Raw genomic sequence first — 60,948 nt, forward strand, 5'->3', positions numbered from 1 at the left:
GGCTTGGCAAACAACAATAATTGCTGATCATAATAATAATAATATGTACTAGAACAGGAAGCTACTCTTCCTCAAAGCTTCTGAGCATATACATTGCAATCATGACAGCACATAAAATGGCAAGTTAATCTTGAAAACAATCACCTGCAAAATCATGACCTTGTTTGGAATATTTTAGTTGCTCTGTCATGCAAGTATTCTCCAAGGTTACTATGACTGAACAAAGTTAGAAAATGATTGCATTTTGTCAGACGATGTGCTTTGTAGATGCATGTTTTTGTACTCTTAAAATAAAAGGAGGCAACTGTCTGTACATCCTACAGGCTTCTGGTGTATGTAATATATTCCATAAATCATAACATAATGATCAGTCCTGCATAGTCAAATACTACTGTCTAACAACGGCAGCAGATTTTCAGGATTTCAGATTTCAGCAGCTATTCAGAATTTGATGCTAACTGGTTTCCCTGGAACAGATTTGAAAGAGGCAAACTACAGATTGGCAGTAGTACTAGGAGGAGCTACAATAAATAAAACTAAGAAAACTCAGTGTTTTCACCTTCACTCAACAGTTTCAAGTTCCTAAAGTCCACTTAAAATCTACTTCTGCCACTAAGATTAGCATATGGAACATGTGAATTTGAAGGTGTGAGAGATGCAGACAGGAAAAAAATAGTTTCTCATATGTAAACATCTATTTTACTGAAGAGCCAAGTGAGCTAAAGAAAAAAGCACGACGAAACTCCATCTGCATGCAATTCCAGGAGCCTTACTCATCTCACTTCCTGATTCTCCTTTTTGGCCTCCTTTCCCTTAGGGCCCTCCCACCTCTATAAACACCATAACAATAATTATCCCGTCAGTGGAGACTTAAACATTCTTGACATCCTAACATCTAACAAGTACGGGACATTTCACAAAGGCCTAGCCTGGCTTTCAAGAAGTGGGTCAGCTTGACACATCCCATGTGTTTCTGAAAGCCCGCAGCCTTTGAGCTTGCTCATCTATGGTAATGGGCATCCTACCAATGCACAGACTGGAAACAAAACACCGCCCGGTTTGCCACGGGAACTTGAAAATATTTGCTGAAAGCTCCTAACTTGCAAATTTCCACCCTAAACATCATATAGAGAATGTCCCATGGTGCCCAGCCACAGCAGTTTCCAGACTTGGCAGTTCTGTGGCCCTCCTGCCCCCTCGTTAGTTAAAAGGGTACTGGAACTCTTCCAGCCACTCGCAGGAGTCAGGCTGCCGATGTACCTAGCCTGGGCAAGGGGAAAAGGAGTGCAGAGTGCTTCAGCCATTAGTCCAAGGAGGCTGGATGGTTAGCTCTTTCCCTCTTCCCTTCCGTCTTTTCCTGTTCCTCAGCCTCACTTCATTTGGTTACATACCACAAAGGGATTTTTAGTCAAAGCTGATCTGGCCAAATAAACTCTTTTACTGTAGAAATTCTGGCCACTGTGATTTTTTAAACATTTAAATCATACCAGCATGCTTCTGCCCTTGGCTGAAATTCGTGATGACTCAGACATGGATCTTGACCCGCTAGCTGAGAATCACTTCTCTAATAGTGTTATGATTTGATATCTGTTTTCACAAAAGGAATAAACCAATGTGTTTCATCATATTTTCTATCCTGCCCCCACATAATTTTGTCTTGTGAATAAACCACATCATTTTATTTCTGTGCCCATTTTAACATTCTAGTTAGAATACGACGCCTGTACAGTAACCCAGCCAGCAGAGACTATGCTATCTTCTATTTATGATCTATCCCAATGAACAGATTTTCAGTTCTCCTTAAAATGCCTTTTAATACTGGGGAAAACAAACAAACAAACAAAGAGCAGTAACTCTATGCACCAGAAAATGATCAAAAATAATTGTTCTTCAGTGTGGAAAGAGGATATGGTAAAGAGCTTTGAAAGAAAAGCATGAAGTTAACTATGAATAAACTTTAAACTCATTAACAATTAAAGAAATTGAAAGAAATTGGACTACAGAGATTAAATTTGGTGAGATTTTGCACGAAGAGTGGATTGTACTTGTATAGAACTTGGAGTCCCCATAGATGCCCATGTACATACTGGAAAGGTAAGAACAGAATACAGAGAACAAGCCTGCTCCTGCTGCATGTACACGCTGGTGTTCAAGTGCCAAAACTAAATAGATATAGATCTCTCCCTATATATTGTTTCATATGTATAAATATATATATACCACAACTGAAGCATTGGCAAACAAGAGAGATTTCTAATCACTCCTAGTCTAAGATAGGCACAGGTACAGTTGACTCATACAACAAAATTATTTCTATTAGCAGATTGCTCAGTTTCATAAAAGCAGAAGCACCATGTTATGTGTGAGCAGCAATATAGTAATACTGTAAATTGCAACTTGATTACCATTTGATTCAACCAAGTTAATAGCTGATGATGGCCTATAATTCATACATGATTCATTTTGGCAAGTCTTTCATTTGTCAGTTCATCAAGCCTATCCTATACATAAGCAATTAAATTAGCAGGAAAAAAATAGTCCAAATAGCAAAGGGCTCAGCAAAAAATTCCTTCAGGTAGTTTGAAGAGATCTATCCTTAACACTGCTGAAATGCCATAGTATACTTCTTAGTAGTTGTCTTTTCTGACTAGGACCAGTAATTCAGCACAGTAGTTGCAACAAGAAATAACACATTGCTGATTTCCAAGCAGCTTTTTGAAGCAGGGAAAATTAATTCCAAAACAGTTACAAAGAAACCACGCACTGGAAAAACTTAACCAGGAGAAATACTAAATAAGAACAGAAAGCAGTTACCATCACTACAAACTGGAGATATTAGATTTCAGAGAGAAAGTGGCTGGAAATTCGTCAGGCACACGTACTAAACTCATGCGGAACTAGGAAGCTTGGTCCTACAGGTGGGACAAGGGACATGCACAGAAATAGACTCCCAAGGAGAATCTGGCCTCTGTTTCCTGATGACAGCCAGAATGCTATCAGCATCACTGGCACCAGTGGCCATAGCCCACTTCCTTGCTCTTGAAGAAAACATAGAGAGCAGCCAACACAGGATATAGGAGTTACATGAACCTCAGCCTCAGTTACATGAACACTCTGCTGTTGAGAGCTGCATGAGAAGAGGATGTGCTTGTGCAGTCAAGACAGCTTCATTCTTAACAATGCTGCCTGGAGGGTGTCAGTCAGGGGCTGCTCTCCCCTGTCCTCTGGCTCTGTGCTCCTGGAGGAACGTACCAACAGTGAGCTGATGCCCATGCACCATGCCTGCCTGGAGGAGCTGCACCCTGGTGTGATGGAGGGAATGGATCAGCTGCGCTTGCTTTAAAACCCATGTCCAATATGTTGAGACCCTGTTGATATATTCAACAAGAGGCCAAGTAAATACCCTCAGTTGCTAGAATGCTTGGATGGCATTTTCTTTGGTTGAAATGATCACTAAAAGTAAATATAAACAAAGAACAAGCATACAGAAGAGACTCACTGTATATGAAATTAGGCCTAACAAGGCTTTTCTGCAAAGCAAAATAATTTCTAGCTCATCCATCTACTGAAATTCTTTGAAAGTGTCAAAAAAAACCTCAACAAAACCCCAACCAACAAAAAAAAAGTGTCAAAAAACCCCACCCAAACCCCAAAGTTATTTTGGTGGACTAGTTAATATTTTACAGTGTTTCAAAAGGCCTTCAATTAAACCCTTAAGCCACAGACGACTCAAGCAGCTCAGTAATCACCGGACAAAAAGAAAAGTACTATCACGGCTCAGAAACTGGAGCTGGGAAACAAAGAGCAGAATTCAACAGCGAGTTGCTGCGATGGCGGAAAGTTAACGACAGCCTACTTCAGGGCTCTGTCCCAAGTCTCGTGTTGTTGCTGTGTTTACTACTGATCTAGAAAGAGGGCTGTATTGTCAGACAGTAAAATCCGCAGCTGCCATAATTATTTCAGTTAAGCAAGACAAGAGGGGGCTGTGATGATGAGGAAGGCCTAATGAAACAGAATGGATCATGTAATGGTGAATTAAGTTCAATATTGAAAATGCAGAATAACGCACGTTAGAGAGGAACATGAGTACCGCTTCTAAAGCTGACAAGTTCCAATTCATTTACGACAACTGAAAAGTAGCAATTGGGCACTTACATAAATATGTGCTATGTAATCCTCGTGACGCTCTAGTCGGAAAACAAATAAGCTAGAGGAACACAGGAGGAATAAATAACAAACTGCTGAATACCAAGTATTAGAATACCTCTATATAAAAGAATTTTCCTCCTCTGGCATTGTCTACAGCATATCCTGCCTCAGAAAAAATGATGTGGATGAGTCTGTCTGGGGGCACGTTTGGGGAAAAAGGTTTTTATAAAAACCAGTGTTCTGATAGATTTGGATCATTTATCCTGGGAAGGTGGTAAATGACAGGATAAAAGCAACCAGAGTAGCAGGTAACATCAAGAGTTAACCACTGAAACACTTGCTCTCCTTTCTTATTGTACAAGAAACAGGAACTTGATGGTGGCAATCTCAAAATGGATGTAATGAAATATTTCTGTACAAATGCTAAGCAAGTCATGACTCAGGAAGTAGCCATAGCAGAAAATTTATTGAAATTCAGAAAAAGAGTTAAGACACACCTACACGTATGAGCATAACAAATGTATTCCCCAAAGCTTATGCTAGCCAAATACTGTATAAAAAAAAAAAACCCAAACTCTAAACTACTAAGCTTGATGGTTTACAACAACCTCTAGGTATTAGAAAGCAAACTTAAATCTAGTGGGAGGTAGCCTACCAGTGCCAGAGTAATTGACCCTCAGGCACGATCCAGCACGTGTTCGGACGTCTGTCCTAGGCATTTCTATTCTTGTGTAGTTTTTGTGTAGTTTGCAGCTCCTTTCGATAGGGCATTTTCAGATAATTGCATTTTGTCAGGCCATAGATGTTATTAGACATCACAGAGCAGTCTCGTGACACAGGATATGTAGGTGACTATAGGGAAGAAATGTTTAGCTTCATACAAGCCTTTATGAGTGTCACACCTCCATTACCTCACCAGCTGTTTCACACAGGTGAAGCATAATTAACCTCCTCTACTTCCTGCTTCTGTACGTATTCTCTAACACGCTGGCAGCTGGAAATGGCTCACGACGTGCCCAATGTTTCAGGTTCTAGACCTGCCAGAGAAATTCCCTTCTTCTTCTGATGTTTTCAAAGTCGTGCTTGCCTGCCTGTGAATGTTTCTCTTTCACTGCTGCCACGTGGATTATCAGCGCAGGCAACCACTGATTAATGAACAACATTACAGGCAAAAACAACCGCAGAAAGGGGAAAAAAATGGAGGAAAAATGAAGGGCCATGAAGCTGGTGAAGGGTCTGGAGAACAACTCTTATGAGGAGCAGCTGGGGGAATTGGGGTTGTTTAGGCTCAGGGGGGGACCTTATCGCTCTTTACAACTACCTGAAAGGAGGTTGTAGTGAGGTGGGGGTTGGTCTCTTCTCCCAGGTAACAAGCAATAGGACAAGAAGAAACTGCCTCAAGTTGCGCCAGGGGAGGTTTAGACTGGGTATCAGGAACAATTTCTTCACTGAGAGGGTGCTCAGGTATTGGAACAGGCTGCCCAGGGAAGTGGTGGAATCACCATCCCTGGAAGTGTTCAAAAACCATGTAGACGAGGCCCTCAGTGACATGGTTTAGTGGTGGTTTTGGCAGTCGTGGGGTAATGGTTGGACTTGATGATCTTACAGGTCTTTTCCAATCTAGCTGATTCTATAAAAAAAGACCCCAAACAGCACTTCCCCCTACCCCCCGGACCACCATTCTAATCCCCTTGACCCTGTCAGCCTGGTGGAGTATCCACAGTATCACAGGCACTCCCGAGCTTCCCCATCCCCCACGGCCGCCCTGCTCTGTCCAGTTCTGCTCTCAGTGCCACCTCCCATTGCCCTTGTGCCCAGGCACAGCCCGCGGGGCACGGGAGCAGCAGGACCGGGCCCGGCAGGATGCAGCCCCCAGCCCATCGCCGGTGCTACTTCCCGCACTCTCCATCACCGGCGGCGGCAGAACCCGCCACTCCGCTCCCTGCTCCCTGCCCCCTCCCACTCCCCTCAGCCCTTCCCCGCCGCCCTCGCGCCTCGGCGCGCACCTCGGGGCGGAGGCCCCGCCCCTTCTCCCCGCTCTCGCGCCGCCGCTGTCGGGGCTCAGCTGACTCGGGCACGCACCGCGGCGGGGGCGCGCCGGGGCCGGACGGAGCGAGAGCGCGCGCGCGCGCCCCCGGAGAAGGCGGAGGGAGGAGAAGGAGGAGGGAGCCAGCCAGCCCGCCCGCCCGCCCTGCCGCGGCGCCTGGCGCGCTCTCCGCCCGCCTCGCTTCCGCCCGGCGCCGCTGCTCTCTGCTCTCCTCTCCTCTCCCCGCCCTCGCTCCCTCCGGCCCGGGCCCGCCGCACCCCGAGCTCCCAGCCGGCAGCTTCACGGGCCGCCGCCGCCGTCGTCGTCGTCATCGCGGCCCCCCCCCACCCCGCCCCCTTTCGAGGCGCTCTGGCTGGGGGTGACCCGCCGACGGCAGTCTCACTCCGCAGCGCCCGGGCCTGCCTGTCGCTCCGCCCCGGGCCCGTCCGGTGACAGTCGCGACCGCGGGAGGTGGCGGCGGAGGAAGAGGCCGGAGCCGGGATGTCCGGGCAACAGCAACAACAGCCCCCGCCGCCGCAGCTCCCCTTGCCGGCCGCCGCTCCCCCGCCGGCGCCGGGGATCCCCTCCGCCGCCGTCGCCGCCAACCCCGGCCCCGCACCGGCCGCCGCGCTGCTGCTCCACCCGCCGCCGCCGCCGGCCACTGCTGCGCCGCCGCCACCCGCCGCCGCCGGCAGCGGGCCCGCGGCGGCGGGGGGCGGCGGTGCCGGCGCGGCGCTGGGCCTGTCGGCGGGGAGCAGCGGCACCACCGGCACCAGTGCCCCGGCGCCGTTCCCGCACGGCGACCCGGCCCTGAACGAGCAGGAGAAGGAGCTGAAACGGCGGCTGAAGAGGCTCTACCCGGCCGTGGACGAGCAGGAGACGCCGCTGCCCCGCTCCTGGAGCCCGAAGGACAAATTCAGTTACATCGGCCTCTCTCAGAACAACCTGCGGGTACACTACAAAGGTGAGGGCCGGCCCGGGCCGCCGCCATCCCCCCTCCGGCCCCGGCGGGGCGCGGGGGCCCTCGTTGGGCCGGGGGCTGCGGGCCGACCCCTCCGTCGGGCGGTGGGCACGGGAGTAACAATAACAGGAAATAACACACGCTCCTCTCTCTCTTTCTTCTCCTTCTCTGCCTTCCGATCCCCTAAATTGCCCGCAGCGTGAGGAGAAGGGTCTTGTTTTTCCTTATTTCAGCTTTATTTTCTCTCGTTTCCCCTCCCCCCGCTCCTGTCGCGGTGCGGGGGGGGGGCAAAGGGGCCGCTCCCCCCCCCCCCTCCCCATCTCCGCCTCCTTGTGCTCCTGAAGTGGGCATTATGTAAACTCTGAGACTTCCTCCGTGGATTCAGGTATCACCAGAAGGTTTGGGTCTGAGGCAGGAGAATAAAGGAGAATCGGCATGACGTGTCCTGCTTATGGTAATGAGCCAGGAAAGAAGTGGCTTTTCTTCTTTTTTTCTTTCGAGAGAGGAGAGCAAGGGTTAAGCTATTAAACGCGGAAATGACGGGAGGGGAAAGCACAGAGAAAAACACGGTTTATTTTTAAACTGTGAAAAATGGAATTAAAGCCACTGGTGATAGTCTTGCCTAACTATTACACAGCCTACAGAGTGATTTGAGGGAAGGAATGCTAATAGGGCTTGTGTTAATAAAGGTGACTTTATAACTTTCTGCCTAGACGTTTCATAGTTAAGGTTATCGATTTTCAAAGAAAAGGTAAAAATCGGAGTATCCATTTCTGTAAATCAGCAAGAGGTGATGGAAGAAAAACTTGTGGTGATTGTTATGAAATGTCATAAAACCTGGAAACATAAGCGTACACTCTGACCTGAAAAAACACAGACACATCTGGTGTTCTAGGCCCAAGTCCTAAAGCAGAAGTGTTGTGGATTCAAAACCACTTCTGAGTTGGCCGCGAAGAACTGGATCTTTTGTCAGTCTGTAGTCAAGTGAACGTAATGGGAGGGGAAAAAAACAACCTTGCAATTACCCTTTTTCAGAGTTTACAGTGGGGAAATTCAACTGAAATCTCGATAAACATGTTACTGTTTAATCGGAGGAGGAAAACGGCAACACAGACACATGGCAGGATTTGGCTGCCATGAAAGGATTAAATGTACCCTCAGAGACTTTTTTCCTTTATAGAGGGGCGTTATTATTACATACAAAATATTCTGTTAAAAATGCTAAGTTTAATGCACCATACAAAGATAATAAAGGAGGTTCATGACCATAGAGCAGGTTTCTGGGAGGCACTAAGTGATTTAAGGACATGTAATTTAATACTCAACTCTGAATTTCCTGGCTTTTGTTCAGTGTTTTATGACCTTGTATTTTTAGAAGCATTCTGTATTTTCTGGTGCTTAGTGGCAGCGGGTTGGGCTTTTTTTGTTTATTTTTGTTTCGTTTTGTTTTTTCCTTCTAAGATGGTCATAGCTTTATGGCCTTCAAGCCTTCCTGCTGGTTTGTTTTGCTTCGACCAACTCCTTTTGCTCAGGGAGTAGAATTTAGAGATGGAACCTCTCTGGTCTGTCAGTGTAACTGTAGAAGTGTATTTTCAAGCTTTCTTGGTGCTATTCCTGGTTTTCCTCACTTCTCTCCTTCGCCTTAGTGTTAAAAAAAATAATTATTACCTCAAAGAAATTATAAGTGGCTCAGCATGTTTCTGAAGGTAACATAGGAAACACTGTGGATACCCTACCAGAAGTCATAAAGCACTGTCACTAGGTTATAATAATAAAATACCTTTACCCTAGCTCTTAAATAATATTAAGTGGTGAAGGTTGAAGAGTTCCTAGATTAGCCCAGAGGACTCTGAAAAGGAGAGGTGCCAATATAACATGCACAGGCTTTTCTTTCTGCTAACTGCAAATGGGAGCGAATGGCTTCTTAAGTGACCCATCTTCCTGGTAATTTAAGAAAGGTCGCTATTAGGGCAGACCCGTGTATATGTTTGTAGCCTGGCACCTGGAGTTGCTAACCAGGCTAAGCAATGAATGGTATTAGGGCATTCCTACCTAAGAACGGGGGGAAAAACCCTCTAAAACATCTGCTGCCTTTTCTCCCTCCTGGATTCTTCAGCCCTGAGAATACAATAACAAGGAAGAAAACGAGGAGATTCAGTGAGGAGAATAAGGGAAGATAGCAAGTAAGAATGTGCTTAGCACTGCGAAATTTTGTTTCTACAATTCAGTTGCAAGTAAAAGTCACAATCAAAAGCATTCAAAGTATCTTCTAGTGGAATATTGGCACTTTCAGTGCTTCTGAAGTTATCTAAGTAGTAGTGGAAGAATGGTAGATGTTTTTATTGAAAGGAAATCTGAATAGCGCATTGAGCATGGATAAAGATCTGTTGTATTCTTGACCAAAATATGCAGGGAAGGGAGAGAAGACAGATTTGTTCAAAGAAGCCAGTAATTAAAAGCAATTCTTACTATTTTGTGTTTCTGAAGTTGTGCACTTAAGCTTTCTCTGGTGCCTCTGTAGGTTTCTTGCTATAGAACTGTTTTTCTTGAGTAATTTCCTCCTGTCTGTGACTGATGGAAGGTACAAAGAGGTAACATCAGTGCTTTCCTTCCATCCTGAATGTGTTGGGGGTAATTGCCTCTGAAAAAATGGGTGAGGGGAACAATCAGAGCAAAATCTTTCAAAGTAAATTTTTTCATATAATTAGCTTCATAATTTTAATGTGCTGATGTGTTGCGAGCAGTGTTATCTTTGTTTCATTGGTTTGTGAGAGGAATGATAGTCCTTTCTATGTAATTTTGAAGATTCCTTTCATTTTCTTGCATACCAGTGGACAACTTGTATGGAAACATGAGCTGCAGTAGATGTCTCTTTCTGCCCATTGCAGCTGTGGTGCTTTGTGCGCTGCGTTTCTGGACCTGAAGCTTTTTGCAAGCATCCTAGAGAGTGTTTAAAAATCAAAACTGCCGCAAAACCAGGCATTGATCAAGCAGTGGAGATTTAAAGAAAGGAGTACAATCCAGCATCAGCATAGCAGCTCTTTAAATTTTGTTGAGGGTCAGTGGTCTGTTGTGTTACCTCTCAAAATCATAGTGTTACTTAAAAAAGAAAAGGAAAACATACATGGAGAGGTGGTTGAAGGGAAGTTGCATTGACTGCCATGTTGTTTACCAGAGCAGGCTGATTTCTTTCCACAATGAGCTATTCTGTTATACTTTTACAAATTCTGGCTCTTGATTAGGAAGCTTTGTCAAAATCTGGATGGGAAATATGTACATGTTGCCATCAGTGATACTGTAATATACATTAAAGACTATACCTGAGGGTGGTTTTGGTTTTCAGTCGGGCAGACGTACGTTTCTGTGTTGCTGCCAGTTAGCTGTGTAAGCTGATAAAATGCTAACACTGTCTTAGTGACTGTTGTACGTGGTATATCTATACAAGGGAGACATGAAAAACAGTAGAAGTAAGTTAGTTATGTCACTTCACTTAATTGTAGTATTAACAGCTCTGAGCTGTAGGGAAGTGGTTCAGCGTAAGCATAAGGGTTCAGACAAATGTTTATTACATGTAAAGGAGTTGCCGCACAAAATATGTAGCTATGAAGGCGAGACATCTTTTAAAGTATTTCTACATATTTCTAAAATACTTAAAATTAACACATGTATCTCATTGGGAAAAGGGATTTCATAAATGCTGTGTGTAATATGAATGTTCCACTAGACAGACAAGTTCAGTTTCCAGCAGATAATAATCTATGCTATGTAGTATAAGGAGATAAAAATACAGACTCAATGCAGATTGTAACCATGAAAGAAACTATATACAGAATTAGGTAAACAGACTAAAGCATTAGCACTAAAACCATGGAAAGTCCTCTAGTAACTTCACTTAAGTTAGTCTTGTGACAATTGTCCAAAAAAAGCTGAGGAAAGTTATGCAATTTGAGTAAGCTGCCATTGTGTGAACTTTTTCTAATGTATCACAGGCCAGGAAATCTTAGCCAGACGTTTGTTTATGATGCAGTTGCCTTTGAACTGCCTCTAGTGCCAAACTAAAAAAAAAAAAAAAAATAAATCTGTTTTATTTTCAGTACAAACTGTACATCCCAATTTCTGTAACAGAAAAGGATGTAACTAAAGGAAATAACTAAACCAGAAGAGGATTCTGTAGTAATAGTTTTGTGTTGTCATTCAGTGATACAAGGATGGTGTCAATTTTTTCTGGCAGAAAACACTTGAAGTACATTCAGAATGTACTTGCAGTACATTCAGGACACCTTTGTAGCTCTGAGATATCTTGCTTTTTTCAAACTGGGGGAAAAGTTGAAGTAAAATCAGTAATTTGTGCATGTCTTCCCCCACCCCCCCAGTCTCAGTGAAACTTTCCTAATGAAATCGACAGAAGATTAGGCCTTGATTATTTTATTTTTGGCAGTGTGAGCAAGTCATTGAACCACCTGTTGGAAATAACTGCAGTTCAGCTTATGTAAACTTCATTTAAGGATTTAAACTGTCTAAATGCTTGCTTTTGTCTAGGTAGGCACTCCCATTGGGTTCTTTTGGACTATTTGGTGCATATACATTACATACTTAAATTTAGGCTCAAAGATTGTATTTTTGAAAGCTGAAATGGCGTCTCCAAATATGGTTTTATCAGAACTGGCTTTTTTTTAAGTAGCTGGAGTTTAAATTTAGATTAATTTCAGTTTAATTTTGCTAAAGGACACTACTTTCGGTAAAAATCATCAGTGTAAATAATTGCTGAAGAAATAAAGCTTTACTCCTTAATCATGGTTAACTCATGGTTGATAGGCACTTCAGATTAAAGCCCAATGAAAACCAGTTCTGGTAATTGAACTTACCTGTGATCTGGTTTACAGTGTAAAGTTTGAGCTTTGTACGCCTATTTTCCCTTCTCTGCCCCAGTGCATCTGTTTGCAGAATTCTCTTTTTAATGCTGAAAATTACCAAATTTTAGTGTTAAATAATACATATTTTAGAAGTATTCTTTAAAAAACTTTAACTGTAGCTTGCAACTATGAAAGAACGGTGTGCCCTGGTTTAGGGAACATAGGGCAGCATTCGTATGATCTACTTCAGGCATTTGGACCCTCCAATTCAGAAATTTGAAGTTGGGTGTCAAAGTTCCTGCTTACAAGGAACTGGGGGAAGTGGGGATTCAGGTTACCAGGGAACGTGACAGCAGTATATAAAGTCAAGTTAATGGGCCACTCAGCTCAGTGTCCCATCAGTTACAGCCGCCATAAGCGAGTCCCTACAGAAAACTCTAGAAACAAGGTGTATCTGTGTGTTCCCCTCTCAGTTTCCAGCCATTTTAAGCTGAATGGCATCCTGAGCTGAACGCGGTTTCTCAGTTAACTTCTGTTCTAGAAGCTTGCCCAGCATCCACTTAAACGGTAGCATTTGTAACATACTTTGGTAAGAAATTTTGCGGTTCAACTACGTGTTCTGTAAAGAACCTCTTTCTTATTTTAAAGCTGGCTCGTAACTAGCGTCTTATGACTCTTCATGTAGTCCAACGTAGCTCAGTAGTACTGAAAGTCTCAAGTAGCATGTTGAGACAATGTAGAGGTATTTGGGGTATTTGAAAGTAGTTAACTGCTTGATGCAGTTGAATTTGCTGTTAGAAATAATAACTGTATATAACTACAAACAAAAGCAACATACTTAAGTAGTAAAATGGGATTCATAGAAGATTGTATTAAAAGGACAGCAGTTCTAAATTTAGGGTGTCTTCTGGTTTAATGGCATGAAAGTAGTTTTGGACACTGACTTCCCCAAGCATGTTGCCTCACCACATGAGGTGTTTGGCAATACTGGTAAGGTATCATGTTACTTCTGCCCCTGGGTCGACCTCTTATTTGTGGTGCGACAGCTGTGTGTGGCTGTGTTGTGAACTGGATCAGGGAACTGATCTGCTGCTTAAAAAAAAAATCTGGTAGGTTTCTTAAAGCCCGATCATCTAATCAATCTGCTTCATGGTATATCCTTGCAAATAGCTGTCTGGACTGGGGAGGGAGTGGGAGAAGGGGACTTGTTTCAGGAAGAGGTGCTAAGAGTACCTTAAATCAGTATTGTTTCCAAACACTTAGACTGCGATTTCACAAAACAAAGTCTGCTGGGTAATGGATGTACATTTTCAATAATATTTGGCTAGTTCCTACTACTTTCGTCTTCTCTGTGGAAGACTTGCCCAAATAAGGAGACTGACTCAGACTGAAACCACACAGATTGTCAAGTGCATAGAGTAACCAAGGGAACTTATTTGCAGTCTATTTTAAATTAAAAAACTAAGGACATTTAAAAAGAAAGTATCCTTCCTTCGCCGCACCCCTTCCTCTAACCAACGCATCACTTAATCAGCGCTGTCTGAATTTAAGGGATCTCTCAGGAGTTTAATCTTCTGCTCATAAAGTTTTGAGTGCCTTTTAGCTGAAGGATTGCTGCATACTTAGGAATGATAATCTAATTTATACTAGCTAAATAGTAAGCTACCAGCACTTGAAAACCAAGCAAACCTATGGAAGCTCTAAGCTTATGTACTTGCTTATTACCTTGGTTGACACAGCCTAAGGAAATAACTTAAGTGGTAAACAATAAAACATGCATGCTGTCTTGTGTATGGAGGAGTAAATTACTGGTTTTTGCTCATACAAGACATCTGAAAACAACATGCAGAAGCTTAATATTGTAAAACCTGTGAGGTGATTGAGGGATCTTTATATAAAATGTTTAGTAATAGCATGTTGAAGTGAGCAGTGCATTTGCACCCAGAAAAGTAAGATAGCTAAAGGTAGTAATACGTTAAGGTGAACTGGTTACATCAGAAAAACTTTGTGGGTTAAACCTAATCTCAATGAGTGAAGAACTTGTGCTGTGTTAGCAAAGTGTCAGATGCAGATGCGTTCACAATGAAGTGGAGAGTTCTCCTTGGCTGACTGTATGCCTTTTGATAAGAGATGGTGCTAGCTCTGCAGGCAGATAAGCTGTTTACCGTTTTACCAGCATTTTCACTAGATGGCTCTGTGCTTAGAGGTTCAGAAGTGTAGGTCAGCTGTGCCTATCTTTCTGGCTGGGTGGGCTGTCATTTTCCTGCAGCATTTTCCTGTGTCACCCAGCTTGCTGTACGTGAGACATGATTAATCTGTGCCTGAGCAGTAATTCCAGTGTTAATGCCACTGGAAGAAGTGTAGTTGTAATTTTTTGGCATACACAGACCAATTGCTATGCAGGTGCAGTAGGCCTCCCTGTCTGGACTGGAGATGACAGCTGGAGTGCTTGCAGCCCAAATGATTTGCACTGCACACTCCAGGCAGCCATCTCTCTTCATCATGCCTCAGATCCACATGGAGTGTGGGCATGGGATCTCCATGCATTATGGCAATGACATCTGTTCATGGTTGCCATCTTACTGAAATACCTCTTGCCATGATCCAGTATACTTTTCACTTTGCTCTGTTTTCTTTTTTTAATTTTTTTTTCCCTTAATCTGTCCTGTGACCCTGTGTGTAACTTTCGTGCAATAATTGTGGGATTTTGGTGTGCCTGGGAGACACTGAGCTTGCTTGAACAGGTTGCTGCTATAACAAGTCATCTGGCCAAGTTGCCTTTGGAGCAGTGAGCTGTGAAGAGGATGACATGTTCAGAGGAGTTAGCCTTAGTGGAATGCAAGTGGCTCTTGGGTTTAGGTTGAAAATCCTGAGAGTAGACAAGAGCTGGCACTGGGCATTCTTCTTGTGGCAGAGGTGATACATAGTGAGCCTTATAAGAAACAGGAGTAGGAGCTGCATTAGCGCAGTCGCAGGCTGTAACACTTAATGCTGTCTTGAGAGAACATTCAAAACATGGAAATGAATTGTACATTCCATATAATGATGTTTATTCTGAAGGACATTCGGAATTAAAGTATCTTAACTTGAAGATTCAGAAGCACTGAGCATTAGATTAAGCTGTGTTATATCATGTTTCAGTCTGTAAAATGAGTAAGCTGTGTGCATTTGAGAAATCACGCATTTTCAAACCTAGGTTGGCTTTTGCCAGTTACGTTACTTACTGTGATTAAACTTTTTTCTAGTTTCCCTTCAAATAATTGTAGAACCTTTTAGATTAGTATATCCAGAACTTCTCATAGCATGCTTAGTTGCAGTGCAGGTGCCTATAATGAAAACTTAATGTTGGAAGAAAATACTCTAGCATAAAAATGAGGTTGATTAGAATATTGTGTATTGTTTGCTCAATTACGTAAGCCTTCTGTTTTGAATAGTTGGTATGTATACCTTTGAGTCATCTTCTGCAATTATCTAAAATATTTTTTGTTGAGTTTTGAATGCAATTGTTTTTCAGGTCATGGAAAAACTCCAAAAGATGCTGCTTCTGTTCGAGCTACACACCCTATACCTGCAGCGTGTGGCATATACTATTTTGAAGTTAAAATTGTCAGTAAGGGAAGAGATGGGTAAGCATTGAGTGTATTATTAATTATTACTTGAAATACTGTCTCATGTCATCTTTTTTTCAGTTGACAGATATCTTTTGTATCGAAACTTATTTTCATATTTTACTGCTTTTTATATAGCTTATTTCATTACTCATGAGAAGTTGTACTCTGATACTTGGTTGTTTTAAGGGAATTGATTGCGGTATTTATTGTCCACAAATCAGTGTACACAATAAGTACTGTAACAGCATCTTCTCATTTTCTCTTGATAGGGAATTTAGGGTTTGAAAGGTCATAGTTTGACTCTGCTTTTACCTTTTAAAGGTTGGGTTTTGGCTATGTGACTTTACAAACCTTAATGTAATTTTAGGATTGTGTGCAGCAGACCAACTGATCTCAGCAGTGCAGTCTTTCCATGGATGTCATATCAATTTGAAAATGGAAAGTTATTCTTAAGGCTGCTTGTTGGTGAACGGTAATAAGAATAAATGGAAGTGTTCTGAATAGGTGCCTGGGAATTTGTCACCCTATGGAAAGAGCAAGAGTTAATGAGTGAGTGCAGCTGCTACTTCCCAGAATCCATCTGAATTGCGAATCTGTTGGAAAAATAGCCTCTCAGTGCTGCTGCTGCTTTGGAGGGGCATTTATGAGTTTGTTACTTCCGAAAAGTTACCTCTGAGAGATTTCTTTGCTATGAAGAAACTTACATCTGTAGTTGCATTTGTCACAGTGTGAAGACCTGATTATTATTAAATTGAGATGATAGCAAAACATGACTTGAAACACTAATGTCTGTAAGTTTTAGGAACACCTTTTGTGGGTTGTTTTTTATTTTTTATTCCTTAAACTTTTTATTTTTTTATTTCTTAAATTGCCCTGCTGCTGTCAGTTAAGGGGAGGTTCTTACTGTGATTTACCACTGATGCACATATCTCGAAATGTATTTCTCCCTGCTTAGTTTGGAAGCTAGCTTTTTGAAGTAGTAGATTTCAAAAAGTGTCCATGTGTGGGGACGTCATTTTACTTAGCTCCTCTAACGCTTTACGTTTGACCTCTTCGTGTTGCATTTTAGTAATTTCTAATTCACTAGGCCACTCAGGGCAATCCTACAAAAGTAGAATTTGTTTTTTAAGAGGTTATTTGTGAGATGTACATAGCTGAGCCTTGTGAAGTTGCCTGCTGAGACTGCTTAAAAAAATGGAGAGGTGCTTTTTTCAGTTAATGACAATGCATACTGCCTTTTCCTTGCTTCAGTGTTGTGACCTTTTTTTAATAGCACTTTCTGAAACATTAGCTGCATGATGAGCTGAGATGTTAATTCTTTTCATCATATAAGATAGTATGGTTATGGGGAATACTGTGCACAAAGCCAAATCTAGCTTGGCTGATACAGAGCAGGAGGCTGGTACAGGAGTGGAGCCTCATTGGATGTAGGTATGTCTACCTTTAGACCCTTTTTTCAGGTCCAAGAGGTCTTTGACTAGATGCAGTGTGAATCTCTTAGGGTTCGATGTTACATTGCATTCAAACTACTAAATTAGCCTGTAATTAAAGTAAACTGGGGAATTAAATGCAGGGAAAAAGAAGTAGGTCTACAGAAACCAGCTTGTGCCTAATAGGTTTTATTAGTTCTTTCTAACTGCCTGTTGTGTTTCACCTGCAGGTGAAATTTCTACCATTTTTACCTTTTTTATTTTTCTTCTCTACTTCATATCCAATAATGGGAACAGAGGTCAGGAAGACCAGATCTGTAGAAAACCAGCATGAAACTAATAGGGTCAGTTAGTTAAAACACGTTACTGTTGCAAAAGCATCAAGGCCATAGCTGTGGAAGCTCTACAGCTATATTTTATAGTACTGCTTAAAATAAATCCCAGACTTCCCAAGGCAACTCAGATATCTGTCTGCAAGCTGAAGTATAGCTTTCAACTTTCATAAATATCAGTGAATAATTTAATGGTGTTTAATTTGAGTTAACCTTGGTAGTAGCCTTTACAACTTCTTTTTTAATGAATTCAGCTTAAAGTATTCAGTCCATCTACTATGTTATATGGGCAAGTCTAACAGCATTCTTGCTTTGTGTGCTCTAATTAGCATGACTTGCCTCAAATTGTCAAAAACCTTTTCTAAAAACCTTTACTAAAAAACTAGTGTAGAAAATTTAATTTTTTGTGCTATTTTGGTGGCACTGCTCCTGGAATATGATCTTGTGTGTATCAAAATTGCTGGGCAATCACAAAGATTATTCTCCTGCTGAAGGAGCGCAGCTCTTTTTAGTATAGGGCATGGGTATGACATGGCTTCCTGTATGGCTTCTTCTAACTCTCTGTGTGCAACAACAGTATTGGTTTTGTCACACTAGTGACCTAGATCATTTAATTCTTTACATATTCAGGGGGTAAAAGTTGAGTAGGAATTTGAAAGTGCATAATAACATTAATTTTGCAGATGTTCTTGATGGTCAACTTCTAGGCATTATGGACACAATGAAGGAAGCATGAAAGCAGGCTTACTAGGTAGTAAGAAATGGGTGTGGAGGTTGGTGTTGCAGAGCAGATGAATAATGAAGTTGCTTTTTGATGCCTCAGTGGGGAGTGATAGGACCATGCAGCAAATGATGGTAACTGATGGTTAGAAAAAGGGAAGTGAGAAGTAAGGTTAGGAAGAGTAATAAGGTAGAAATATCATTCAAACAAAAACGGTCTTGGTATTCATGCAGTGTTTGGCATGAAGAGTCCTGTGATTTTTATTTTTTTTTTTTTTTAATGTGCTGCTACAGTAAAGATAAGTGTAATAATTATCTTAAATATTTTTAATCTCTTGTTAAAAGTGCTAACCGGCTGTCATTTTGCTCTGTAAATATTTTCTGTTGTTGTTCTTCAGTTTCCTTCCTGAATTTCATGTCTCCTTTTTCAGTCTGAGGACCTCTATATTTATTTACATTCTCCTTTTATACTCTCTTTTTGCTTTGTTTTGTTTGGCTTTATGTGGAACATTGCGGACAATGATGTGAGCGATTGGAGATGGTGACAGTAGATGAGTACTGGGTGTAAGTATGGGGAACAGTACCAAGGTGATGATTAGAAAGCATGGTAGGAAGGAGAATATTAACTGCAAGAAATTATATTTGCATCCCTATTGAAATCTGCAGTTAATGTAAACATAAATGTATACATATATGTCAGTTAATGCAAAGTATTGCAGCGAGTACTATCAAAAATTCTGATGTAGTTGGGGAAGCTAAACATAGTTTTAGCTTTAAATTAAACCTTTGTACACTCTTAACACAGCCCTCATTTGTGGTTGATCTGTCAGAGAACTAGAATTAACATGTAGTTTTTGTTCTGTAATTTCTTAATACAGTCCTCAAGGGAGTAAGATAGGTATGGCGTTGCCTTTTGCATACAACTCTATTTTTAGTTTAATCTGAATTTCTAGAATAGGAGCTTAATTAAAGCAAACTACATCGTCGGTCTCGAAATGGGAATGAACAAGGGTCCGTCAAGTCATATGGTTCTTGTGATTCGGAGATGTAAGCCTTAGTCTCTAAATCTGCTATAATACTACACTGCCCCCTCACTTTCCAAAAATTACCACCATGATGGCCATTCTCTTTTCCAGTCTTTCTGAAATCTTGATTTTAGTTTTCTTATGCTGCTTTTTACTGAGTTCAGTTTTGCTACTCATATACACGTTTGGGTCCTCTGGCTCTGTATAAAGCAGTAATGCATCTGCCTACAGCCCCACAGCTAATATTTTATTTCAGATACCAGTTAACATATCCCTCTTTCACACAACTAAAGATGCTTACATGGTACTGTCATAGTTTATATGAACTATAAGTCCTATAGCTTTATGCTGCTCCTGTGGGCATCCTTCATTAATGGTGAAGAGTTGTCTATAATTTCTCTCAGTTAAGAGTCTGTGAGCTTTGCTGTAATCTTAGGTTGCACTCTTCGGCGTTTCACACTAGGTATAAGCATACTCTGGTTCCACTCTCCAGGGGCTGTCTTAAGGGTAACCACTGGCTACCTGGCTTTCAGAAGCAAACTACTTTTCATCATTTTATGTTATCAACAGCTTACGTGTGTATGATTTACTGAGTGATCATTCATTCCTACATGAATTTCAGTCTTAGGCTTTTTGGTTTTGTAATGAGTCTCTTTTATTTCCAGTCAGGTCAATGTTTTTTGAACGTTTGCAGTTCTTACTCTAAACCATAGTTTCAAGACTTGGTGATTTGGCCATGAGAAGAAACAGCCTCTGAACACTCACTGAGTTCATGACCCTTGTCCCAGTTTGTGACTGTGTCAACTTCATGGTAAACCAGATTGGGTAGCTCATTCTTCAGAAGTTTATTTGAAGAGTTAGTTTTCAGCCAGGTTCATTCCCCAATATGGCTGTTTGTATCGCTTCATGTTTAGCTATGGCAGCAAAAGAGAAGGGAGCTTGAGGCAGAAATGATCATCTGAGTTCAGGAGAGTGGGAATGCTACTTGTGGTCAGAGTACCAGATTCTGCCCACTTAATTTTAGTTTAAATACAGCCTTTTGGTTTTTTTAAATCTTTCACCAGGAGAGACCTTTTGTCTTGTTTCTTTCCCAGGAAAAATGAACTTTTTGGGGAAATGCCTTTAACCTCGTTGTCTTGAATTTCTGTCCATTCTTTAGCTTACTCATTGATTTGTCAATACAATTACTAGCAATGGGCAAATGATAGTAATGCCATGTACATCTAGATAGTCTTTAGTGCTTTTACAACAGTTGAGGAAGATGTATGTTTAAAATGCAAAATTCTCTAAGCAGATGTGCTTCTTTTTTTCAATGAAGAATGAAAACAAGAATTGGAAATGCAAAGCCATCTAGAAGAAAAAATGAAAACTAGGTTTAGAAGAGCTTTAGTCTTTTAGTAGATAGCACTCAGTTTACACTTCTGTAAGCGTGGTTGTTTAGTCTGTGGTGTGGTTGTACCAATTCAGACCTTCATAGGTGTACTTTATATTGCATGTGCAAGTTCTGCTAAATGTTCTGCATGAAAATAAAATGTTACTATAGAAATTCACATAAAGTAATCAGTATGCTTTTTGGTAAAGCAGTGTTAATAAGGCTTTAGATTATGGCTAGATTATAGCTGGTTTTTAACACTGGCCATACAGTCATCTGTTGTTTTGGCAGTATCTTGTAGTACGTGTTGTGTATGTTAAGAAGGGGTTGAAGAAAGAAAAAAGGAAGAGCTATCCAAACCAAAAATACAGTGAGAATTAAGTTTGAGTTTTCATTACACCCATGCGTATGGTTTAGCCTGAGGTGTTTCAGTGTGTTTGAGTGATGTTTGTGAAATACAAATGCTTTGTTGTCTTTCAGAGCATGTATGTGTAACTCTTTAAACAGAAACCATACTTTTTTAATTATAGATTGTTTCTGTTGCAGTAAGTTGGCTTTTCCTTTAGCATCCAGTATACCCATTTTCTTGTTCACAACAAAAGCATAAAACAATAAAATATAGCTGCTGTTTTGATTGTATTTTTGTACGCTACTAATCTAATGTGAAAATTTTGTGCGGTCTTAAGACCTATTTTTATAGTTTTGATATGTCCTCAATGGTTATTTGTTACAATCACAGGCATTTGTTACAACATGCAAACTTCACTCAGTCTCTATTAACATATAAGTATGTCTTGCAGCATTATAAGCAGAGTACTTGTGTGTACAGTAGAATCTGATAAAGTCTGAAGTAGCTTTCTTGCATTAGTGTCTTCATTTGAAGCAGCAGCTGCAAGAAGAGATTGGATCATGAATCAGCAAGTGTGTCTTTTCTTAAACTGTAGCAGTAATTCATTTTTTACCTGAGTGTACAAGACCAGACACTTGACAGAAATGAACAGCAGCTGAATGTGTAAGAGGATTATTTGAGGTTTGTGTTTAACTGGTCAGAAATACATGTAACTGCAACAAGAGAGTTTTATTTCTTTGTTGATGTTTTCTGGAACTGAAGATTTCTAATGTAAAAAGAAAGTCGAGAATATATTTCATTTCTCAGTCCCTGCTTCTTGCAGAATCCAAAGTTATTTCTTTCTTATGAGGTTCGTTCACATAAATACAGTGTATAGATGATAATCTTACTGCAGCCCAGACTTACGTTATTGTCTGTGCAATTACACTTTTCTGACAGTGTGGTCCTCAAAAAGTGCTTAAGGAGAAGTGTCACAAGGTGAAATTGTGCAAACTCAGAAAGTGAGGGATGTCAGGAAATGAGAATCATTCTAGGAACATGATAGGAATCACAAGCAAAACGTTACAGGAGTAATAATTTTGAGCACTGTGCAAGATGACTGCCTTTTTTTTTTTTTTTTTGGTGGGTTTTTCCCCTCTCTGTGTGGAAATGGAATAATCTGAAACCTGGGTTTATCGTGTGCAAAATACTGTTTCCTTGGAAACATTCCATAAAATTAAACTTGTTTTCAATTTGAAATGAAAGACTCAAACTGTCTATGGCATATTTTGAAACATTTAAGTAGAGATAAATTTAACAGCTCATTTCTTATTGTGATTGTGCAGACAATAAAGATCTTGGATTAGCATATTTTTACAAAATTTTAATGCAGAGTAACTATATTAAAAATGAATTTTAGATACCTTTTTAGAGTACTGTGTTTCTGACCTTAGAGAGTCAGTGGAGACAGTGTAGGAGAAAATTATTCAGACTTTCTACATCCTTGCAAGTCAGTTGTGCAAGCCATTTAGAAAATCATTTAGTCTTAAAATTCTTACAGATGTTGCAGTCTTTTCTACTTGTATCCTTTTCTAAGGTACAAACGTGATAATAAAACAAATTACACCTGTTGTATAGCCTACATTTTTTTTAATTTTTTTTTTTATTTCAGAGTGTTAATTCTGCTTTTCTTAGTAGTCAATGCATTTGAAACATTAGGATGTTTTCAGTGGCCTTATTTATGGGTGTAAACATCTGTTGGTGCTTCGACTTAGGCTCCTTACAGATATTATGGTAACTTAGGTTTTAACACCATATGGTCGAAGTTGCTTTCTTTAAATGTATAGCATGTGGGTGATAAGATACCAGGTTGATTATTTACTTTCTTCGTCATCATCAAAAGAGCTTGAATTTCAATATAGCAGTTCTTCAGATTATACTGTTGTTAATAGAACATGTGGGCACAGTGAGATTCAGAAGGAATTTGACCCTTTGCAGATAGGTTGCTAATGAAATCTTTGTAACAGGGAGGCTATTACCTTTTTTTCTTTTTTCATTACTTAAAAGATATGTTAACTCATTTGACTTGTCTTTACAAATGCAGTATAGATTATTTGTTTTGGGGGTTTTGTTTGTTCAATTTTTGTTGTTGTTTTGTTTTAACTCAATAAATGATTATTTAGTACTTAAATTAATCTTTAACCACTAGTAAGCTTTCTGAGGCACGTGTGATTTGGTATAGTTTTTAAGATTATGTATTACTTTCTATGGAGTGGGTGGGATAGGATATAATTAACCTGAATTCAGATTATTATCAACCTCCATATTGAAAGATCTTCCTTAGACCTTCAATGCGATGGCTAGAAGACCTAATGGAACAGTTTCAAATAAAAATCAGAATTGTGTATCTTTTATGAAGTGCTGGGGTATTTTTCCTTATGTTTTAGCAGTCTAGTTCTGTATCATCTCTTACTGCTATTTTTTCCTTTTATTTGATTCTGTTTGGGTTTTTTTCTCACATTTAGTCTGTTCAGACATCCAAATAGACACTTCAGCTTCATCTGCTTCTTATACATTTTGCTGCCTAGGCTTTTGTGTCTGTGTTAGTGGGGAAAAAATAGGTATCACAGTGCCCGTATTTTTGACATTGACATTTCTTTTGCTTTGTGGTAACAAGTGTTAATCTTCAGCAATTTTTAAACTCTGTAGTTTCGTAGTATACCTAAAAATTTCTATATGACTTGAGGTTGTGAAATGTAAACTAGAAGATGTGCTAGATGAGACACTAGATGAGACTAGTGATGAAACTAGATGAAACTAGATGAGACACTAAAATGGTGATCTATATCTTTAATAAACTGGAATAAGAATAAATACAATTTGAAATGAAAAATCAAGAGTATATAAGATGCTTTTGCTTTCTTCGTCCTAAGACCGATTTAGCTGCACTTTAAATTGGTTTTCAGCCACAGCCTCTTCAGTCTCCCATGGGTTGCTATCATGTATTCCATGCGTGGTTTTATATGTTGTTTTTAATTTTCTGAGCTCCTGTAAGATTTGAGCACTTTAGTAAGTTGATGAGTAACAAGTGGTGAGACCAAAATGCTCAGAGAGATGGGCTTCTTAATAAAAAGGGTGCCGGGCTGCTTCGTTCCATTTGTCTAGGTAAGTGATCCTCCCACCACCGCATCCAGGGATGTTTATGGGTGGGGATCTGAGACGGAGGCACTGTCTGCAGGTACAGAGGGAAGTGATGGGGGAGGCGGCATCAGAACCACACCATTATTCACCCTCTCTGGTCTTTCAAACCACACTGTGTCATTCCATTTTTGGAAGGTGCAGCACCAGGAGCGTGCTGCTTCCTGGTGTTGACACCTCTGTTTCCCCAGGGCTGCTGTTACAGCATGACACAGTCTTAGTGGACCTGTTCTTCCTGTCTGTGGCTACCTCCTAGACCAAACCCATTCACGTGACAGGACAGCAGGAAGCGCATCATGAACTGACTGAGAACAGTGTGGGCCTGCATTGCACCTGGGTACTAGCATGAATGCTTTTTTTATCATGGAGCAAGGGAGGAAAACTTAGATGCATAGCTCTGACACTGTTGTGATTCTGAGACACATGATACATGAACTTCAAGGAAACAAACAGGAGGACAGTTTATATAATTCCTCCCACTGGAGCAAGTCTTTTTGCAGGCAATGACTCTGGACCTAAATGTGGGTTAAGCTTCTTTAAAAACCAAATAAAAAAGTATTTTTAAGCTTATTGAGCTTACAGGTGCCAGGAAAAGGAAAAAAAAAAAAAACCTTACATGTAGTGGTTTGGCATAAATACAACTGCTGTTATGAATTTTGGAGCATCTGAAGTCTATCTGTCATAGTGCTGTTTCCCCCCTCAGTTTCTAGCATACTATATATAGTTGAACATGAGATTTGCTATCCCTCAGCTATAACAAACATTAAATTAGCTTAACTGGTGAGCCTTTGATTTCTCTCACTTCCAAACCATAAACTGTAGACATTCCTTTTTCCTTTTGAAAGATGTCTACAGTAAATGTGGTAATTATTTGAAATGGTTTAATCTAATTTTACTTGAGTTTCTATGAATTCCAACTCTCCTTGTTCCCAGCTGTGTTAAATACAGTGAGTCTGTGTTTACAGTTGTTACTGAGTTAAAGAGAAGGCTCAGAAGATACAATATCTGGGGGAGAAAAAACAAGTCGTACCAAAATGTTACCTAAATGATGATTTTCTATCTAGCATTTTACGGTTTTTGTTTAATCTTAATCTTGTTTATATAAGAATACTGAAATGAAACTCTGTTTGGGATGAAGATGGGTTTTTTATATGACTCACATTGGAAGGCTTTTTGCAGTTGGTGGATTTCTTTAAGTTATCTAAAATTATTTTAGAAAATTAGTTTCCTTTCTTTAATAAATTATCCTTAACAGGAGACTTTGCAATAACAGATTTTCTGTCTTTACATGAGAATCCTTCATGCATCAAACTTCAGACAATGCTAAGAACAATTCTGCCATTGTTATTTAAGACAAAATCAAGGGTTATCCACTTGTTGCTTTCATTTATAATTGTTTTGTTGAATCTGCTGCTGCAGTCATGCCTTAGTAATGTAATTAACAATGCAGCAAAGATTATTCCTTTTGTTTGTTGCCCTTTGCTTCAGCTCTCCAGTATCTCTAAATGTAGTATCTGCTATATGGTTCCAAGGTTCCATTTCATGCTGGTATGTTGAAACAGGAGGAAGATGGTATCATATGGTAGGAATTATTAGAGAAGGACTTTGTAAATATCAAACATAGAAGCAGGTAAGGTAACTGTTGGAAGTGATCAGTAGAAAGAGCAGAAAGTCCAGTACACAATTAAGCATATGACTTCTGAGATTTGCTGCTCAGTTTCATTCTCCGTGAAAGGTACTTAAAACAGCAGATTAACCTGTACTTCCTAGAAGAATATTTGCTTAAAAATTTGCATTTTATGAGATGGGAATACAAAGGTTATGTTTCCTAAACTATTTTCCAACTGGCGTGGGTGATTTTTTTAAAAAATATATGCAGTTTATTAATTCATGACAAATTTATGTTAACTAGTTTGAACTAGTGTCAGTGATTTGAATGTTTTGATAAACTAGGAAGTGTTAGGTTTAGGTGATTTTTAGTTGCTTTCTTTAGTCTCGTGGGGGTTGGTTTAATTTGTGCAGGGGGGGATTGATAAGTCTTCATTATGCTGTTTCTCTTTTTGGGTTCTTGTCATCCTGATCATGAAATTACTTTTGCTTACGGAACAGAAGCAAAATTGTTTCTACTAACTTCAAATAGTGTGATTTGGGAGCGGGGAGATTATTTTTTTCAACTTTCCAGTACTTGCTATTAAACTGTTAACACTTATGCTGGACATGACTTTATTAAAACTACCTTTTGTAAAGCTGACTTTTGGACTTTATTGACCTGGGTGTAACTTGTTTAGACTTAAGATTATGGGTTAATACAGTAAAATATTTTCCCTTGTTAGTTTGTCAACAGATTCCCAACAGTTAAGTAACATTGCTGGTAAATGTCTCAAGATGGCATTCTGCTCTAAGATCCAAGCCTTTAATGGTTTAGTGTGATCTTTTTGTAAGTGCTATGCTAAGGGTGCATTTTGGTGCAGAAATAATGCAGAGTTTTGCATGTATTTTGTAAAATTACTTCAGATTATGTGCAAAACATGATTAGGTATGATGAAGATGATGAAATTGGTATGTGTATAGCTTTATCCCTACTTTAAAAATAAGGCATAGGCTTTGATGGTTTTGTTCATACTTTATGGCTAATACCAGTATTTGCCATTGATAACACAGGTTTCATTGCTTCCTTCAAGGACAGAATCTGTCTGTATCGAACCATATATACTAGGAATTACTTCTTAGTTCCCTTGCTGTTATGCCACTATTAAATGACCCCTCAGCAGCTTAATTGGTTTATGACTAATCAGCACAGTGTTTCTTGGCAATACTCCCATATATATGTATACACGTATGTTTGTAAGAGAGAGATACATTTCTTTTGTTCTTTCATTTTTACAGTTACATGGGAATTGGGCTGTCAGCACAGGGTGTGAACATGAACAGACTACCAGGTATGTTCCAGTTTTTATTACGTAAGTTACTCATGTTGGTTAATTGTGGTTCTTTTTTTAAATATGCTTGACTTTGATAGGAAGGTTCTAGTAAGCAACAGAGTGTAGCATGACATCTCTGTGTTGTATGTGTCATCTAAATTATGTACAGCTTGCAGCTAAAATAAAGTTTAGCTTTTACTGTATGCTTGCTCCTGTACTATCAATTTTGTGTTAATTTATAACATTATATACTTATAACATTGTGCGGATACTTTTTAGCAGACAAATTTTGTATTTTTTATCATGCTACCTGTTAAAAATGAAGCTATGGATTTCCTTGCTCTGTAAAAATGATTTTTTTAACAATAAGGATGAACCACTGTGATAAAAACTCAGTCAAACATGCCCAGAGAAGCTGTGGCTGCCCCATCCCTGGAAGTATTCAAAGCAGGTTGGATGGGGCTTTGAGCAGTCTGGTCTAATAGAAGGTGTCCCTGCCCATGGCAGGGGGGTTGGAGCTAGATGAGCTTTAAGGTCTCTTCTAACCCAAACCATTCTATGATTCTGTGAGTTTAGCTCTCCTGCCATCAGTTTCCGTACCGTTACTTGTCCAACCTTAATAGTAAGGATGTGTAGCAGAGTATTTAGTTTAGACTGTTCCATGGACTTGCGTGGTCAGGGATGCTGTCTTGTTAACAATTGTCTGCAGTAGTTCTGTATAGTATTTACAGAAGTTTTGTGTGTGTGTGTACATGCTGTTTTTTTACTAGATCTTTAAATGTGTAAAACAAACAAACAACTCCCAACCAAAATAAACAAACAACCAAACAAAGCACTAACTGATTTTTTGAAATTATTACTATTAGCCAAGCATAAAATCATGTTAAATTGGCCTCAGGGTATCTGTATTCTCTTTCTTATGCATTGTTACTTTCTCTCCCAAATTTTCTGTTAGAGATCCTTATGATGACAGCAGATCCCAGTTACATTGTGAGCCCAGTTAAAGGGGGATGAATTACTAGTTCGTGGCATTAAGTCATTTTGAGTATGATTTAGGATGCATTGCAAATAGTTACCAAAGATACTGCTAATCAATGTAACTGCAGTAATTTAGGGTACTTAATTTACTGAGAGATGTTTAATGTGGTGCCAGCTGAAGCTACCGATTGTACAGATTAAGGGCCTGAGTATGGAAAAGACTTCCAAATTAACCTGTTAGGCAGAAGCTTGATAGAAGAATTAACCTTTTAATCTTTAAAAATGAGTTGTCAGTGTAACTTCTTACAGTCACACTGTGTGCATATATGCATATGAAACTTGGCAATTTGTGTGAAATACCATGCTTTATATTATTTTGAACAGGCATTTAATAGACCTGTTAGGAAGATTTTGTGGTGCCTGAAAGTTTACTTCTTTTCTATGTGTTTTTGTTTACTATGGAATTGCAGAGAATGTGGACAGGTATTTTCAAAAGAGCAAAGACTAAAATTGCTTGCTATGAATTACACTAAGTAGTGTAACAATATGAAGCTTCTTAACTGGTTCTGCAGCTTCTTCACCTGCAAAATTAGGACCATATTTGCATACATAACGATTTACTTGCCGGCTGTGACTTACCTGTATTGATAATTTTTTTTTCCTTTTAATTTTCAGGGCAGCAAAGCTAGTGACACTACAGTCTGGAGATTCTGCTATTACGCAGAGACTGCTTGCTGCTGAATAGTCATTGAGAATAATCAGGAGTAGACATGTGTTTCCCCAGAGATGCATGTTTGGGTTTTAGCCAGGAAGAATTTGATTATGACATATGGTAGCAATAGTTCTGCAAGATGAAAGGGAGAGCAGGAGAATCTTCACTGCTTTACTGGGACATGTCAGATCTGCATATAGCTTCTCAAATTTCCACATTGTAGCTGATTATATTTTTGGTGTTGATAATTTTGTGAAAGAGAAAAATGGGTTATCTGAATTTGCATTACCTGTTACCTACTACAAATGGAATTACCTTTTCAGCCATTTTGATAAAAGAAGTTGCAATTTTTTTTAAATGAAACAGATTTGTTAGATAAGAAATCTTAGAAAGCAGAAAGCTGAGCATAGTAATTAACTGTATTAACATAGTCTTTCCATTATTTCATAATAAAGGAAACGAATAAATTGCAAATGCTTTGTTCTCTAGGTTGGGATAAACATTCATATGGTTACCATGGAGATGATGGACATTCATTCTGTTCCTCTGGAACTGGACAACCCTATGGCCCAACGTTTACTACGGGTGATGTCATTGGTTGTTGTGTCAACCTTATCAATAATACCTGCTTCTACACAAAGAATGGACACAGCTTGGGTATGGAGAAACATTACCGTTAATGATAACATTGTGTCTGTAAGTCTGTTGTAAATCTGAAGCTCTCTTCATGTCAGGAACAAAGTGTTCGAATAGTTCTTTCGATAGTCTTACATGATTTAAGTAATGAATTTCTTATGTGCCATTTGCACTAACATTCCTTGTGATTTTGGAAAGATTTGTCATAATACCTCATTCCACAGGACCTGCATTTATGCACTCCACTACTAAATCCTCAAATAATTCTTGATGCTTATAAGGTACTAGATAATAAGAGAATTGGAGAAATAGAGAATGGATATAGCTAAAATTCATTGCTGCTATATGAAGGACACTTAGCCTTCACTAAAACCTTACCTTGTATGGGTGTTATTTTGAGCATATGTTGGAGAACAGTGTCTTTTGGATTCTCAGTCTGGAGTCAGGCATAGTTGGGCTAAAGCCATGAATTATGGAAGTTGTGCTAAAATTAAGTCTGTTAAATTCTTGTGGCAAATTTTAGTATTATGCAACACTGAAAGATGAAGATAGATGAAGGGGGTAGAGTTCAATTTTTTGATGCAGTGAGTATATAATAATTCCATTACTTAGTGCAGTTTAATGAGCAAAGATGCAGAGTGTAAAGAAATAAAGGGGGAAAAAAAAAAATCTACTAGTCCCTGAGCAGATTTAACTTTGGAGTTTTCCTGCTTCTGTTCAGAGCAGGGCTTAGGTGTCTCCAAAGGGCAATTCCAAGTAATTACTTCTGTGATTCTATTCTATCATAATTTAATGTTTCTTCTAAATTGAATGAGTCTATATTCCTGCACTTAATGCCTTGACAACTATGGCAGTGGTACACTTGAACCATGCACTTTTGGCCCTGTTTCAGGGTATATGTTGAAATGGAAGACAATAGGTTCATGTTGTGTTTACCCTAACTTTAACTGGATTAAAGCTGAGAAGGGTAGTCTTGCCTTACTCCCTTTTTGGAACTAGTAGCAGTGTGCCTGCAGCTAGGCTGGATCAGATCATTGGTCAACTAAAGAGACAGTGGTTTTCTGACTACAGTTATGGTCACATGCATGGAAGAGCAAAGAAGGGAGGAGCAGAACCTTCTCTTTTAGTGGAAGTCTTAAAGCAGACTGGATTAGGACAAATGTGAAACAACACTCCAAGTGATTAAAACCTATCTGTAGAGGAGAACAGAATGGCATAGGTGAGGAGAGGCTAGTAAAATGTCATGTGTCATAGACAGAGCCTGACAAACACTTTATGGATTTCAGAAGGAAACTTGACAGCTGTTCTGCTGTGGTGGGCTTTGCTAGCTTGAATTTCTGACAGAGGAAAATTGATTCTGTGTTTAGGGGAAAAAAGAAATTAGCATTCTTGGCTGTCTTGCTGAGTTGTTTCTGCCAGTTGTCCAGAATCCCTATACGATCGTGACTTGGAGGACATTTATGTTTCTTCTCTGGGCCACAGATGCAGTCTAGAGTATTAGTAATCTCTGGCTCAGCTTGGGATTTGATGCTGCAAAAAAGGGCTAAGCAATTATTTATGCAAGTGTGAAATCATGGGTTAAAAAAACCCACCAGCACCAACAAAACCCCCCTACAAACCCAAAAACTAAACCCCTGCAAAACCCTACTACTTAGATGTCACTCAGTCATCAATTATCATTTATATGTCTTGCTTACTGCCATGGTTACTTTGGAAAAGGGCGAGTTAGATATCAAAATGTGCCAAACAGGAAGTTTATAAAAACGTGTGAACAGGTAATGAGTGACATGTTAGCTTTGAGATGTGATGGGAGGAAATGGATTCACTCTATATGTCATTCTTTTGTATCAAAGATGTGAGTAAGGAATCCAGATGCTCTTGGTGTTTGCAATCTTGGTGAAGAATGGAGATGGAAAGCAGAGGTGGAATTTAGGACAAAACGTTAAAAGCTTTGTTTTGATCTGAAATTTGAAAAGACAATGATACAAAATAAATAAGAGTTTCAAGGGCTAAGTGGATTTCAGTCATTATGCAGTTGTAAAAAAATAAATTTGAAGGAATACATGCAACAGTAAAGGAAATTATGAAATACTGTTAGCATTTGGCTGCCAGAAGGAGATTTCCTGATGCTTATTTTTTAACTGAAAGCTCCTCAATTTCCCCCTCTAAAATTGCATGAAGTTCCTGAAGTGTATAGAGGTCAGATTTTTCTCTAATCCTGAGACGGCAAAATCATTGCCTTGGTCTTAGGGGTAGATGGATGCTTGTAATTACACAACAAGGTAGTAAGCTACTCTGAAAACCAAAACACTCTCGCGTGGATTAGAATGAAACATTCTCCATACTGCTTTGGAGTATCACAGGCTGCTCATATAAAGATCATGTGTACTTGTGAAGAAAAGTAATAGCAAACAAGAAAAGACACCATTAAATCTTGCTGTTGCAGCATCAAGACATGCAAGTGAAGAAATATCTTCAGATACTCTTATTTTGCCTCTTTATTCTGTAGCCAGAATTTTCATACTTTCTAATCTGTGTATCTGAGTGATGTTTGCTAAATCTTATGTCCTGTGTTGAAAAATTGAGGGCAAATTGAGTACTTTTGAATGACAACTACTTTTTGCCAATATTGCCTTTGATTACTCAAGCACATCAACTGTGCCTAAGCATCGCTGCTGTCACCATATTTAACTACTTATTTCTGAGATGGTTTGGGTGAGTTTTCTGAACATGTAATGATACACTTAAGAAAATGAGGGAAGAATCCAGACATATGAAAATTAATCTTAATTTTCTCTTCATTACAGGCATCGCTTTCACAGATTTACCGGTAAGATAAGTGCATTTTCAAACAGCTTTCCTTCATATTAGAAACAGATGTTTCGGATGTTACTTGTCTTTTCCTTATGTTTGTTGGAAGTACAGTTATAATCATCCTGACCAATTTAATATCATAAATTTTTCCTCACCATTTAAGTGGTGATTTGTTAGTCAAAGTAAAAATTTTTTTGTTTTTAAACTGATTTTCGCTGGGGTTTTTCTTTTCAGGTTTTAACAGGCAGTTCTAATGGAAGTGTAGCAGGAAATAATGCATACAAGTAGTTGTTACATACTTTGTTTGATATATGCAGGCTTTACCTACAAAGTAAAAGCTATATTAAACACCAGCACGGTGCATGTGTGTGTTCAGCTGTGTATCATACACAGAAGGGCTGGCTACTTAAGACATGGTGACAGTAACTCATCCTTGATGTCTAATTTTCAAAATCTTTCTCTATATTGTTCCCTCCAAAAGGTCAAATGTGTCAGAGTTTTGGTTTGTTACTTTTTAAAGCAAGCTTGCGGATACCTGAAGTTGCCTAGCTTTTCAGTCAATTAAATTGTAATTTCCTTAAAATTGGTAGAAATGTGTTCTACATGCTTCTGGTACTGGCATGATACTGCACTTTTGTTTGTTTGTTTGTTGTGTTTGGGGTTTTTTTTCATCCACTTCATCATTTAATCAGGTTAGGGTGAAGTGTGTGATCCATTTCCGTCTGTCCAGTGACTGCCATTTGCTATGGCCTTTAGGAGTCAAGGACAAATATTAAGGAAAAATAAAGTCAGTAACTCAGGGCACCTCCCAGCTCCACCACAGGGTTAGGTGCTTCGTGTAGGAAGCTACTGCCGCTGTCCTGGATCTGTGGGGTGCCAGCAGGGCACACTTGATAGTATGTGGTACCAGCACCGGAAAAGTGACACTGTAATCTGAAGTTTGAACCTCGACTCCTTCTCATTAGAATCACTTGTCATCTCATTAAGAGACTTGAGGCTTGTGCTTTGTTGATTGTCTGCACTAGGTAACACTGTGAGCAAGGTTTATTTAAAAAAAAAAGGGGGGTTGGATGGGGAGGAAGTGGCAGAATTTGGTTTGGGCATGGTTTTAACAACCTGACTATCTTTCTGTAATTCCACTGGGTTTCAGTGTCCCTACTGACCTGCATGTTGGTAACTTCTTTATTGATAGCTTTAATTTATGTACCATATAGTTCTGTAGATCAGCATACCTTTATGATGTAGGTATATTTATAAATCAAAAAAAAGCAACAAACCCACCCACCCACCCAAAACCCCAACTGATTGCATTGCCATTGCTGAGGTGCTTAGTTGCATTCAAGAAAGTTACTTGAATCCCAACAGGTATTTGGCATATTTTAGATTTGCGTAGAGACCTAATCTCTAAGCAAAAAATAAAACTGAGACAACAATAAATGCTTTCAAGTCTTTTTCTAGATACAAGTCCAGGAATTCATGAGAACTTCAATGCACTGTTACAGTTCTTTTTAGGCGCTACATTTGGACTTTGAGGCTAATGAGTTCTCTATCCTGTCAGTTCTTACCACTAAAATTCAGCGATGTTTTAAGTATTTCACCCCAAAAGGAAAATGGCCCACTTTGTAAGTTTAATTTTTGTTCTCTTTTTAAAAGAAAAATCCTGGTCTTTAAAAATCAGTTAAAAAATGGTATTGAATATTTTGTAAAATGGAAACCAAAAGTTGTAAACTTTAGCACAGTTTGAAAAGTTAATTTCCTGACTAGAAAGAGAATGATCAGTAAGGCTTTCATATTTCAAAATAAAAAAAATAATTATGACTACTGGGAATAAAATTAATCAGTCATTGTATTGCTGGATTGGTAGAAGTTGCTTTAACTGCTGGACAGATGATCCAGAGGTATTTGCTGCATCACACTACTAGTAGCAGTGGGGATATTATTACAGAGATGAAGGAAAAAAAAAAAGTGGAACATTTAGAATAAGAGGAAAAAACTAATTAAAAAATTTCTTGCAGCCAAACTTGTACCCTACAGTAGGGCTTCAGACACCAGGAGAGGTTGTGGATGCTAATTTTGGACAACACCCGTTTGTATTTGATATTGAAGACTATATGCGAGAATGGAGAACCAAAATTCAAGCACAGATTGACAGATTTCCAATAGGAGATCGAGAAGGAGAGTGGCAAACAATGATTCAGAAGTAAGACTTTGAATATTGTTAATTTAAAAAAGGAAGTTATTAATTGCATGATTCCAGAAATCTTTAAAACATTGTACTTATTGTGCAAAAAAATACAGGTAGAAGTAAAACCTAGTACAAATAGTTTTGTTAACAGGTTGATAAACAGTTATAAATTTGACATGAATAGATGTTTGAGGAAGAGTTCTCTGCATCATTAATAATTAAGAGTTTATAATGATGAGTGTAAGCCTTCCATTCTGATTTGCCCTATCTCATGTGCACTGGGGAGAAAAATTGACATGGTTTTAATGGGCAGTTTTAATACATTGGGCTCTGGAAATTTCCCTTTGTGTTCTCAGCCTTTGGCATACCAGGTTAAGTTGTGGCTCATTAGTATCTCACTTGAAAATAGAGTGGTGTGCCTTTGCATTTCGTATTTCTTCAGTGAAAACAAGTAATTAGTGTGCAGAAATTTAACTTCAGTGTATGAAATGAGCAAAAAAAGACACTTAATTAGCAAGTATTATTTTAATTGAGCCTGCTTTTGGGTGATGCATAATTTAATTCAAAATTCATCATAATCAAATGATACATTGATTTTTTTAAAATGTTTTTTCTGTACAGTGTTTTGAAGAAGGTGCTGGCCCGTAACTGAATTCATTTTGTCTGACTTGGTTCTGAATTTCAAGTAGAATTATTTATTCAGTCACTTTTTTCAGAAAAAAAGGTTTTTATGTTCAAGAAGCTCTTGATCTCTTTACTTGTATGTAATGTGTGTTTCTGGGTTTTGTTTTTGTTTATTTTTAGAATGGTATCATCTTACTTAGTTCACCATGGATACTGTGCAACAGCAGAGGCATTCGCCAGATCCACAGACCAGACTGTGCTAGAAGAATTAGCTTCCATTAAAAATAGACAAAGTAAGGCTGGAAAGCATGTTGCATCTTTTTTCTCCTCCCTTAAACAAATATTACCTAAAGCTTTCTCTTAAGCATCACTGTAGAATTTCCTTTCAGCGCTACTACATAGTACTGTTCTTTGCTGTAAAGTTACACACGCATGAACAGCTGGTTAAGAACAACTTCCACACTAACGCTTTGGAACTTGTTTGATGTAATGAAATGTGGTAAATTACCTGTTGTCTTTCTCTTGAGTGGAAAGTTGTGATCTGTCTTAAACAAATGTGTGTAATGTCTCTAAAGGAGTGTTTGTGAGAGCTAATGGTCAGTCACAAGCAGGAATATAAAACTTAGTCTTGACAAACATTTAGATTTTTATCTTAACAGAAAAGGGGTAGGGTTTAGAGAATGCTTTGTAAGTTAAATCAGATTTGAGTTTTCCTGCTTACAGATGTGAGGGGGAAGAGGACAAAGAGAACTAACAGCAGTTCAGTTCTAACTTGCTGTGGCAGTGTTGTTTGGCAGCCTGATGAAACACTGCCTCCCCTGTTTGTTGAAATCCCTGCTGTACAAACACAAGCATTTGTGTGACTGCATGACATACCACATGGGGAAACTGCTCTGGTTGAAAAATAACCCATTGCTTGGGCTGTTTTTCATTTTGGATCAGTTTCTCTGTTGGTGGATAGAGCTGTGAGGCTGTTGGCGAGTTGCGCCAAGTTACAGTAACAGAAGCATCAACTAAAGCAGGGACTGGTATGGAAAGGTTTAGTCAACTGTAACCTGACCGGAAATATGTGTTGTAGGTGAGAGAGACTAAATTCTGTTTTTCTTAGTGAAAATTGAACCTGTGGGAGTGGGACAAAATTTGGATGTTCTTGGGTGATGATAGTTTGGGCTGTGTTTGTTCATAAAAGTATGAAAATGAGAAATCGCAGAAGAGTGTCTGCAATCTTAATCTAATCTAAATGTGCAATCTGAGTACAAAGCAGTCATGTGCTGGCAAAAACCAAAAATACTGAGTGCTCACCTAGATACATGTAGGTGCAGTGCAGTTCTTAAATTCTCCCGTCAAACATTTTGAGGAAGCATGATCTTTCTTTACACTTTTTTTCTAAGAGGAAAAAACCTTGTTGATTGATGGTTGCAGTGTCTTTTTATTGTTAATTTACATGTATTAATCCATAAGCTGTCCGTTTAACTGATGTTGGTTTTGGTGAGCAGAGGTTCAGAAATTGATTTTGACAGGATGAATGGAGAACCCATTGAAACAACATAACAGCTGTATCCAAGTTTACTAGAAAAAAATCCTAATCTCTTATTTGTTTTTTGGTGAACAGGAATTCAGAAATTGGTTTTAGCAGGAAGAATGGGAGAAGCCATTGAAACAACACAACAGTTGTATCCAAGTTTACTAGAAAGAAATCCTAATCTCTTATTTGCATTAAAGTGAGTCTTCAAATTATACAGATGTGTGTTTATAGATGGCACAGTACCTTCTGAGACAAGACAGTTACTCATTTAAAGCTTTCACAGAAATTTAAACAAAGTTAAGCAGCATTTTTTAGAAAATGTGTATAGTTCACTTTTTTATGCTATATTATTTGCTACATGTTTAACTAGGTTTTGTCATCAAGGTCCTGTTTTGCAGCATAATTCACATCTCACTGTAGGCTTGTTTTCTAGAACTAAGTTTTGCGATTTTTAAAATCAATTTTAATCAGTTTGGGTGTCAAGTAAAACTTAAAATGCAAACTGATAAAGTGTCATATTGAAGAAGGTTAAGAGTCCTGTTGGCATAAGTTCATCTGTTCCTCCAAATGGGTAACTGAATTTAAAGACCAGTTTAAATGAGCTGTTTCACTCCATGTCACTTTACTAGAAACCACTGGCTAATGCTGTGGAAATTGCATAATCCCAAAGAGTTCTCTTGGCTTCCCAGGCATACAACAGTCACCTTCATTCTGGCATTTTTACTTGCCAGCTGTGCTGATCCTCCAGAATTTTGTATCACGTTGTAGTGTTAAGAGTGCGGAAAAAAAAATCTCTTTATCTCTTATGAGAACAAAGCACTTCAATTTTTATGTTAAGTAACTTGGAATGTGTTTGAAGTCTGTCATGCTTAAGAGCTGAACAGAATTCATGTGGTAGTACTGCAGACTTACCAAAGAATTCACAAAATACGAACATTCTGATGAAAGACTTCACTCGATAACATCAATTCTGTGTTAGCTTTTTCTTAACCCATCTAAATTTGCCTGTTCTATTGGGGCTATCCAAGCCTAAACCGTAAAGCAGGAATTCTGAGCTTCCTTAAAGTCCATAGCAAAACCTCCTTATCTAAAATAAAATTGACAAAGAGCAACAGCCTCTAAAGGGAAGGTTTGTATGTGAGCTTGCTTTTCAGTCTGTTTTCTAGTACGAATGTTTAATGTTAAGAGTTATTGAAGGCTTACTGTTCCAGACAGTCAAAACTATGTTCTCATTTACTGTGAGAGAAATGACAGACATGACAAGGTAATGACATACCCTTCTCATGAAATAACCTTGCCCCTGCCAATAAAATAACACAGTTAAGAAAATACAGTTCAGCTCTCTGAACTTTGAGGACTTACTGACAAAGTCTGTCCTTGAAGGATAATACTCTTGTTCTCCTCCCTCACAAACTTTGTAATTGTGTATTTTTGGCTGAATACGCCAAAGCTTATTGATGGTTGGGGTAACTGACATCCAACATTTTGTTGAGTCAGACTTTTTGTATATTTAACACTAAAAGTAAATCATTGCTGTCATTGGTAAACTGAAATGTGTAAATTGTTTTATTAGCTTAACTTTTTTGCCTTTTGTTTAGGGTGCGCCAGTTCATAGAGATGGTGAATGGTACAGACAGTGAAGTGCGGTGCTTGGGAGGCCACAGTCCAAAATCTCAAGATAGTTACCCCGTTAGCCCACGATCGTTCAGTAGTCCTAGCATGAGTCCCAGCCATGGAATGAATATTCACAATCTGGGGACAGGAAAAGGGAGCAGCACACACTTTCCTGGTAAGCTCATGTGGGGGATATACCACATAGATTTGGATATACCACACCATGGAGGTTTTGGAGTTTTTTTACAATGCAGTATTGGGAGAAGTTAGAGATACTCACAAGTCTGACACTTTGTTTTACTCAAGAGTTGATACTGAATGCTTTGCATAAAATTATAGTTTTATTATTAAAATAGGCATTTCTCAGTCACTGGGGAAATGGAAATTTTATAAATAGAAACAAATCTTTTTTGCATGTGCTCTTGGTTTTACTAATGGTTTGCAAAGTAGGTTGCCACTGATTCTAAGAGCTTGCTTCTGGGAGATGGAAGGTTCTGACACAAATTTCTGTGTCCTTTTGGTGATAATTTATGGCTTGGGCAAGGTGGTTTCAATCCAGTAAGTGGTGTATATGATCCATTTCCTGTGGTGTTTAGGGAACAGCTGCTCTTGTGTAGGAAATACCAAACTCCACCACCTAGCTTCTGGTAAAAGACTTTCTGCTGGCAGCCAAATTTAATGTGCACAGTTGAAAGAGTTCTGAGAACACCTAGGTGGTGGTAAAGCTTCAGTGGGAAGCCATGAATGTTCAGAGCTGCCCCATTCCTCTGGGGAGATCCCTGTGCCTTCCAGAGCACCTCTGAAGAGAAGAAGTTGGGCATATTAAAATGGTACGTGAATGTTTAGTCTTTGAACCCAAGACTCTTAAGGTAGGAGAGGACATCAACTTTCACTTCTGTTTCATTCTTAAATCCAAACTGGAGCAGATCTGGGGCTCTCTTTCATTTTTTTTCTTTCTCTCAGTGGGATTGGATAGGAAGCCAGTGTAGCCTGGCCACCGGAATACCTGCTGCCCTTGCCAAGGCAGCAGCTTTGCTTTTCTTCCCTCTGTGTCAAGACTCTGCTGTCATATGCGAGTAGAGGTCCACTCGCACTTAGTGTTTGTTCTTCAGGTGGTTATTGGGATGTATGGTAGAAAGTAACTTTCTAATTTTGAAAATAGAGGCACCACTTAATAAGCAAGTTGACGAATGTATTATTAGAATTGGGGTTTGGGATTTCCTGAGTGGCAGCAACTGTTTTGTTTATAAGAAGCCCTTCCTGGGACCCGTTTCTATGTTAGAAGATACTAGGGAGCTCCTGCTTTTGGGCTTGATGGAACTGGTAATTACATGTTTGCTTCAAATAGTAGTTTCTTGATTACATTTTAGAAGGGTCAGAAGAGATTTTAGCCAGACATCATCATTTCACAGCATGGTGTAATTTCATTTAGCAAAGCACAATATTGACAATTAAAATAATTATATGGGGAAGGAGGGTGGTAGTGTTTAAGTGTAGCAACATGTATTGTCAGCACTGAATTTTACTGCATATTTATCAAGAGAATTATGTGATTGGGAATTAGGAAGTTGCATGTCTGCTTCCATTCGTAATGGTTACAGTGGCCTGGAAAAGATTTTCAGACCTTTAGAAACAATGTACAAGTTCTGGAAAAAATTATTTTATGTTGATGCAGTTTTCTGTTTTCCTGGTGTAAGTACAACTGGAAAACCTTCTCATGTATGTGTTAGTACTTGTTAAATAATGCTTAATATCTGCACTGTGGAAGCCTTAACAGATCAGATACCTGAATCACAGGGGCTAAGTATTTGGGTTTATTTGGTCTTGGTCAGTAAACTCTAGATTTGCCAATGAAGCTATACTTACTTCACTTCTATAGATGGGTACTTACAAATAAGTTTGTAGATGATTACAATTACTAAAACTTTCTTTCAGGGTTTGAAAGTAGTTGCAGTAATGGAGTTATATCAAATAAAGCGCATCAATCTTACTGTCACAGTAAACACACGACCACCAACTTGAATGTACCAGAGCTCAACAACATAAATGTATCAAGATCACAGCAGGTTAACAGCTATTCCAGGTGAATAAACTTCCCATGCTTCTAACTTACGTTGAAGCTTGTGTTGTCCGTGTGCTTGTATTGCAGAGTTGAGTTGTCAGTGGGCTCTGATGTGATTTCAGTTTCTTTTCTCAAGGACAGTTAAAACATTTTGCATAAGGGGCTAAACCCTTGTGATCATTTTAGCGTGCTTTGGTTTTGTTTAGCTTCTCAAGCTCAATACACTTGTTTTCTCCTTTTTGGTTAAAGAAATACAATGGACAAAAATAAATTACCTTGTTAATAGCTATTTATGGTCAGTTTTGAAGTTGTGTAGTGAAGATTAACTAGCTCTCTGGCACTTGGGATTTTAATTTAAGCCACTGACACTGATTTAAGAACATTGGAGGCAGGTAATGAAATGTTTTCCAGATACTCTGCATTTGTGGCAGTATCTGCAAAGTACACACAATTGAGATGCATATGAAATCTGGACTCCCTTCCATTGCACACACAAGAATTGTTTGTCTATTTCAATCACTGTCACTTGTGCAAACACATTCGATTCAGAGAATGAAAATAGATGTATTAGCCAGGGTTAATACAGTTATTCATCACCAGTAAATATCAAGCTTTGGGTTTAAAGATGCAGGGGAACCTAATTTGATGTGAAATACAACAGTACTTCGCCAAGATGGATTCCAAAAACTACCAGCTAGGATGTGATAATGCAGCGGTGAAATACAAAAAGTATTTCAGTTGGATAGTGATGATCGAGGGGGAAAGTAAGAGTAACAATTTACTACTTAACTTCATGATTTGTGTTTGCATCAGCAATTGCCTCTGCCAAGAAGTCTGGCAGCGTCCAGGCAACTTTAAGATTTTTCACAGGAGGAAGGCAATTCCTTGGCCACAGTGTTGCCCACTCAGAGAGGCCTTTTGGTTTCCTTCCTCAAAGGAAGCTGGATATTTTTGGTTGCTTAGAAGCAAGATATTAAACTTTCTAATTGAATCTTTTTAGTCTTGAAAGAGGTTTTAGGTTGTCATTCTCCATGTCAGAATAGAACAGGCAAAAAAAACCCCTCAGTCCCCAAAACCATGCTGGCATTGCACATTGCTTTTGTGACCTGCTATGAGCCAAGTATGGTGAGCAGTTGTACACTCTGAATTTGCCTCGGAGTATCTCTTCAGTGTCATGGTTTACTCAGTATTTGCTTTGGATTTTTCTTCATTTTCCCACTGTCATCCCAGTGAGAGTAAATGAGAGATCAAGGCTTTTGTAAAAGAATTATCTAAATATGATATTCTCAAAGTAGGCTGTATCTAGAGTTAACTGTGGGTTGTTTTTTGGTTTGGGTGGTTGTTTTTTAAAGTGAGAATAGTATATTTTCTCAATGCATTTTCTCCAGCCTTATGTACAGATGTATGTACAGATACATAAACAAGGTATGAACCTTTTGGTACGTGTTTAAGAAGTGTTGTACTGTTCCTGAATAATGATGGACATGTTTAATTTTTCAGTATCTGAAAATGTCACTTTAATGAATGCTGATGTTAGTAGAGAGAGCTTTCAAATGTCCCCGGTGCTCTGGTAGTACCAGTTCCTACGGAAAAAACTGTACTCAAACTTGGTAATACTTAAGAGCAGCTTTTCAGTAGCCAAGATGAGGAAGTAGTGTGCTGAAGTTGTGAAGAAGATAACCCTAAGTGCTTAAATATGAGTAAAACTTGTATTTATTACTCTCTTTGCAGCAATGATGTAGACATGGAAACAGATCACTACTCCAATGGGGTTGCTGAGACTTCATCCAATGGCTTCCTAAATGGTAGTTCTAAACATGATCACGAAATGGAAGAATGTGACACAGAAATGGGTCTGCAGTGATATTTCTTACATTTTTATTAAGTGATGGCAACAAGGTTATGTTTTTACTTGCAATGCTTCCCACCTTGAAAATTAGGGACATTAGCTCAAATCTTAATTTTTTGTTTGTTTGTTTTGCCACTGTTAGATATGAATCTTAAAACCACTAATTTGGGTGGTCCAGTGCCAGAGGGACAACAGGGGAGATTGGTTAGCTCATGGATATTGGAACCAGCATCAAGGTCAAAGGAAAGAGAGGAAACACCCTGTTGTGTAGGATGCCTGGGTTAGGGTCGGCAGATTGCTTCTCCCTCATCCCCTAGTCCTCTTATCATTCCTGGTGCTAACATGAAATGCTCAAGAAAAGAGCCATGTTTGGGAACTGAGGTGTAAGAGAACGTTTCCTGCCAAAAAAAAATAATCCTGATTTACATAGTTGTGGTCTAAAAAATAACTTTGTTTCACTTAACCTGCTTTATACTCAGACATACCTGTTTAGTTTGTGACAAATGAGTTTAAATACCCTCTGATTGCCAGCACACCACAAAAAGGTACTGTTACTCCGTCAGCTACCACGCAGTCAGATCACTTCAGTGCAAGCAGGCTGGAGCTCAGAGAGTGGTTGTTATTGCTGGCTGTATCTGAAGAAGTGCCGCTGTTTCTGCAGTTGCAGAACTTTCTTCTCAAACAATTGATTTAACCAGGCATCAATTAATAGGTAGTTCAAATGAAATGTGAAGCTTGGGGCATCACTGGTAAACTTTCAGAATGTGGCAGTTCTCAGGCACCTGCGAACACTAAGAACAGTTCTGATAAGCGGCTGCTCATGCAGCTTTTGGGGGTAAATACCAGTGAGCTGGTGAGAAGCAAATGTAACTGCTACAGCCCTGGAGGGGGGAAATGCAAATTGCCAGCCTGTGTTCCCTGCATTATGTTCTGCAACTGGCTAATAACAAGGCCTCATTCTGTGACAGAGAAAACAAACCACTTTTTCACTCTCTTGCAGCCTTTTCCACAGAGGCTTGCCGTGACAGACATGAAGCGGCTGCACAGGGCACAGAGTTGTTTGTGGTTTGGTTTGGCTTTTTAATGTGGTTGTTTTCTTCCTGTGGAAAGTGATGTCCTAGATTGGACAGCAGCAGCAAATATCACTTCTTGAAGACTTCTGGGTGCTTCACCTTTGTAAAAAAGAAACGTGGCTCCTCAGCCTACATTGTTTACTCCCTGCAGTTTGAGTTTGGTGGTTGTTTTGGTGGGTTTTTTTGCTGTTTGAAATATTTATGTGTTCTCCTTAGTGCTGTGTATGTAGTGTTAAGTAGGCAGGTTTTTTCCAGCGGTGATATGCTCACGTCCAAGAACAAAGTAAAAGAGGCCTTACAAATCCTTACTTGAAATAGTGGTCAGAATACATCACTAGAAAGCAGTATTAAAATAGGGAACAAGAATGGTTTGGTAATTATGGTGTACGTAAAATTCTGATTCAGAACTTCATTCCATTGATGACAAAAAGCAAGGAATGGATAAATGCCCCTTTCTTTGTTTTGTTTTGTTTTTGTTTTTTTTTTTAACAGACTGCTTTAGCTGTATATTAAAAAAAGGCAGAACTTTGGGAGGAGCCAAGGGTTGATATACTAGTATGAACTGCATTACTGTCTTTTAAAATCACTACTGTTGGGGAACCTTGTAGCAAACAGTAAAGAAATCAATTGCAGTGTTCTGCTTAGTTACAAAAGAAGCCTGAAATGTCAAAATTATTAAGCTAATATATTCTAGAAGGAGTATGAACATCATCTTGTCTGTTTGGGAGTTCAGGTGATCTTACCCTGCATTATCAGTTCTGGCTTTGGTGTATCTTTAGAAGCGCAATGCCAGAGAATTAAAAAAGCAGAACTTTTTTTTGTTGTCATTATTAAACTTACATGAAATTTTAGGGTAAAATTTGGTTTATGGTCAAGTTAGTTTAAAATTCAGCATTGCAAAATAAACAGCTTGTGTAGACAGCCTTTGCCTTTAGTTAACCGTAAGCCTCTTAATGCCTATAGAGGAGCAGTTGGGCAGCAGTCGGAACAGGGGTACGTTATGCCAAGGTGTCTGGCCCAGCGTGCTTTCTCTCTCAGAAGACAGATGTCTTTCGAGTGAAATCAGTGCAGGTTCTATACATCCATACGTTGTTATTGTCAGCTCTGTTGGGGTGATGATGACGCTGTCATTTTTGCAGAAGTAGATTCAAGTCAGTTGAGACGTCAGCTGTGTGGTGGCAGCCAGGCGGCGATCGAAAGGATGATCCATTTTGGAAGAGAATTGCAAGCGATGAGTGAGCAACTAAGAAGAGAATGTGGCAAAAACACAGCAAATAAGAAGATGCTCAAGGTATTTTTAACGTGGAAATTGTGGCATTAAAGGGAATAACTGTGCTGCCCAGCAGAAACTTCCCCCAGCATGTGGCATGGCAGTACTGTGCTGCTTTAACTGCTGCCATTTTGTTGTTGCAGTGGTCTGAGAGCAGTGTTCTCCTTAGCAGTGTCTCCTGCCTTGCCTGTGTAGCACATTCACCCAGAAGATACTTTCATGCTGTGCTACGGTTAAACCCAGGGATAAATATAGCACTTCGTCTCATTTCTGGCTATGTAACTTGGCCTCTTGAAACAGAGTGCTGTTTTCAGCTCTAATGATAATGATCCATGAGAAAGAGAATTGATACAGATGCCCAAAATGTGCTCTCTTTGGTACTCTCTTAATGAGTTTACCTTGATCTAAGATGGCTCTGGAAAAGAATTCCCCTGCCAAAGACTGGCTGCATGCAGTTTTCAGCTTATTTTCTATTCCCCCATCACTTACTAAAGTACCACTCCCATTTGTCTTTCTGTTGGGGGAAAACACTGCTTGCAGAAAATGGCACAAGCCCTGTTACATTTTCTTTTTATCCTTTTGTACTGATGGGGGACACTGACAATCACCTTTGTGATTCTGGATCAGAATGAGGGAAGAAAATAGTCCGTGTGTTCATGAGTAGCATATAGCTGCAAGATGTAATAAAAATCATCTTTCCACAGGATGCGTTCAGTTTACTTGCGTATTCGGATCCCTGGAGCAGCCCTGTTGGAAATCAGCTTGACCCTATACAAAGAGAACCTGTGTGCTCTGTACTTAATAGTGCAATACTAGGTGAGTACATACAAGCCCGGTGGTTTGTACATGTGGTGTGGAGCGCCTTTCGTTCCAGACAGGGAGCACTGCTGCCCACCATGCACCGTCTGCTGGGCTTGGTACAGGGCTGGCTGAATGATTAACAAAGTGTAGTGATGCCATGTATGCTCCTTTAGTAGAAGAGTTTTTCCCTGTCTTCTCTGCTGTGAAGACAGGCTGAGGGAGTTGTGCTTGTTCAGCCTGGAAAAGAGAAGGCTCCAGGGAGACCTTAGGTGCAGCCTTCCAGTACCTTAAGGGGGCCTACAAGAAATCTGGAGAGGGGCTTTTGGCAAGTGCATGTAGTAGGACAAGGGGGAATGGCTTTAAGCTGAAAGAGGGGAGATGTAGATTAGATATTAGGAAGAAGTTCATTACTGTGAGGGTGCTGAGGCACTGGCACAGGGTGCCCAGAGAAGCTGTGGCTGCCCCATCCCTGGCAGTGTTCAAGGCCAGGCTGGACAGGGCTTTGAGCAACCTGGTCTAGTGGAAGGTGTCCCTTCCCATGGCAGGGGGTTGGAACTGAATGAGCTTTAAGGTCCCTTCCAACCCAAACCATTCTGTGATTGTACGGTAGTTTTGGGGACACATTAATGTAACAGATGTAGCCGTCTTTGTTGTTCAAAGCAAAAATGGTCCTGTTCAATAATGGTGTTATGCAGGGAATTTGGAAGTGTCACTTTGTTGCTCCTGCTCTGTCTTGATGTAAAAGCAAACAGAGGAATTTTGTATGAACAATTTAAGCTTAAAAGGAAAGTTTTCAGTGTATTACCATGAAATTAATGGGGTGTTTTAACTACTGCTGTGATTCTTTTCCAGAGACTCACAACCTGCCAAAGCAACCGCCACTTGCCCTGGCAATGGGACAAGCGTCACAGTGTCTGGGATTGATGGCTCGATCAGGAATTGGCTCCTGCGCCTTCGCCACAGTGGAAGACTACCTACACTAGCTATGCATTTGAAGACCTGAAAGGTGTCGTGGCATATTCAACACGGAAAGTAGGCCAGCTCTGCTGACTGGAATTTGGGATTTTAATTATGTACTAAGGACAAGTCTGTCGCTTTATGTTGCTTCCTAGTTTACAGCATGATGCAAATGATTTCTAACTTAGCGTTAGGAGAAAATTTCCATCTTGAAACCTCTTAGAGAACTAAGAGTTGAAAATGTCACTGATAATGTCAGACATCCAGATTGACAAGTACCGGTCCTTTAAACGATTGTCCAAAACAAACCAAAAATCCTGCTACCTTGTGGTGGGACGGAAGAGTGGAAAACGCAGCTGTATTAGCATGTGGGTGATGCAAATGTCAAGCAGGATGACTTGCCAACCTCCACCCCCATTGTTACATAGTTCAATCAGTGTAATTTGCAAAATGCAAATGGTTTGGATATATAGTGTTGATGGGAAGAAATGATATTTTTTAATGTGTACTGTAAAACTTGAATTACTCAGGAGCTGAGTGAATATGTTTGTTGCTACTTACAATCCCAACCTGTTGATCTTAGTAGGGTTTTTTTTTTTGTTTTGTTTTAACATGGTCTTTTCAACTTTGTTTCCTTGTTTAATTACAGACAGCTTCTGTTGTGTAGACTCACCAGTTTAACTGTTGTATTATAACAGTATTACATGTCAACACAGTGTGGTTATGACCTATTTATATAAAAACCAAATATTTAGTCAATTTACAGTCTTAATTTAATCTTTGTACACCTTGCATTTTTAAAAGTGCTTAAATAGTACTATATTGCAATAAAATGTAGTGATACCATAATTAACCAGCCATTAAAAACTTACTTCTACATACATGGTAGCACAGAGGTGTATGCTACATTTCCTCGGTTCCCGAGTTCTGCCCTGGGACAGCGTTTCCTGTGTCAGCCTGTGAATTCGGAGCGGTGGCTCACTGCTTGAACAGGAGATGCCACTTCCCTGCACGGGAGCACCGCAGTGCCTGGGCTGGTGGCACTTAAAGGTTTGTGGTGTTCTTGCCATGAAGCAAGTTCAGTGAGCAGCACAGAGTTAGGGCACTGATGGAGCTCACTCAGTGCTCCCTGAAGATGGGCAAAAAAAACCCTTCCTTCAGTGTGATCATCAGGCTGGGCAGCAGTGGCCTGCTCTGTGAGCTGACTTAATGGCTCTGGTACTAGGACACAGCCTTTTGCTAGAGATGCAAAGCAAAAATAATTGATTGCTGTAAGAAATGCAGGATCCAAAGCAATAAGTACAACATTGTTCATCTTTATTCTCTACAAAGGAGCTGCCTCATGGAGGCAGCTCTCCAAGGCTGGTGGTAGCTCCTGCTGTTGCAAATCAGCCTGAAGTATACAGAGTCACTGCGCATGCCCAACTGTTTCGTAGCTTCCCCTTCAGACAGGGGAGGGAAGAGAAGAGGGAGGTCAGTTCAGGTACTGCGTTGTGAAGGTTCGTGCCTCCTGGGCACTGCTGGCTGGAGCTCGAGTGAAGTGATGATGGAACAGTGAGGGAGAAAAACACCTTTGTTGGGTTGAGAGGCCAACTTCCAGTAACAGTCCTTGGTAGCATCTTCTGAAAAAGCTATCTTCATACTCATATTTTAAGCTGGGTTGAAAGCCAGCGTTTTCTAAACCTTGCCGCTCTCTGCTTTTTATCTTGCCCTTAAAAAAAGAAAAAGCTGTTAGTTACCCCTGTCTTAGCCAACTTACTGGAGAAGCAGCTGTCCAGTGATTACTGCAGCAGTTCAGAACAGAACTGACTGGAAAGCTGATAAAGCTTCCTGATACTTTACATTCAACAGCTGCCTTCAACTGGCCAGGGGCACCAGCTAGCACCAGTCTCCTTCAGAAGGAGAACAGGATCTAGCATTGCTTTTGCTTCTCAAGCACAGCTGAAATGCAGACGCTGCCTATGACAGACCAGTAACTTTTGCCTCTAGTGCTCACAAGCCTCATGGGCTGTGGTTGTGTGGCTGGAACTGACTTGAGGTGTGTATGAGCCTGTCCCCACTCATTTGTCTCTGTCATTTTTTTTTTTTTATGAGAAGTAGGTGCTAATTCCCTGTCCTCATGTGGAGGCATCTCTATTTTACTAAGTTTCACACATACCTGAAATGACTTCCAACAGCCCAGAGGTTTTAACAATTAGTGTTTATTTCAACAAGCAAACGTGGCTCCGGGCCCATGCACTGTTTCTTACTGTACCAAAATCGAGGTAATTCTTTGAAGTTGTGTCTCATATGCTCTCCCTTGAGGACGGCCCATCCCCCCAGTCAGGCTGCAGTGCCCTCTCACCCTTCCCTTGCTATCAGGTTCTTTGGAGTTAGACAGTAGCAAGATAGAGCCTTCTAACATGGGAAAGGTTTTTTTTCTTTTTTAAGAGTACTGTAAAACAACCTTTATAAGAAGTAGTACCTACTGTGACTTTTTTTTGTACTCACCCCATGATTTGTCCACAAACTGAACTGCAGCTTTTTTCACTGGGTTTTTCTTGTTTTCAAGGGAAAAAAAATCATTCGCTGAAACAAGAGATGAGTGTTCATTACTAAGTTTAGCTCAGAGAAATCCCGATGCAGACCCACTGAAGGAAAACTGCTTACGCTGTGCCCGGTTGGCATGTGGTCCGTAGAGCTGAGCTTTTATAAAGTCTTTGGCCAGCTGTTGGTGGAGGCCTGTTACGCTCTGATCTTTTAAGCACACAGCTGTATAGTTTCCTTTTGACCTAGTTAAACAAAAGAGCTGTAAATCCCTGCAGTGTAGTTACAGAACCCAGACAACAGACACGCTGCTAGCCAGGGCTTTGCTACTTGGGCACAACACTGCCTGGTGGTGGTTTCTTGGTGCTCAGCCAAGCTTTGTAGCTGTATTAAGAAAATAAAACAATGCACCAAGACCTTCAACTTGTCACCATTCTCCTTTATGTGCCCCACTGTTCCTTGGGAGTCTTGACCCAGTCTCCCCAGGAGCCAGTGTGATTCCTCTCCAAGGACAGAGTGACAAAGGGGAAAGACTGAAATGCGGGAATTTAGCGCTCAACAACCAGACCTGTAGCAGCACAGAATACAATGCCTACTGCTGTGCTTATGACTGCCTAGTTATGTCATAGCATATACATATATGTAATATATAAAAATTACTTACATTATAGACTTTTTATATATATGTATATATACATCTTACAAGCATGCTGTATCAGAAGTATATTAAAAGTGCTTTTAGCACATGCTTTCAGTCAGAGGAAGAGCAGGGGGAACATTGAGTGAAAAGAGAACACAGCCATACAGTGACAGAGCAGCAGCAGCACTGCCACATGGGGATAGACACCCTGGATCTTCTCCCAGTGTACCTGGTACCCTTTCTTTGCTTGTTTTTCTTCACCAGCTTTTTGACTTGGCCTTGCCTTTGGACTTGCCCTTGTCTCTGCTTCGCAGCCCCACCTCCACGGCGCTGTTTACCTAAAGTAAATTGAATAGAAAATTTCCCAAACATTATGAATCGGATGCTGTAAGTGAAAGAGGAACAGGAGTGAAACAACTATTAGGCTGCAGAAAATAAGAGGTCTCTAGATAACTCCAACGGGCATTTTTCAGCAGCTCTGAGCAATCAGAGCTAGAAAGCACAGCCGTCACAGAAGGGCTGTGAGAGGAAAGAAAGAGAAGCAGCATACCTCAGGAGAACCATCCAAAGTACTGGCAGCCAGCTTTCCCTTTCCCTTTCCCCTTCCTTGGCATTAACACCACAAAACAGGATTCATCAGGATAAATACTCAATGGCAACACAACAGCTATGAGTAACACACAAAGGGGAGCCCAGCCTCGGCTTCATTCTCACAATTAAATAAGTACTATGGATACTAAGTGTTCAGAGCATCATCCTGAGCTCATCTCTCGTTTATGCCAACAGATTTTTTAAAAACAATAGTAAAAGGAAGAAAAAGTAGCAGTTACTCCATCCAGCTATGTAACTATATGTGAGGTATGGATAAAAGAGTTGTTTGTTTTAAAAAAAAAACCCCAAAACTTTAAGTATTTTGAAGTACAGGTGAAGAGGGCAACAAAACAGCGGTCAGGAATACTCCAGATTTTCTAGTTCAGAAGTTGAAAAAAGTTACCTGATTTCTTACAGATGCTGTTAAATCACAGTATGATGTATAAAGTATTAATATGATGAACAACTCTATCCAGGAACAGCCTTTATAACTTAAATGCCAAATATTAATCTCCCTCTGGTAATCCTTGCTTTTTCTATAACACCTGCCTGCTACCTCCTAAACACCACGGGCTAGTTCAACTGAAACCACTGTACAGCAAACAACTTTGGTAAACAGCGCAGGAATCAGATTAAATAGGACTTTTTTTCTACATGTTTTCCCTTGGCAACACTGTTCTGCCCGTCCAGCCTGTTCAAGTTTCAGGCTTTAAGAGGCACTTCCCCTACTGCAGCTCTAGCACTGAAACCAAATCCCGAGGCGCCAGGCAGTGCACGACGGTAGCAGGACAGGCAGCAGCATACCTCGGTTAGCTGCCGCAGCCTTCTCCTCGGGCCTGGGGAGGACAACAAGGCAACGCGTTACTCTTCCAACTCACCCTCACTGCCCCCCGAAGCCCCGTTTCCACCCCACATCCCCCCCCAGCGCCAAGGCCCGGCGGGGCCGCACCACGGGCCGGCAGCCCAGCACCCACCCGCCGCCGCTCACCGTGCGGGCGGCGCGGCGGCCAGCTCCTGCAGCAGGGCCTCGGGGAGCAGCTTCCGCTTCTGCGGGGAGAGGGGAGCAGTCAGCGGGGCGGGAAGGGGCGGGGGGGGTGCTGCCGCCCGGGCGGGGCGGGCCGTACCTTCTGCTCCGCGAACAGCTCCTGGCGCCGCCGCCGCTTCTCCTTCAGCAGCTCCCGGTGCCTGTGGGGAGGCGGGAGGCGCCGTCAGCGCGGCCTCGGGGCGGGGAAAGGGGTAAGGGGAGAGGAGTGGGCCCGCGCGCGGGTATCGGTACCTCCGGGCCGCCTCCCCCACGAGCTTCCGTTCGGTCTCGGCCGCCTCCTTCGCCACGCCAAAGGACACCTCCTCCGGGGCCTCGTCGTCCGAGGAGGGTGGCCCCATGAGCGCGGGGGGCACCCCGCGCCTGCCCGCCGCCTGCCGCCGCCGCGCCATGGCTCTCGCACCGCCCGCCCCGTTCCGGAAGCGCTCCCTGCCGCACGCGGCCCCGCCCCGCCCCCTCGCGCCCAACGGCCGGTAACGGCCCTCCAGCGGCGCACGCGCGCGCACAGACGAGTCGTTGAGGTACGAGGGACAGCGGCGGGACCCGAACCGAGCCGCATGTTTATTGCAGCGGGGAGCAGGGCAGGAGCAGCCCGGCGCGACCCGCCGCAGCCCCCGCCGGGCGCCAGGCGCAGGCCGCGGCCGCCAGGCTTGGCGCTCCCCAGCCGGGCGCTCCGCGGTGGCTCAGGAGATGATCTCCGTCTCGTGGCGGGCCAGCGCCGGCGGCAGAGTGGTCCCGCAGGGGCCCGAGAAGTGAAACCTGTAAGGAAGCAGCCGGGTGAAGGGGCAGGCACGACCGGCGGCACGCTGCTTGCTGCTGCCTGTGCCCGGGTGCGTCTGACAGGCAGGCAGCGAGTGAGCCCCGCTGCTCAGGGAGAGGCACTTCTAGGAGCTAGGGACAAACTTCAGCTTCACACTTAGAAACACACAGTTGTGTCTTCATATACTGGTTTGGGCTGGCAGGGACCTTAAAGATATCTAGTTCCAACCTCCTGCCATGGGCAGGGACACCTTCCACTAGACCAGGTTGCTCCAAGCCCCTGTGTCTAACCTGGCCTTGAACACTGCCAGGGATGGGGCAGCCACAGCTGCTCTGTAAGAACTTAGTGTAAGTTAATTCTACAAAGAAAGAGCAATCACCTCTTCTTACTTATTAGAAGAAATCAGTATTCCTTAAGCACTGGGGAAAAAACCTAGATCATGTTTGTCTAAAAATTTTCTAAGCATTTTAGCAGTTCAGTGCAAAATAACTAAAGTTTTGCTGGTTTAAAGCTGAGCAGCTTTACCTGAATCTGTTTGTAGCAGGAGTAGCTTCCATGTTAAATTCTGCAACCGGCACTCCTCTGGCGGATACCTGTGGGGCAAACATTGCGGCGGGATACACCACAGAGGAGGTCCCCACCTGCAGGGACAGGGCAAAAAACAGTGAGTGTAGCAGGCCAGCAGTTAAACAGACAAAACCAAACCAACCCAGGAGGTGAGGGCCCTTCTCAGAATGCTGGATGTGCAAAACCACTAAAGCACAAAGATCCCTACAGAAATGAAGCCAAATCAGTATCTGCATTTAGTGTCACTGCACGTGTAGCAGAATTGGCAGTGGTTTGTCTGATGTAACCCAAAGAAGCCTGTTTGTGGATTATAACTGTAGGTGGAAAGACCTTGCATTCAGGAAAACAAAACAAGATGTTCCTTCTGTTGCTTGGGGTTACTCTGTGAAGGGTACTCAATATTCCGAGCAAGTGTTTGGGTCAGTGAGCTGGAACCAGTGAGCATGGAAACCACCTCACAAAAAAAAGCAGCCCGTGATAACAGCTAAGCTACCTTCTTACCGCATTTTGTCACTTTTTTAACTGAGCATCAAAATAATCGTAATATTTTTCACGGTTTGAGAAATTCAACAGCTAAACAGTATTAGCGAACCTCTAACACCTGAACCTCTAACCCCTGTGTGCAGATGGCAGGTGCCAGCTGAGCACAATGCACGTGCTGAACCTGCTGACTTCCAAGTACATGTACATGTTCAGGCTTCATGGCCTTTTAAAGTTGCACACTTGACGCTAGAGAATCCCTCGGGGGCTGTTAGTTTCCTCAGGGAAGCGCACATGAAACCCCTTTACCCAGGTGGTGCAACCCCTTCAGTGTGGCTTCCCCACCGGTTGAGAGGCCATGTAACAAGTGCATCACTCACTACCAAGCAGAGGTCACAAATATCAAGCTCCTTCTCCACCTCCATGAGAATGTCGGGGTCCAGGGTTTCACCAAACCACACAACGTGGGGACGGAGGAGCCCATTGCAGCCGTCCTCCTCGCACCTGTTTGAGCATCACCAAGGGACAAGGTTACACTGCTGGCATGGATGTTTTCATTCTCATTTGGGCACATCTTTCCTGCCTTGCTCTTCTTCTCTCTTTCACAGCCCCCCCCACACCCTCCTCTACCGCACGCTGGGCAGAGGGCAGCTGATGCTGTGCACAGGTATGCTGGAAGTACACACGTGCTGCCTGGCCACACGGAACGGGTTGCTGAACAGTTGTGCAACTCAGATTCTTAGTGGTGTCTGCCCCTTGCTCAGCACCTGAAATACATGAAACTTAAAACGCAGTATGTGCTACAGACGTCAGCCTCCATCGACTTTTAACAAACTAGCCAACAGGTTTTTAAGGAGAAAGTGAACTGACAGACAAATTGTGCTAGCCTCTTTTCAGTAGGAACTAGATGAAAAAAACACGGTGGCCTCTTGCATCTGCAGCTCGCTCAGGCAAAGCTTCAGCCGTTCTAAAGAAAATGTAATGCCTGCAAGGGACTAGCTGTGGCTGTGCCCCCGCACAGTGCTGCAGACTGACTAATGGCAGGTAGCACCCACAAAGCAGCAGAACATTTACTGTGTAGCACTTGCTGCTACACGGTAGCACTCTACTACTACGCCACTTACTACGAGCCCCACAAATTTAGGCATGTTCTGGCTTGGTGCTCAAGTACACAAACATGCCATGTCTTTCACATCATGGTAAACTTCCAGTGCACACTCTTATTGTCTGCTGTCCCCCATAACTTTTAGACTCAGTTCTCCGGGGGAAAGTCCCACGCCTTTTTCTCCTGGAGAAAGTCTCCATGTCCTTCCAAAACTACATGAACAGTAATAAAAGCCTTTGAGACGCACAACAAAGCATAAAGAGGTAACAGCAAAACACAAATTAGTCCTCACGTACTGAGGAAGCTGTTCAACTGGAATCGCGGCATCTTCTGTTTCAGGATCTGGAGCCCTGAAGTTAGAAAATTGCAAGACATATTCAGCCGTACAAATTGCATTTTGTACATCAATAAAAACTCAGCATTCTCTAAAGCACACTCTCCAATCAAGAAGTCTTTGCAACTTTGGCCAACTTCAACAGCTACCACAACCCTAACATACCACATACACAGGGCAAGCAGGTCTTTATCCAGGATTATCCCAGAGCTAAGCAACTGTCCTAAGCTGGTCAAACTCTGCCAGAGGCACAACAAACACTTAAGTAACTACCTGAAGTATTGGTGAAATGCAAAGGGAAAACCCCTAAAAATCTATGAGCATACGCCTTTCCCCTTTTTTTAGTGGTGAAAGAAAAGAAAGAGGATGGCTAGAAAAAGGCGACTGAAGGATTTTTCTGCAACTTTTGAAGTTGCAGAAATCCTGGGAACTGACACCTGCCTCCCAATTGTTCATTACATCTTTATTTTGAGACCTGTAATAACAAGAATCTTACTGAGGAGCTGAGGGACAAAAGCTGCTAGGTGCTAGACAAAGAAGAGGACAATACATGTATTGAGTGATGGCAGTCCAATTTAAGGAATAAGCATCTGATTTAGTATCTTTACCCCAGGAGGTAAAGAGGATGGGAGAAAACACACATTCTCAAAGAGTACAACTAGTTGATGTCCAAAATAAGAGTTTCAGACCACCTAAAAGTCTTCTAATTAAAACTTACATAACATTGTGCTAACAGTTGTTCTTTCACAGGACTTAGGGCATCATGCCCTCTCACTGAAGTTACTGAACAGCATACTCATGGTTCCAAACAGTTGTGTAAAATTTAAGTGTTAATACTACTAATGTAAAATGGGATGGTCAGCCAAAACTCCACTTTCCTAAAATGGCTCCTTTTCTATTAAACAGCAGAAGTAGAAAATAAAGACAGTTTACAAGCAGATGTATTACTTACCCTTTCCCAGCCAATGCAGGGCATATTGGGCTCTTGTAATTCGCAGCTACATTTCCACAGTTGGTGCATCGAGTTTTAAATAAACTACCTGAAACACACAAAGATAAAACATCAGGGATCAAACGACTGGTCTGGGGCATGGCCGCACGAGCAAGTGGTTGTGTTTATCCTGGATGGCCTTTATTTGACTTTGAAGACTACACCTCGTGGGTAACTTGGGTAACACTACATGAATGTAACAGCCAAGTGCTGAAACCTGGCAGCATTATGAAGGAGATTATTTACAGAGTGCTTTTGTTCAGCAACCTGAGGTGACCAGTGTCACAGTTGAGCACAGGTCAGACCCAGCAAAGAGACCCAACACAGCCCCTTCAGCTGAAAGGCCACAGTGAAGAGCAACAACAGTCCCTCTAAACTATGATTCAATCAAAATTAAACTATGCCCAAAGCATATGAAGTACCCAAAACAACTTCCAAAAGAGAACAGGGTGTTACTGTAAATAACTTCATGCAAGTTATTACCATTTTAAAGGCAAATTTATTTTCACCCAGTATTTATCCTGCCCTCTCTTCTTCCCCCCACGTTTGCTGGCCTGTAAGCAGACAGGTAAGCTGATTCTTACCATGGATTTCTAAGAGGTGCTTTGTGCCTGCCTTTCTGTGTAGTTCATCAATATTCTGAGTAATGACCACAACGCTCCGTCCTTGCTTGCTCAGTCGCTTTTCGCACTCTGCAATGGCGATATGCGCAGGGTTCGGGTGTTTACTCAACATCACCTCCCGGCGGTAGTGGTAAAACTCCCATACACGAGAAGGGTTTCGTGCAAAAGCCTCTGGAGTAGCCAGCTCCTGGAACAGACACGACAAGTCATGCTACCAGCGAAAGGGCAAGAAAATCCCCTCCCCACATGAAACCTCCTAGATTCCTGCCACTTAAACTGCTACCAGCACAACAAGGTTATCAGAAACAACTTCTTTATAACCAGATGCAGTTGATGAAAATATACTTTAATAGCCCCTATAGAGATGACAAGTCCAACTATCTTATCAAATGAGGAAATAACTGTTATCAACAGTGTGGTACATGGTTTTACACAGTACACCTGGACCTTATTCTGTGCTACCCCACCAAACTATTAGGAGTGTAGTACAGCACAAAAGAAGATAAAGATATTTCAATGCACACAATTTTTAGGGTTCAAAACTCTCTTCTTCACAGCAGTCATAAAACTCAACATCATGTGGATAGATTTCCTTTGCTAGCAACTTCTTTTCTGCCTCTAATGTAAGTGTAACACAAGCCAAATTACAGCCATTGTCAAAACCAAAGTCTAATGCCTTCTTTTTTACATGTTGGTATAATCTAAGATGTACTTTTCACAGTAACTTTAACTTTGCCTTATCTTCTTTTAAAGAGAAGGAGTAGCTCAGTCTAATGCTGCGACACGCAATTCTCCTGATATGAAATTGCCGAATGCAAGATTTCTGCTGCAGAAGAACCAGGCACTTATACACATGCATGCTTTATTTGAACTGATAGTCACTGAAAGAAAAAAAGTCTTTAGATTCAAACCATCTTGAAAAACTCATCTCTCTGACCCCTTCTTAACCTCATCAAATCTTTCATGAGTGCTGCATTAAGAAACATAAAGAAAGCCAACAAGACAGCAACATTTGGGGCAGCAGCTACTGACAGTGTAGCACTTATGTGAAACACCTGCACCAGCATGCAGGATCAGACTCCTGAAACACCTATGCAAATAACGCAGGTGCTCGCCACTGCACCCCTCCACCCCACAGTACCTGCTTCAGCCTCCTCTCCCACCCCAGTGGCTCCTGGCGCTGGCAAGGTCACACCAGCAAGAGACAGAGCTTGTGGGAAAGTTAAAGACTGTGAAGAACACTGCCCCCAAACAATAAAAACCATCCTAACCATTTTTAAAGAGTATGATGAGAAACCAAGATTTAATGAAAAACAACTAGTCACTATCATCGATTCCATCCTTTGTTATTTTGGCAAAAGGTTCTTAAGTTTAAAACAGGAAGTAGGAAATGAGGTAGGAAAACAGTGAGGGTGTTGGAAGATGAGCACACAGCTAATCCGCAAGGCAGCAAGAAAACAAGGACGGCAGAAAGACCCAGAGCTGTCTGCAAGAGAACATTGTTTTTCCCAAAACAACTGATAAGGACAGAGAAGCAGCTGCAGCTGCACAAAGCAGCCCCCAGGGCACAGGTGAGAGCTGCAGATGTGGGTGTAAAGGGAGAGCTCTGTGGAGCACTTCCACCCTCCAAGGCGTCCAGCTTCTGACCCTTCACCATCACCCACTCGACAGGCATTGCAGCAGAGCCGCACAGACACGCACCACCAGTATGTACCTGGGCTTGCCACTTCCTCCAGAAACCTCCAGCCCCTCTGAAGGTCGGGACTCCACTCTCCGCACTAACACCAGCTCCTGTGATGATGGCTATGTGCTTCGCTTTGGCAAACACCTCTCGAAAATCAGCCATGTCTATGTGCAGGGAGGAAAAACAAACGGCTGCTCAAACGCTTGTACTTGTATGTAAGAGGCCACAAAGACAGTGCTGGCAAACTTAAACGTCTAGAGATGGCTTCCACATACACCTCCCAGTACTCAAAGTGCAGAATACTAATTTGTTTCTGAGTTTCTCTATATTAGAATTTGAAGGGAAACTCCTGGAAACCCTCAAAAACATGTATGAGCAAGCTTGGGAGGGCAACATGTATTAAACTATGAACACACTCAATATTTGAAAGACAGAGCCTTAAACTAAAACCACAGAGTCAGTGCTACTTCGATAACAACTGTTGACACAACCACCCAGTAACTGTTTGCTTCCTCATTGTAAGGTAAGATCCCAAGATGAAAAAAATCTATACTTAGTTACAAAGTGTCACCTTCAAAATTAAAGGAATTTGGAAAAACATCTTTCCTGCTGAGGCATCTTGGCCATTTTCTAGGTTTGCAATTGTATTTTCTATTTTTGAATGTATATTCCCCCCCCCACTTTTCCCCTGCAAGGTAAAGTCGCTTGGGAAGAAGGTGGCAAATTTCCTTTGCATTTTTATACGGGTCAAAACAACATTAAAAAGGAACACGCTAGTTAGAGAGACAAAAAAATTCTCTTCCAACTTACCTCAGATATTAATTTCAAAGCAACATATTTTAGAATCAAAGAACAGCTGAGGTGAGGAGGGACCTCTGGAGATTGTCTAGTCCAACACCCTGCACAAGCAGGGTCAGCCAGAGCAGGACCGTGTTCAGTCAGGTGAGGTTTGAGTGTCCCCAAGGATGGAGACTATAACCTCTCTGCACAACCCATTCCCCTGTTTGACCACCTTCATAGCAAAACCCAGTGCTCCTTTGTGTTCAGACGGAATCTTGTGTGCTTTAATTTGTGTCCCTTGTCTCATGTCCTGCCACTGGGCACTACTAAGAAGAGTCCAACTTGTCTTCATTCCCTCCCATCATGTGTTTTTATGCATTGACAAGATGCCCCTGAGCCTGGTGTCCTAAAGGCTGAGCAGTCCTGGCTCCCCATAGCCTCTCCTCACATCTCAGATGCTCCAAGCTATTAATCATCTTCATGGCCCTTTGATGGACTCTCTTCAGTTTGCCCATCTCTTTGTCATACTGGGGAGCCCAGCACTGGATCTGGCCCTCAAGGTGTGTCTCACCATGCTAAGCAGAGGGCAAGGATCACCTCCCTCAGCCTGCTGGAGATGCTCTGCTGAATACATCCCAAGACATCCACTGGCCTTTGTTGCCCCAAGGGCTTATCGCTGTCTTACAGTCAACTTGGTGCCCACCAGGACCCTCAGGGCCTCTTCTACCAAGCTGCTTTCGTGCTGGTCAACACCAGCTTGTCCTTGTGCTTAAGGTTGTTCCAATGCAGGACGTGGCATTTCCACTTGCAGAACTTCATGAGGTTCATGTCAGCCCATGTCCCCAGCCTGTTAGGTCCCTCTGGATAACAGCATGACCCTCTGGTGTATCAGCCACTCCTCCCAGTTTGGTGCCACCACCAAACTTGCTGAGGCTACACTGCCCCATCATCCAGATTGCTAAATGAAGGTGTTCAACAATATTGGCCAGACTCCTACAGTCACCACTGGTGACTGGCCTCCAGCTGAACTTTGAGCTGCTGATCACAACCTTAATCTTCACGATTTATTATGTGTTCCTTGTGGGTTTTTTTAGTTGGGGGGTTACCACGATACCTGTGAAGTTCTTTGCACGGTTTTCAAGTTAAGGCACATCCTCAGCTTAAAAAACAAACAGAAAAAAACCCCAAGCAAACAAAAAGAGGATATTTACTACTACCAGACTGAACAGGGCTCTTAGGGTTACCTAATACCCTGCTCCTGAGTCCCTATAAATGCTCAAAGGCCTCCATAATTCTTGTGCAAAGAAATAAGGAGTGATTTTTATTACCCATTAGGATTATGAAAAGGAACTGCAATTAACCAGCATACGTTTGTGTGCATAAATTATAAACACTAAAAACATGTTGCCGGGCAATCACACTGACTGCAACTATGCAAGGGTTTGGGGAACTATACAGAATGCAGACATAAAAGATGAATTTATAAGCGGGGGGGGGGGGGGGGGGAGTGAGGGGGAGAAATGAACTTCAAGCTCTTCTAAATGTTCTGAATTAAGCTATAGATTTCACCTATTACACAAAACCTTCTAGAATTTCAAATCTAGCTTAAAAACCTGTCCAGGGTACAAAAGCAAATGTCTTTTAATTAAGGTCTTACTTGAACTAGGACGAGCCATTTCCACACAAAACTTCTGTTTCTTTGAAGAAGAATAAGCCTTAAGTCCACAATATGCTTGGGAAACCACCCTTCTAGCGGTGCATTGAAAGAGGCTCATCAGCATCCCTCGGAAGTACTTCACCTGAGGAGGATAAGGGAAACACAAGCGGGCCAGTGAGGGAGTGTAATTCTGCAAGGGATTCTCCATAAAAAACACGTACAAAGATTATTCACGGTTTTCTCCTGCACCTTCAACTTCCCCCCCTCCTTGCGCTGCAAAAACCAGACATCTCAGGCAGGAGACCCTGGGAATGGGATGACCTTTTGCTTCCAGTTAAGAACCCAAGATATTTTGCTGGAAGAACAAATTCACTAACGCTCCAAAACACACCGCCGCGGACTTTCTCCAACATTTAACTTGCCGCTTTTGCCGTCTCACGCCAAAGAGGCTCCCACGATCCGACCGTCAACCGCGTTTGAAGAAGGGAAAAACAACCCCGACGGGCGCTTTACTGGGCAGGGTTCACCCCGGGACGGAGCCGCGGCAGCAGCCCCAGCGGGCAGCGGGCCTATGTTCAGATGCCCGCCTGCGGAAGGGCGAAGGCGAACCGCGCCGGGGGACGGAGCCGCGCCGAGGGGGAGGCGGCGACGGCGGCCGCCGTCGCCGCCTCCTCCTCGGCGCGGCTCCGTCCCCCGGCGCGGAGGCCCTGAGGCCGCAGGTTCGCACCGCGCCGGTGGCACTTACCTCAGCGCCGTGACCGGCCGCGGCTGTGGGCCGAGCCGTGCGGCGTAGCACGTCCCGCCCCGGGTTTGCAGCGGGGCCGGCCCTCGCTCGGCTCCGCCCTCGCCCTTTCCGTGTGGAACAGCTGACAGAGCTCCCGCCCGGCGCCGGGGGTGTGGGGGAGGTGGGAATGGAGGGATCCCGGGATCAACTGCTCTGACACGGCCGCTCTCTCGCAACGTTTCCCTACTAGAAACGTTTTCCTACTCCGACGTCTCACGTATGAGATTAAATCATGTTCAAGGAGGCCTGAAAACCTGGATGTTTTTCAGGTCCACCCCCAAGCATTTGCAGTTTACACGTTCACTGACCAAACTCCTGTATGCTGCTACTCTACCACAACTTGGACAGCTTGTCGTTT

The 60,948-nt window shown here is 41.5% G+C and overlaps 2 protein-coding genes across 9 annotated transcripts; one reads left to right on the forward strand and one right to left on the reverse strand.

The window, feature by feature from the left end:
* The first annotated feature begins 6,333 nt into the window (after positions 1-6,333).
* Positions 6,334-46,914, forward strand: RANBP9 (RAN binding protein 9). 7 transcript variants are annotated; one of them, XM_030476591.1, is made up of 15 exons: positions 7,091-7,139; positions 7,522-7,590; positions 15,504-15,615; positions 26,892-26,944; positions 29,106-29,273; positions 32,060-32,082; positions 34,082-34,266; positions 35,056-35,168; positions 36,488-36,596; positions 37,999-38,189; positions 39,950-40,097; positions 41,808-41,929; positions 44,138-44,289; positions 44,973-45,084; positions 45,922-46,914. In XM_030476591.1, the coding sequence occupies exons 2-15, from the start codon at positions 7,572-7,574 to the stop codon at positions 46,050-46,052; spliced, it is 1,638 nt and encodes a 545-aa protein (XP_030332451.1). In that variant the 5' UTR covers positions 7,091-7,139; positions 7,522-7,571; the 3' UTR covers positions 46,053-46,914. The 7 variants fall into 7 exon arrangements, 5 of the variants coding, with proteins under 5 accessions (XP_030332057.1, XP_030332128.1, XP_030332290.1 ...); XM_030476197.1 differs by lacking the exon at positions 7,522-7,590 and having other exon boundaries at positions 6,334-7,139; XR_003990020.1 differs by lacking the exon at positions 7,522-7,590 and having other exon boundaries at positions 6,352-7,139; positions 42,926-44,289.
* Positions 46,915-47,326: 412 nt separating this feature from the next.
* Positions 47,327-60,630, reverse strand: SIRT5 (sirtuin 5). 2 transcript variants are annotated; one of them, XM_030476729.1, is made up of 16 exons: positions 60,552-60,630; positions 59,807-59,948; positions 57,400-57,533; positions 55,647-55,872; positions 55,024-55,111; positions 54,034-54,087; positions 53,013-53,136; positions 52,111-52,226; positions 51,060-51,584; positions 50,908-50,968; positions 50,772-50,830; positions 50,588-50,619; positions 49,422-49,530; positions 48,676-48,797; positions 48,517-48,594; positions 47,327-47,737 (listed from the first exon to the last, which is right to left on the reverse strand). In XM_030476729.1, the coding sequence occupies exons 2-9, from the start codon at positions 59,928-59,930 to the stop codon at positions 51,509-51,511; spliced, it is 942 nt and encodes a 313-aa protein (XP_030332589.1). In that variant the 5' UTR covers positions 59,931-59,948; positions 60,552-60,630; the 3' UTR covers positions 47,327-47,737; positions 48,517-48,594; positions 48,676-48,797; positions 49,422-49,530; positions 50,588-50,619; positions 50,772-50,830; positions 50,908-50,968; positions 51,060-51,508. The 2 variants fall into 2 exon arrangements, with proteins under 2 accessions (XP_030332589.1, XP_030332670.1); XM_030476810.1 differs by lacking the exon at positions 60,552-60,630 and adding an exon at positions 60,229-60,439.
* Between the last annotated feature and the right edge of the window lie 318 nt (positions 60,631-60,948).

The sequence above is a fragment of the Strigops habroptila genome, chromosome 1, assembly GCF_004027225.2.
Source record: "Strigops habroptila isolate Jane chromosome 1, bStrHab1.2.pri, whole genome shotgun sequence".
NCBI classification, from domain to species: Eukaryota; Metazoa; Chordata; class Aves; order Psittaciformes; family Psittacidae; genus Strigops; species Strigops habroptila.

Bases quoted from the DNA above. Each gene is read 5' to 3' on its own strand.
- RANBP9 (XM_030476197.1), top strand. From the start codon at position 6,677: ATGTCCGGGCAACAGCAACAACAGCCCCCGCCGCCGCAGCTCCCCTTG. The intron at 29,274-32,059 runs GTATGGAGAAAC...TCTTCATTACAG, and splicing joins AAAGAATGGACACAGCTTGG to GCATCGCTTTCACAGATTTA. The intron at 38,190-39,949 runs GTAAGCTCATGT...ACTTTCTTTCAG, and splicing joins GAGCAGCACACACTTTCCTG to GGTTTGAAAGTAGTTGCAGT.
- SIRT5 (XM_030476729.1), bottom strand. From the start codon at position 59,930: ATGCTGATGAGCCTCTTTCAATGCACCGCTAGAAGGGTGGTTTCCCAA. The intron at 55,112-55,646 runs GTAAGAATCAGC...TGTGTGTTTCAG, and splicing joins GCACCTCTTAGAAATCCATG to GTAGTTTATTTAAAACTCGA. The intron at 52,227-53,012 runs GTGAGTGATGCA...CTGTCCCTGCAG, and splicing joins TTTGTGACCTCTGCTTGGTA to GTGGGGACCTCCTCTGTGGT.